Below are 72089 nucleotides of genomic sequence, written 5' to 3'. Positions count from 1 at the left end.
CCCACTCTCAGCACTATTGTTCAACGTAGTACTAGAAGTCCTAGCAACAGCAATCAGACAACAAAAAGAAATAAAAGGTATTCAAATTGGCAAAGAAGAAGTCAAACTCTCTCTTTTCGCAGACGACATGATACTTTATGTGGAAAACCCAAAAGACTCCACCGCCAAATTACTAGAACTCATACAGCAATTCAGTAATGTGGCAGGATACAAAATCAATGCACAGAAATCAGTTGCTTTCTTATACACTAACAATGCAACTGTAGAAAGAGAAATTACAGAAACGATTCCATTTACAATAGCACCAAAAACCATAAGATACCTCAGAATAAACCTAACCAAAGAGGTAAAGGATCTATACTCTAGGAACTACAAAACACTCATGAAAGAAATTGAAGAAGACACAAAAAGATGGAAAAATATTCCATGCTCATGGATCAGAAGAATAAACATTGTTAAAATGTCTATGCTACCCAAAGCAATCTATACCTTCAATGCCATCCCGACCAAAATTCCAATGACATTTTTCAAAGTGCTGGAACAAACAATCCTAAAATTTGTATGGAATCAGAAAAGACCCCGAATCGCCAAGGAGATGTTGAAAAAGAAAAACAAAGCTGGAGCATCACGTTGCCCGATTTCAAGCTATATGACAAAGCTGTGATCACCAAGACAGCATGGTACTGGCACAAAAACAGACATATAGACCAATGGAACAGAATGGAGAACCCAGATATGGACCTTCAACTCTATGGTCAAATAATCTTCGACAAAGCAGGAAAAAACATGCAATGGAAAAAAGACAGTCTCTTCAATAAATGGTGCTGGGAAAATTGGACAGCCACATGCAGAAGAATGAAACTCGACCATTCTCTAACACCATTCACAAAGATAAACTCAAAATGGATGAAAGACCTCAATGTGAGACAGGAATCCATCAAAATCCTAGAGGAGAACATAGGCAGTAACCTCTTTGACATCGCCCACAGCAACTTCTTTCAAGATACATCTCCAAAAGCCAGTGAAACAAAAGCAAAAATGAACTTTTGGGACTTCATCAAGATAAAAAGCTTCTGCACAGCAAAAGGAAACGGTCAACACAATAAAGAGGCAACCCACAGAATGGGAGAAGATATTTGCAAATGACACTACAGATAAAGGGCTGGTATCCAAGATCCATAAAGAACTTCTCAAACTCAACACCCAAAAAACAAATAATCAAGTCAAAAAGTGGGCAGAAGAGATGAACAGACACTTCTCTGAAGAAGACATACAAATGGCTAACAGACACATGAAAAAATGTTCATCATCATTAGCCATCAGAGAAATCCAAATCAAAACCACATTGAGATACCACCTTACACCAGTTAGAATGGCAAAAATGGACAGGGAAAGAAACAACAAATGTTGGAGAGGTTGTGGAGAAAGGGGAACCCCCTTACACTCTTGGTGGGAATGCAAGTTGGTACAGCCACTTTGGAAAACAGTGTGGAGGTTCCTCAAAAATTTAAAAATAGAGCTACCCTATGACCCAGCAATTGCACTCCTGGGTATTTACCCCAAAGACACAGATGTAGTGAAAAGAAGAGCCATATGCACCCCAATGTTCATAGCAGCAATGTCCGCAATAGCCAAACTATGGAAAGAGCCGAGATGCCCTTCAACAGATGAATGGATAAAGAAGATGTGGTCCATATATACAATGGAATATTACTCAGCCATCAGAAAGGATGAATACCCAACTTTTACATCAACATGGATGGGACTGGAGGAGATTATGCTAAGTGAAATAAGTCAAGCAGAGAAAGTCAATTATCATATGGTTTCACTTATTTGTGGAACATAAGGAATAACATGGAGGACATTAAGAGAAGGAAGGGAAAAATGGGGGGGCGGGAATTGGAGGGAGAGATGAACCATGAGAGACTATGGACTCTGAGAAACAAACAGGGTTTTAGAGGGGAGGGGGCAGGGGGGATTGGTTAGCCCGGTGATGGGTATTAAGGAGGGCACGTACTGCATGGAGCACTGGGTGTTATACGAAAACAATGGATCGTGGATCACCACATCAAAAACCAATGATGTATTGTATGGTGACTAACATAACATAATAAAATTTTAAAAAAAGAAATTAAAAAAAAGAAATCTACATATGAAATTGACTAAGGTGAACAACACAGTCTGGAGTTTAAGTTACTTGGGTTCAAATCCTGACTCTGCCACTTACTAGCCAAAGATTCTCTTGCTTTTATTATACAACTATTCTTTCAAATCCTATTTGAAAGGGGAGGCACCCAAAGAATGTGATAACAAAAGAGGAAGCAGGTGAGTAGTCTCATAGGGAACAGTCACATAAAGCTGGCCCCCATCAGCATAAGAGAAGATGAGAAATAAACCCACCACCACACAGGAGGGGACAGCTGGAAAACTTGCCTGACTTCATCTTGGCCGTAGGTGGTAAGAAAATAAAATCCGTCCTTGAGAATTTGCAACCACAAGCCAGCCCTTACAGGACAAATGTTTCCAGTCCAACTTTGCTCTGTCTTTGTGGTCTGAAAAATGTGAATCAAGGAACTTAAAGTAGTTCCAGATTGGTAGCATCCCTATGAGACTAATTGAAGCAAAGGAAGCTCCTCTTACGGGAACTTGGCTTTAACCCAGGCCTCAATCTACAGATAACATTCTGGGTTGTGTGTGAGGTAGAGGATACAATTAGCAGATGTAGAGTATAAAATAACTACATTTAATTTCTGCAAACATAAAAGAAGCCTATAAATATATAAAAGGAATAAGATGCTATAAAGAATAACCAAGAACTTTTGAGTAAAAACCAATTGTACCTTTGAAAATAAAAAGAAATATTTTTTCACTTCTTAGAATTATGTCTTTTTATATTGATTTGGCTATAAAAACTTTTAGAATTGCACTATAAACTCTTTCTCCCAGTTCATGCTTTGCCTTTTCATTTTCTTGATGCCATCTTTTGATAAGCAGAAGGTCTTAATTTTAATGAAGTTCAATTTATCAGTCTATTCTTTTAGTTTTAATGCTTATTGTGTCCTGTTTAAGAAATGTTCATCTACCCCAAAATTATGAAGATAGGGTCTAATGTGGGAAACAGAGGCAGAAGAGAAATTATTAAATTTCCTTACTGCCTACAGCCTATTGACAAGTCCTTAAAATAGGCAGAGTGACATTCCTCTAGGGACACAACTGCCTCAATGTTAATACTTTGCTAAGGGCAAAAGGCAAACTTAGCCCGACCCCCAGGATCCTGTAAGCCTACTTTAACATATAAAAATTCCTTTAGAAATTTCCTTTATCTCTAAACCCCCCAAGATACGTGTTGGCAATCATCCCCGAAGCATATTGCCCGCCAATATACATCTGAAGGGTCTCATGACTAATGCTTTATTAGACAGTAATAAGTGACCTTTTCCCAACAATAGCTACCCCCCTCAAGGTCCTGGAAATCTTGTTCCCAAAATTCCTTAGAGACTTACACTATCCCTAATCCCCTCCCAACTTGAAAGTGTATAATGGGTCACTCTCCATGACCCCAGTGCAGCTCTCTCTGCCCAAGGGTCCTAATCCCATGCTTAAATAAAACCACCTTTTGGACCAATGTCTCAAGAATTATTTCTTGTCCATTAGCTTTGTACCCTAATGTCTTTCCTACATCAGTCCCTTAACTTTTCTTCGAGAAATGTGATTGTTTTACTTTTTGCTTATATGTCTATAAATCTATCTCAAGTTAAGTTTTGTGTATACAGTGTGAGGTAGGGCTCATTTTTTTTTTTTCCTGAAAGGGTATCAATCTTTCCCTAATGCGCTGCAGTAGTGCCTATGTCATAAATCAGGAATCATATATGTATGCATCTGTTTCTGGACATTCTATTCATTTTGTCTATCCTTATGTCTATCCTTGTCTATCCTTGTGCCACCCTGACTTAACTACAGTATTTGTGAAATTAGTACTGAGATCTGGTAATGTACTCCCTCCAGTTTTACTCCTGCAACTCAAGATTTTCTGGGCTCCTCTAGGTTCTTTGCTTTCTCATATAAATTTTAGCTTCACCTGATCAATTTTCATAAAAAACACACTGGAACCTTAAAGGGGATTGTACTGAATTTGTAGATTAATTTGGAGGGTATTGGCATGTTAAAAATACTGAGTTTTTCAGGACACCTGGGTGGCTCAGTCAGTTAGGTGTCTGCCTTTGGTTCAGGTCATGATCCCAGGGTCCTGGGATCGAGTCCCATGTTGGGCTCCTTGCTCAGCAGGGAGCCTGCTTCTCCCTCTGCCTGCCTTTCCCCTTGCTTGTGCACTCTCTCTCTCTCTGACAAATAAATAAAATCTTTAAAAATAATATTGAGTTTTCCAATGCATGAAAAAGTATATATACATCTTAATTGACAAACTGTTACAATTTCCCTCAGCCTTTTTTTGTACTTTTTAAATTGAAGTATATTTATACTTACAGTGTTATATTAGTTTCAGGTGTACAATGTAATGATTCCACAGTTCTATGCATTTCTCAGTGCTCATCATGATAAGTGTACTCTTAATTCTTTTTATCTATTTCACTCAAACACCAATTTTTGTATTTTTTAATGGTAAAGGCCTCGCGTATGTTTCATTAAATTTAAAACTAGGCATTTGGTATTTTGGTACTATCATAAATGCATTTTTAAAATTTTACTTACTTTTGTTGCTAATAAGAAGAAATTCAAACAGACATTTATATATTCCATGATTTTTTATTAATTCTAATTATTTGTGAACCTCCTTTGGATTTTCTATGCATGTAATTGTGTCTTGAATAATGGCAGTCTTAATATTTCTTTTCTATTCTTTGTATCTTTTATTTCCTTATCATTTTACACTGGGTGAGACTTAAGTACAATGCTGAATAGAAGTGATGGTAATATACATCATTGTTTTATTCTTATCTCTGTAGAAAATTGTGCAATATTTAGCCAGCTTAAGTATAATGGTAGCAGTAAGACATTTGTCAGTATCTTTTATCAAATTAAGGGAAGTTCCTTTCTTTTCCAAAACAATGAGAGTTTTTTTTTATGATAGTGTGCTAATTTTTATCAAATGATCTTTCTGCTTCTATTCAGATGATGTATGACTTTTCTCTTTTATTCTAATAATGATAAGAGTTATATTGATTGATTTCTGAGTGGTAAATAAACTTTAAGTTGCAAAACTAAATACCTATTGGTCATAATATGCATAATATACTATCTTTTATATATATTTGGATATTTTATTTGGATATTATACTACCTTTTATATAGATAGATGATAGATAGATGATAGATAGATAGATGATAGATAGATATTTGGTTATGTTATTTAGGATTTTAGTGTAGAGGTATTGGCCTATAGTTATTCTTTCATGTAATGTCCTTGTCACATTGATGTATCAAGGTTATACTGGCCACATAAAACAAACTGGCAAGTGTCCTTCATTTTACAACTTTTTGGAAGAGTCTTTGGAATTTTACTATTATTTCTTCCTCAAATGTTTAGCATAATTCCCTTGGGAAATCATCTGGCCCCCAAAGAGTTCTTTGAAAGAAAGCTTTTAATTACAAGCTATTCAACCTTTTCATTTCTTCTTCTGGTAGTTTTGCTGATTTTTTTTTTCAAGTAATTTTCTATTTTATCAGATTTTTCAAATGTATTGGCATAAAGCCATTTATGATATGTTTTATTATTATTTTTAATATTTGTAAGATCTATAGTGGGTTTTAGTTTTTCATTCTTGATATATCTTAAGGATGTATCACATTTATTAATCTTCACAAAGAAAATCTTTTTTGATTTATCTGTGTTTTCTATCACACATCTGATTTTTCATTGATTTCTTCTCTTGAATTTACTTTATTTTTCCTTCTATAATCTTTGAGTTTACTTTGCTGTTTTTGTTAGCTTCTTGTGAAAGAAGCTTAAATTGTTAAAGTTTAACTTTTCTTCTTTTCTGCTACATGCATTTAGAGCTATAAATTTATAGTTAAATATGCAGCACTCGAGTGTTTGTCATTGTTTCATTATCATTCAGTTAAAAAAAATCTTATTATTTCCATGCGATTTCATCCTTGACCCACTGATAAACTCATTAATTTCCAAACATTTGGGACTGTTTTCTTTATATTTATCTTTTTTTTTTCTAGTTTAATTCCATTGGGATCAAAGAACATACTCTGTGTGATTTCAGTCTTTTGAAATTTGCTAGGTCTTGCTTTCTGGCCCAGCATATGGTCCCATTTGATAAATGATCCATTATTAACACACATACAAAACGTTATTCTGAAGTTGGGTGAAATCTATATGTATCAAATAAGTCATGTTGGCTGATCAGACCTTCTATGCCCTTTTTAAATTTTGTGTGTGCTGATTCTGTCACTTACTGAAAAATGTGTTAAACCCCCCTCTATGATTTTGAATTGTCTATTTTCCTTTTAATTCTATCATCTCTTGATGTTGAAGCTATGCTATTTGGTGCATAAAATTTATAATTCTTATATCTTCCTGTAGAATCAAGAAATAATGAGTCTTTAATGTAATTGAAGACTGATAAAGCTGGATTTTAAACTAACATCCAGCTATTTATCTCCCATGTGTCCACCTCTTCTTTGCTTCTTAATTCCTCCTTTCTTGACTTCTTTCAATTAATCAATTTCTTTCCATTTTCCTGTTCTGTCAGGCTCTTATTCTTAGAATGTTTTATCATTCCCTAAATGATTGCTCTAGAGATTAAAATATGATTTCTTTCTTTTTTAAAAAGATATAATTATTTGAGAGAGTGCATGTGTGCACGGGGAGGAGGGGCAAAAGAGGAGGGAGAAACTTCAGCAGACTCCACACTGAGTGCAGAGCCCAAAGCAAGGCTCTATCTCAGGACACTGAGATCATGACCTGAGCCAAAACCAAGAGTTGGACGCTTAACCAACTGAGCCACCCAGGTGTCCTAAAGTATGATTTCTTAAATCATTATTTACATTAATACTGCTACCATTTCCTCATCAATGTAAGAAACTTGTAACAGTTTAATTCCATTTATCCCTGAAGGGCAGCAGGATATGCCACATCCAAATATGCCATTTTGGCATATTGATTATTTTGAATTAAAGTTACTTGAGAAAAATCCAGGGCAAGACACTGTGACCCTCCTTTGTCTTCCTGAAAGTAATAAATAAATCTCCCATGTAAAAGGTACCTACCCTTTAACAAGAGGAAGAGAGACACCCTTATAATCAGAGATAGGGAATTTAGGGCTAAGAAGGCTGTATAAACAAACCTTGTTACTTCTTCATTAACTTATTACCCCAAACCCCTTTGTCTTGTCAATTCTTCACAAATTTATTTGTCTAAGAGGTATAAAAATGGTCTGCTTTGGTCACTTTTTTGAGTTCCATATTTTTATGGGCTTCCATATGTACAAAGTTAAGTTTGTTTTTCTCTTGTCAATCTGTCTTATGTCAATTTAATTATTAGACCAACCAAAGAACCTAGAATGGAAAAAAGGAAAACTTTTCCTTCCCTAAACTATTTGCATTATTACATTACTGTTGCATTATTTGGATTATTGCTGCATATGTATTATTGTATATTTTATAAACTGCATGAGACATCATTATTGTTATTTTAAACAGCTAAAATTCATTTATATTTATTCCCATATTCACCTTTCTGATGCTTTTCATTTCTTCCTATAGTTTTATTTTTCCAGCTAAGATCACTTTCTTGTATCTAAGAACTCCCATTAATATTTCTGACAACATAGGTATTTAACAATAATTCTCTCAACTTTGTTTTCTTTTTTTTTCTTTAAAGATTTTATTTATTTATTTGACAGAGAGACACAGCGAGAGCGAGAGAGAGCACAAGCAGGGGTAGTGGGGGTGAGGGAGAAGCAGGCTCCCTGCTGAGCAGGGAGCCCGATATGGGGCTCAATCCCAGGACCCTGGGACCATGACCTGAGCCGAAGGCAGACGCTTAACGACTGAGCCACCCAGGCGCCCCTCAACTTTGTTTTCTTTTAATCTGCAATTATGTTGATTTCATCTTCATTTTCGAAGGATTGTTTCTATAGGTATGGAATTCTGGGTTGGAGGTTTTCTACTTCTAATACAATACTTTAAGGACTCTATTCCTTTGCATTCCGTCTTCTAGAGCTTCTGTTGAAAAGTCACCCATTAGTCTTATTGTTTTATTAGTGACAATAGGCCTTTACTTCTTGTTGCTTTTAAGATCTTTCATTGTCTTTGAGTTTGAGCAATTTCACTATGATATGCTTACGGTAGTTTATATACATATGTATATATATGATAATTGGGGTTATAGAGCTTTTTTAATCCCTTGGCAAATGTCTCACAGCACTTGGGGAAAAGTCTCAGTAAATCAGAAGAATGTAAAATTTGCATCACAATTATGGATCATAGAGAAGGGGTAAAGGGAGAGAGGGCTTAGTTCAGAAAGCTGATCCTTCAGAAAGTCTTTGAAGAGTCATACCTACTCACAAACCCTAGGTTTCCCCTAGTTGTCCCCTCCTAGAACATTGCATTACAGCAAATTTAATAATATACTGTAAATATCTATCTTTTTCACTAGTGAAATGAGCAGACTACAAATAATGTGGACCCTTTGTTCCCAAGGTACACAAATGTGTATGTATGTGAAACATATGAAAAATAATTTTTATTAATCATATGATCATATTAATAAAAATTATTTTATTGTGCCATTATATATATATTTTTTGTTTATGTATTTTGCTTGTTTAAAAATTTTAAAAAACTGGAAAATTAAATAGGTGCTTTAAATTGTCCTGAATAGTATTTACTTCCTGGAGTAAATTAAGAACTAACTATTTGAATTATAAAGTTATATTTTCCCCGAAATCAGTAGATTTACTTAATAAGGGGATCAACTCTTACATTGTAATTGATTTCTAAATTTTTATTAAATATAAAATACCTATAGTAGATTCACCTTTGAAAATACTTCTAATTAAGCATAAAGTATAACACTAAACAATTATTTAATATTTACAATCCTATATCAATTACTCAAACTCTTAGTCAGTGTTTCTCTTCAACTACATTCTCATATATCTTCAAGAAAATTACCACCCACCTGCCTGTCCACCTAAAGAATGAATTACATTATTTTGTCAAAAGTTGGGGAACTTAAAATCATTTGCATATTCTTGGCATAGATTTTTGTTAACATGTATTCGTTATTGCTTCTATATTTAATATAAGTAATGCAAAAGAAATACTAAATGTTCCTGTGATAAAATTCTTTTAAGTTCCTGTGAATTTTTAGCAAAAGTATGCTACTACAGGTAGTTACAAGAGTGGCATCTGTTGGTCACTCATGTATCTGCGGATATGTGACTAAAGCACAAATAATGTGGCAGCTTGACTGCATGAAAGCATTAATTACTTCAGTAGTGAAAGGTGATTCTGTGCTAACACTTTGTAATACCAAGATGACCCTAGCATAGACCTTGTAGCATAGTAAAATAAGATTTTTGGAATAATTTTGAATATGCAATAAGGGAGGCTAAGAGGTAAATGCAATAATTGAGATACCGTTCAGTGTTTTTGGTGCTTTAGGAAAGAGAACAAACTTGTAAGAACAAGCTTGAAGCCAAAGATTGCCAGAGGAGGTAAAGTAAAGCCATGTGAGAAGAATGTGTGTCATGGAGGACACACACATCCATACACACACACGCAAGCATCCGGACAATGTAAACCACACAAGACTAGACAGAGATGTTGAGAAGTTTATGTTAGTTCATCTGTAGAAAATGTGTGTGAAGCGTAGCCAGAAAAAGCTATCAATAAAAACTCTCACCTCAGCATAGGGGAGATTAAATGTAAGGAAGTGTTACTTGCACTTATTCTGTATGGGCAAGAAGCAAAGGAAAGTGTTTGAAGAGGGAAGTTACATGTCAGGTTGGCCTCAGACTGATAGAGCAATTGGGTGTTTCACAATCATATTTAAGAACCTACTTATTGCTCAATTGAACCACTGAATGTCCCAGAGACAATAGACATCAAGGAGAGTACAGAACCCAAGGAGAAGAATTAAAAATAAACAAAAACAGAATGAAGACTGCCTTGAATGCAACAGAGAGACTAAAAAAAATAAGTGCTGGTTGTTTTCAATAAACAGATCACAGAAATCTTCCCAGGCAGTTTCATTTGATAAAGAACAAACATCATTCGAGTAATTGCTCAAATTTCACCTCCTCAGTGAGACCCTTCTTGACTACCACCATCTAAAGTACCCTTTATCTACTATCTCCTTCCCCTGCTTTCTTTTATAACAATTACCTCCAGTGGGCATTTTATTATGCATTTATTTGTTTCTTCATTTCTTCCCTCTGCCAATGCAATGTAAGCTTCTGATAAGCAGGCACTTTGTTTTATCTTGAATACTAGGTGATATGTAAATGTGCTCAAGAAATATTTATGGAATAAATGAATGAATTGAAAAGCATCAAAGATTAAAGGGGTAACCAGGATCTGAAATCAGTGAATAGAGATGGCATTGAATAGATGAACAGTGAGGGATTAAAAAGTGGTTAAGACAGTGTATAGACACAGTTCAACAGCTACTGGTGGTTCTCAAAGGAAAGAAAACAAGCTGAGTAGTGAGAGATTGAAAAGCAGATAAGACAGTGACTTTTGTGCTATTCTGGGCTTGGAGGAAGAGTAAAAATATAAGAGAAAGAAAGAATGATTGACAGAACCAAGTCTTAATAAAGGTAGCCTCCCTGACTCTCTACAGAGAGAGTGGCCAGAGAGATCCTTCTAAAATGTGTCAGGTCACGATGCTTTTCTGCTCAAAACTCTCAATGACTTTCCATTTCATTTAGAATAAAAGCCAAAAGTCTCAATGACTTTCCATTTCATTTAGACCCTTAAATGGTCTACCCCATGCCACCTGGTCTGGAACCTCCCTGACCTCATTCCAACATTGTTTTCTTCCCTCACTCCACCACAAGTTGGTGACACAGCCACCCTGGTCGAGTGCATAGTTCACCTCCCTTTCTTCCTTTGCCTGGAAACTTCTTCCCCAGAAGTCCATACTGTATGTGCCTTGGTATATTTTCCACATAGCTATCTCCCTCAAATCTTTCATATCTTTCCTGAAATGTTACTTTAGTTAGCCCTTTCCTGACCCTTCATGTAAAATTGAGTACACTCCCTTCCTGTACTTCCCACTCTTCATCTACCTTATTTTTATTCCATAACATTTATTACTTTTTGACATATTTCAGTCTTACTTTGTTTACTGTCAGTGTCCCTACCTCTAGAATGTAAGTTCCATGAAGACATGGATTTTTACGTTTTGTTCACTGCATAGCTCCCAAACCTAGAATAGAGTCTGACACATAGTTGGAACTCAAAAAATACCATTAGAAAAATGAGTGCCTATGTGCATAATTATAATGAAATACAGGAATGAACAACCCATAGAGGGGGGGCACCTGGGTGGCTCAGTCGTTAAGCGTCTGCCTTCGGCTTGGGTCATGATCCCAGGGTCCTGGGATCGAGCCCTGCATCGGGCTCCCTGCTTGGCGGGAAGCCTGCTTCTCCCTCTCCCACTCCCCCCGCTTGTGTTCCCTCTCTAGCTGTCTCTCTCTCTGTGTCAAATAAATAAATAAAATCTTAAAAAAAAAAAAAACCATAGAGGAGTTTAATGCATTCATCAGACTAGCTTGGTTTTGACTGCTTACTCATGAATATCTCTACCAATGGTTCTAAATCAGGGATATTACTGCACCCCTCCCCCTTCAGAACGCCATTTAAAATGTATACAGGTAATTTTGGTTGTCCCCATTCTGTAGAAACTGAAGAAGTTTCTCTAGGGATTTAGCATTCAGAGGAGCCAGGGATGATAAATGCCTTTCAAGGCATGGACAGTCTGTTGCAATAAAATATTGGTCAACATCATTCTTACTGAAAAACGCTACTGAAAAATAATTCTTCCTTATCTATAAAAACACAAAAGGGCTGCCTAATGCTGTTAGGAGTCTGTTTATTAATAAATAGGTAAGTATTAAAAATAAGTGAACATTATGTTTTACTTCAGGAAAGATTTATAATTTATCTGAAAACGTATTAATATAATTATAGTTTTAGATAGTTGTTCTATTATATAGTAAGATTTATCATTTTATTTTCTATCTCCAAAAAGGTATTTCATGTTCTGAGACTTTACTGTTCTTTTCTACTTGAATATGTGTCTCCTTCACGTTGGTTTGATGGTTTCAGTTCATGAATCCAGTCAAAATAGAATTCTCACTGTCTCAGTGTCCTGTGTACAAAAACTCACTAAGTACTATGGGGAAAGACCCAGGTTGTACACATGACAATTAATTCTGTTATTTCCAGATTGTCCTATTTGATTCACATGGAATTACTGAGCAAATGCAAATCTTGACATACTTCTTTTTACTTCTTTCTTCTTTCTCTTTCTCTGTGGCCTACTCTCATTTTTAAGTACAAATAATGCAGGAAAAAGCTAAAGAATTTGGTGCTGTTCTCTCAGAACTAGCATTCTTTGCTTCATTCTTTCCCATATAAGGGTGAAATCAGGGGACAACATAAAAATGTCTCTCTAGGCAATCTCTATCATAAGTTGGCCATTCAGATTAATGGACCTGTTCCCAAAAGGATATTAATTTAATTCTGATTTCAGCTACAGATTACAAAATAAAAGTAACTTAGATGAGAGATAATGGTTTTCTAGAAAAACAGGCTTGGTTTCTGTTTCTATGGCAAGTTAATTCTGTTAGCAGAAACTCTAAGGATATAGATCCCTAGTTATTTTGCAGAATATCATGAAAAAAATAATAGTGGTTGTAAAAATAAAGATTTTTATTTATTCCTTACCAAGAACTGTGTGCAAGGAATTCTTTACATCCATTGCCTCATTTAATCTTTGCAACTCCATTCATTTATTGATCTACCTCACAAATATTTATTGGGCACCTACAAAGTACTAGGTATATTCCAAGGCCCTGGAAATAAGGTAATAAATAAGGTAAAGTGCCTGCCTTCATGAAGCTTATGTTCTAGTGGGAAAGACAGATAGTAGACCAATATATGTAATGGAATTAGCAGCACACACACACGCAGATCTTAGTTCAGTTACCATAGTGGTAATATGGAGGCAAAAATGCAAAGGCAAAGTTAGAGAGTGATGGGGGTGGGAAAATTGTCAGTTAGTGGGGTGGGGCAGATTGAAGGGATAAGAAAAAAGCCACGTGACCGTCTGAGAGGAGGATGTCCTAGTCAAAAAGAAGAAAAAGTGAAAAAGCCCAAAGACCAGATGAATTTGGCAGAAAGCAAGCAAGCACAAGTGGGTTGCCGAAGAGAAGTAGAGGAGGATGGAGAATGAGGCAGAAGCCAGCCCAGTAGAAGTAAGTAATGATAATGCACTGGATGCATTGAGTGCATTGGAAATGTCATAGGAAGGCTTTGTGCAGGAAAGTCATTGAATGTGCTTTACTTTCAAAAAGATCAAACCGGAAGCTGTGTGGTGATGGACTGTGAAAGAGCAAAAGTGGAAGCAGCAGAGAAATATGTAGCGGAAGCTGCCAGTATTTAGACCTGTTGCCTCCAAACTTTTTGGTGGGTACTGTTACTCGTAAAAAGTTTTGGATCTTGCACACTCACTGTCTACCATATAATTTATACCACATGCTAGTACACATTAGACATTAAACCATGCACTGATATACTGTGTGTTTATGAAATAGAAATAACAAATAAAATATTTAGAATAAAATTTTTAAAAACCTTTAAAAATATTTTATTATTTTGTCAGTGTTATAAAAACATTTGCCTTCACCAAAATATTATTTGGTATTTCTCCAATTATTTTAATTTCAAATTTTATTAGTACTTACAATTTCTATCAGAGCAATATGACAACATAGGCTCAATAATTTTGAAAAGTTTTATTTAGTACAGAACTTCAACCACAATTTTCATTTATGGCGGTTTAAAAATGTTTGCTAATCATGATAGCTTCACTGTCACCAGCTAACATATCAAAGCAATTGTTCATTAATGAATATTTAATAGCATGGTCACCATTCCAAATAGTCTTGAAAATTTTTAATTCTTTGACCAGTCTGTCACACATGATTGGATCATCATTATTTTTCCTCATAATGTGGTTGACAGAAAGCTTGTTATCATAAGCAGGGTAATTATGACTGTTAAACTTCCTTGGGGTTAACTTGTGCTTTCATTACTAAATTATTTTAAACCTTGGGGTTCTGCAGGAATTTTCTAAGAATATTTGTCAATGTAGGGCACCTGGGTGGCTCAGTCAGTTGAGCGTATGCCTTCGGCTCAGGTCATGAGCCCAGGGTCCTGGGATCAAACCCCAAATCCGGCTCCTTGCTCAGTGGAGAGCCTGCTTCTCCCTCTCGCTCTGCTGCTCTTCCTGCTTGTGCTCTCTCTCTCTCTGTCAAATAAGTAAAATCTTAAAAAAAAAATTTGTCAATGTTCAGTAAAATCTGGATTTCAAAAGTAGTTAATTCTCTTACTTGAGTCACTAAAATGTACTATGTGCAAAAGTCTTAAAAGCAAACAGCCACATGAGGAGCATGGTAAGGCTGCACTGGACAGCTCACCAGTCCTTCAGGACACCCCACTCACTTCTGGGGACATGCGGCCCTTACGTGTGTGGACCTAGGTGGGGAGGGGCTGTCAACCCATTATCCTATAGAAAATCTTAATATTTTTTTGCTTTTTTTTATTGCATTTCTGTCAATTTTATTTTATTTCTTAACAGAAGTAATATACTTTGAAAGCAGTAAAGGAACACAATGATTGTACTTAAACATGTAGTTTTTTTAATTATTATGTTAGTGTTTTTTCTTCTTTAGATAAAATTAAATAGAAGTAGGGGTTCTTGTGTTTTTTAAGCACTTTTCTTAATGGTTCTTCTGCTGCATTCTCTGGGAGCACAAACTCCATGTTGGATACCATTAATCTATGTGAGAAACAATGGTGGCTTGGATTAGGCTGTTGGCAGCTAAGGTGATGTCAAGCATTACTTCTAGTGGTGAATGGTATCAGAGATAACAATCTGGGCAATAAATGCACTTATTGTTATTGGATTGCCATAAACCCTAGGGCTTTTTACCATTCAAAGCTAAACATATTAATTTTCAAAAAAGAAGATATCTTGAGGTAACAACAATTCATACTTAACATTTCAAATTAATATTTAATATTTTAGTGTTACTCAACTTTTTTGGAAATTATGCTTCTTTTCTCTTGCATTGAAAAATTTTGGTTCCTAAAAAGAGTACCCTAATTACTTACTTGCATTATTCTTCCTCCTCTTTTCCCCTTAATACTACCACAGAGAGCCAACTGAATAAAGTTAAGTGTTTCTTCATAGCTCTGTCTTTATAATATATCCCACTAAGGATATACACTCATTGTGTTTCAAAGTTATTTGAAATATTATTGTCCCCTCCATCCAGTTCCCTTCTTACTCTCACAGATAATCATTTTCATTCTTTTTAATTTATGATTCTACATCTCTTTTTGCAAATAAAAACAAGTATATATTGTAACTGCATGCATGTATATGTGTACTATTTCCACTAATATTTCTTACAAGGGGAATATTCTAGTTATATACTTGTGTACCATGCTTTTTCACTTAGTATCATATGCAGGGAGACCACTCTGTACCAGTGTACAGAGATTTTTCTCGTTCTGTTTTTCATCTGCATAGTATTCCCTTATGTGGACATACCAAGCCCCTTTGTAACTTTCCAAACATGTGGATAGGAAACTGGAGGCTTAAAGATGAGGGAGTGGGGGCGCCTGGGTGGCTCAGTCGTTAAGCCTCTGCCTTCGGCTCAGGTCATGATCCCAGGGTCCTTGGATCGAGCCCCGCATCGGGCTCCCTGCTCGGCAGGGAGCCTGCTTCTCCCTCTCCCACTCCCCCTGCTTGCGTTCCCTCTTTGCTGTGTCTCTCTCTGTCAAATAAATAGATGAAATCTTAAAAAAAAAAAAAGATGAGGGAGTGAAGTGAAAAGGGAGGGCTAGCAGGAGAAAGAAAAGCAACTGACAAAGAGCCACAAGGCTCATGGGGAGACTCTCCGAAAAGGTTCAGGTTAGTGAGGCTTTCTTGTCTTGGGTGAAATAGGGTTCATTGGTTGTGGTAGCAATTCCAGTGTGTGTGTGTGTGTGTGTGTCAGGGACTAGGGGACTTCCCACACATCACCAAGCAATTCTCAGACACAGGCAGGGTGTCCAGGAATTCAACTCAATTCTGACACCATCTCCTCAGAGATAGCATCAGATCCCACAGGTGAAGGTTCAGTCCCACAGGACTGCTCACCTCCTCAGATGCCAGCCGCATGCCCAGGTTATTACCTATGCTTACCACCAGCTATAGATTGGGGTTCCCATGACCCCCTCCTTGGGGTTCAGATGCCAGTCGCAGGTCTAGGTTTTACCTGTATTTCTGACCAGCTGGCTATAAATCAGAGGTTCCCACCACTTCCTCTTTGGGCTCAGTGAATTTGCTAGAGCAGCTCACAGAACTCAGAGAAACATTTTACTTACTAGATGACCAGTTTATTATAAAAGGATATAACTTGGGAACAGACAGATGGAAGAGGTGCGTAAAGCAAGGTATGTGGGAAGGGCACAAACTCCTGGGCCCTGTCCTGGTGCCCCACTCTCCTACACCTCCTTGGGTTCACCAGCTCCAAAGCTCTCAGAACCCTGTGGTTCTTGTTTTTTTGTGGAGGCTGCAATAGATAGGCATGATTGACACTGACAACCAGCCCGCATTCTTAAGTGCTTCCCAAAAGTCACCTCATTAACAAAACAAAACACACCTGTCTCACTCTCAGTCAACACTTAGAAATTCCAAGGGTTTGGGGAGCTGTGAGCCAGAAACTGGAGGAAGACCAAATATGTATTTCTTTTCTTTTCTTTTTTAAAGATTTTATTTATTTATTTGACAGAGAGAGACACAGAGAGAGAAGGAACACAAGCAGGGGGAGTGGGAGAGGGAGAAGCAGGCTTCCCGCCGAGCAGGGAGCCCAATGTGGGGCTTGATCCCAGGACCCCAGGATCATGACCTGAGGCGAAGGCAGATGCCTGACCGACTGAGCCATCCAGGCCCCCCTTGTTTTCCTTATAATAAATCACAATATCACATATGGTAAGGAGAAATTTAAAGCCCTAGATTCAGATCCTTCACAGTGTAGTCTGCGAGATCTACATTTCACCAGAGAGAAAGGAATTACCCTCTACAAGGTAGAGCCACCCTAGAAATCACTATCCTCGGGCCAAGGAGTGGCCTGATGTGTGCCTCTCCCCCAGGAATATCTATGGTTTCTCTTCAGGCTCTCTATGCGGGGAAGCATAAAAGTATTTGTGTTCAACTGCTGCAATTTTCCTCAGCCAGAACTTCTTGATACATTGATCTTTTCCTCTTCCTCCATGGAAATGTCTTTTATATTTGTACTTCAGAATGTTTTTTGGAATTGAGTAGAAAAAGAAGGGAAGAAGGAAAGAATGAGGCAGCAAAGGGAAGAAAGAAAGGGGAAAATAGAAGATTATTGGTGTATTTCAGCGATGCATTAAAGATATAATCATTGTTGCTTTAGAGAAGTAGTTCATCATACCTTATCAAAATTACCATGCCATCTAGTTCTATTTGAAAACTCTATTGAAAACAAGAAAACAATTAGATATACTTTTAAAACAAAACAATTAATTATAATATTTTATTGAAAAAGAAAATACAGCAGAGCTCAAAAAGCTACACTTGTTAGGCTTTATAAGGGCAGAGGTTTACACAGGTTTTATGTATGTACACATTCACGACATTATATCACAACATCAAAGCACCTTTCACTGCCACAGTGTTAAGTAATGAATAAAACTTATCCAAGTTAATCTTTAAAAAAATCTGAAATGATATAGTATATTTTAGAATTATGTACATATTTGAAATATTTAGATATCTTAAAAATGCATTATTTTCATATGTGCACCACAGTTACTTCCAATTCTCAAACTAGTATGGCACCAAAATTCTGTTTGTCAAATAACAAAACACAAGATCCTGTAAGCTATCTCCAAGCACCAGTGAAAGTCAGCATTTAATGCTTCATCAAACCAGAAGCTTCTAACATATGTAAAGTGAAGTGCGTATTGGAATAATTTAGTGCCTCAAACGTTTTTCTTGCTTTAATCACAGATTATTTTGGAGAAAATTGGGGGGAACCGGATGTTTTAGATCAATGTTTTTCTGTTTGATGGAATCCTAGGGCTCTCAGAACAAACTTCCCACGCACTGGGGAAGGTTTGGGGTATGAGCAGATCCGTTTTGTATGTAGTATATGTTAAAACTTTATATATAATTGGGATCATAAAATGTGTTCTCTTGCTTTAAGTTTAAAAATACTAATGTGGAAAACTGCTTCAAAATATATTTCATTTGGTTATGCTAACGTAGTTTAAGAAACATTTCTGTCACAACAGATTATCACAATTATGTGATATATACACATGATGTCAATGGCATACCTCAACTGGAAGTTTACCTAAGAATTTTATCTTCATTAGTTATATCAAGTGATATAATTCTAAGTTTTTATGTACATTTGTTAGGCTAGAAGGACTTTGAATGGAATAATACAATTTTATCATTAGCTAAATAGTATGACTAAAGAACAATATCAAATTTTAGACCAACAGGTAAAAATGGAGAGATAATCCTTTTTTATGAAATTAATTATTTTAACATATCTCCTTTTAATCTTATGTACTATGCTAAATAAAAATAATCACTTCTGAAAATGAGACACATTTATAATTGTTTGCTAATTTTAATTCTAATTGTATTTATGATGTAAGCCAAATGAAAAATATACTTTAGTAATACCTAGTTAAAAAAAAAACCACTTCGATAAGCACCTTAGAAATAAATTTTCATTAAAAAACATTATTATTTAGGAAAGTGGATGCCAAGATATAGTCCCTCTCTTATCCTCTTTGAAAATGATGTCAACAGAGTCAAGCATTTTCAAATGCTGTCAGATTTAATGAGTACCCCAGAGTTCCAATATTGAGGAACTTAAATTTTTTTTTAACAAAAAATGTCTTTTTTTGCAGGCCAAGCAGCCACCAAAAATTTATTTTCACAATCACCAGAGGGCGCCAGTGCCTGAGGCATGGTTGGTGTAACCTTCAGGTGATACTTGAATTTGGACATTGCCGCGCTAAAAAATGCCTTTAAAAAAGAAATTTGATAAATTCTAAAGAAATATATTTACATTCTGTAACATCTAGATAATGTTGGACTGTTACACAAAAAAGAGAGTTCACTGGCCTATTTCTGGGTAACATTAATTTAACACTGGCCTATTTCTGGGTAACATTAATTTAACAGGAGTTTATTAATATTTCTGAATCAGGAATTGAATGGATATCACTTTTAAGAATGAATAAAAAGAGTATTACTAAAACTATTAACACTAACAATTCATTTAGCACCACGTATTTAGCACCAGAATTGATATTGATATCAACTAAGTGTTCACACTTAGTAAAAAATTCAACTGAAAAGAAACCTCAAAATTGTAGCAAGGATATGGTGGTTGTAACGCATTTTCAGCACCATTAACGAGTGAATTGTTTAACTTTCTAAGCTTTTGATTGACCTCTCATAGGTCAAAATTATATCATGGCATAATTTTTAAAAATCATTTTGCATGTGTTTAAATATGCCTTTCCCCACACATATAATGACAATATACATATATATGTAAAGTCAAATATACTGTTAGGCACTGATAGAAATCTAACTTTACTCTCCCTAAACACTTTGGTAGGTAAAAGCTTCCATTTATGTCAAAATTTGCATCCCGTGATACTGTGGAACGTAGGGGATGTTGTTATACAAAGGTAGAACGTAAACCACGGGCTGAGCATTATTTTTCCTTCCTGGACATATGCAAATTATCTGCATAGCTTATCTATTCACTTAATAAGCAGGGTATGAACACAAAACACTTCAGCTGGTCTAAATGTGTATCAGATTTGCTTATGTAAATGATATAAGTTGATTTTACACAAGCATGTATTAATGAGAAAAATGCATGCTGTTTCAGTCCAAATAGTCTGAGTATATTTTATTGGGTGAACTTGCCTTCATGTTGGGTCAACTCTTTGCTAGAGCTGCACGGAGCTTTCGAATGACTGTTTCCACAAAGGTTTCAAGTGAACGTTATGGCGCTGCCAAACGAAGCTGGTAGGGCAAACCCTGACGAACCACAGAAACCACGATGCTTAGGCTACCGAACAGAAGCAAAAATGGTACTAATAAAAATTGTTTCCACCACATTTTAAAAACAAGCTTATCTGTCATAACCAGCAACATTAAGACTGTGCCTACACGACTTAAATACAATTCTATAAAGAAATCCATCAGTTTAACAGCTAAAATTGTCATTTTTCCAGTCTTCTGATGACATGGAAGCCAAAACAAAAACAAAACAAAACTGTATTGTGACGGAAGTGTTTTACTTTTTTACTGAAAACTCCATGCCATAGAGAGAGGATCAGTACTGTGGAATATGGAGAATATAGAGACTACTCTTTTCTTTTGAATGATATGTTTTGAAATGAAAATCTCAATATTGACTATTTAAAGCTGCTCTTAAGAAATATCTGATACCCAGACTTTTTCTGCCCCTGGGAATTACAGTGAGAAGTAGCTATCCTAGCACCATGGTTGAATGTTGTGAAAAACAGGACACACTGTTGATATCAGCAAATTTTCATTTGCTTTAGCCTGGAAAATGAAACAGTTAACATGTCTACCTTATATTACTAAATTTAAAAAGTACACATAGCATAACAAAAAATACCCGTTATATTTTCAGCTGAGTTGTTAAGTTATAAATAAATGTATAGCTCTAGTGATTTGGAAAGGACTGTGGTGTCAGTTATTCATGCCTAGATCCTAGTCTTAATCTGGTATGTTTGATGATGTATCTGGATTTTTGATGCATCCAGAGCTTTATATTTAAGAAATTTTTTTGTCTTAATAAAACATGGAAAGGTGGGACTCCTCTAAATTGTTGCAATTCTAGGTTTTTTTAGTTAATTCTAAAAATATATTCAGAGACACATTTATTAAACACTTACTGCATTATAACCACTCTATAAAAAGCTGGGATGAATACAAAGAATCAGACAGTTTCTGCCAAAGAGAAGCTCATAAAACTTAATTTTTTCCCAAATAAGTCTCACAACATTAATGATGCTTTTAATATTCATAAATTGCTATTAGTATGGTAACTTTAGCCTCAGAGGAACCTCTGTGAAATATGTCACAAATATCATTATTCTTTTTCAGAACTGAGAAACCAAGCCACACAAGCAATCCAGCAACAGGACTGGAACTGAGAACAGTGATGTTTGTTTAATAGTACTTTTGCTACTTCTATAGAACAAGTATAGGAAAATGAAAGTTGGAAATACTTTCTAGAGAAATCAAGTAAACATCCTACTCATTAGCTTTCTCTTCAATTGCCTATAGTTAGATAAAAGTTAGACTGGGGCCCGAATCTAACAACTACTTCTGTTCTTCAGTTTAGTATCCAAAAATATTTATTTTTCATACAGTCTATGTATGTGCCCACAAAAGCAGAGTAGTATGATATCAAAACATTTGGTCACCACATTCAATTTGCAAAAGGAATTAGGCCAATTGTTTGTCATCATGTAAACCTAAACTCCAGATGGTGGATTTTTCCCTCATTGACTGGATTTAATTAACTGTCATTTTTCAGTGCATCCGCCCTAAAAAATCGCAAATGTGTACAGAATTTTAAACAAGTAGCTTCCTTCTGTTATTTGCACTCTGGAACTAACCCCGTTTGCTTATTCTGTAATTCTATGGAAGCATTACATAACTTGTGAACACTCTCTCTCTTTCATTCTCTTTCTCTTATAATCTCTCTTTCATTCTCTCTCTCTCTTTCATAATCTCTCTCATCTCTATCTCTCTCTCTCTCTTTCTCTCTCACACACACACACAAAACATAATATAAGTGTCTTGACCCAGATGTTGAATTTTCCTCTCTAATAGTGAATTCCTGAAGGAGGAAACATTGCATTTCCAAAATCACATGAGTGAAATTTTCATAGTGACTTTGATTTGACTTCCACAATCAAACTTAATGGAGAACTGAAAATTATTCTTCTACATAGACATGGAAATAAGATTTGCTAATTAGTCCTTAGCAAATCATCTGAAGAGGACCACTTTGCCAAACCCTAACTGAGGTGTGCATACAGAATCTTTAATGTGATGCTTAGAGGCTCATGATGATTGGATGGATGCTCAGCAAATAATGATGTGAAGAGATGGAAGTGTCCTTGGCATCTCACCTGTTTCTTTTGGCATTCTTCACCCTCTGCTGACAGGCCTCAAGATATAAGACTCTCAGGATAGGCCCTTCTGAAGCTCTCACCTGTAATTTTTTGTGCAGTAACCCTATTTCTGTGACTTTACATACCTGTCTCCTAAATCTTAGTTCTCCTGGGCCTTGTCAGGTTTTTTAGCATCTTGCTGTCTGCCTTCCAAACTCACAACTATTTACTCTAATACAGTAATCCCTGGGCAGTTAATTCTTTCCTGCCTCTTTTAGTTCCAAGTGGTGTCCCTACATTTTCATGCTAATCAGAAGCCTTGCGTATCACACAGTGTCCTCATCACCTATTTCACCTATAGGTGACCATTGTGGCATCTATTTACTCAAACTTACATTAAAATCAATTTGTTAAAAAAAACTAATTTTGCAGCAAAATCTTAAACTGCATTATTTCCTGAATATTTTTGTGAGCTTCTTGAAGGCAGGAACCGTATCTCACATCTTTGCATTATCAGAACATAACTTGCAGAGTGCCTTGCACATAATAAGCACTCAACACATGATTACTAATTCAATAAAAGAGATTAAGCAAAAGGTATGACTTGATCTTACATAAGTTGAGCATTTCCTTTGGTGAACCCAAATAAGACAAAATACCTCCAGAATGAAATCCTTGGTGGCTTAATTAAATTATTATGTCCAGACATCACTGAGTGTTATTTCGCAAATTATCACTTTGTAGGTATTATAGAAATGGGTGCTGAAGATGTCCCACCACCTCATATATATTTCAGAATAGTATATTTTTAAATTTCCCTCAAGTTAACTATTGAATCACATTATTCTCTGTGTTACATCCTCTATTATATGTTTGTGCATGTATATATACATACACATATATGTATATGTATCTACATGCACACACATAAATTACAGGTCAAATATATATTTGATTCCTCACAAGTGTAACATAATTCCTTTGGGAAGCAAGTTTTAGAATTGGATGCATCAACTATGTCAATACTACATAGACAACATTTTAACTTGGGCTTAGAGGTCAGAAGATAGAAATGGATGTTTTGATTACCTCAAAGATGAAACAAACATACTAGACAAACACTAATTTATACAATGAATAATAAAAGGAAAACAAGATTATTATAAAATATGTATAATATGTGCAAAACTCAATATATATATATGCCTATGATTCCCAGAAACCATTCTATTTCCTGGACGAAAAGATAAGCCTATTTAAACCAGTATAGGTAGTTTGACGTTACTCCTGGAAAACAAAGATTGTCAGTACAAGATCCTCCATAACTTGGAGGGCAAGCTGAACATGGTACCCCTACTTTATAGGGTGCTTCTCCAATCCAATTGCCCCTAGAAAGAAGAAAAAAAAGTACAAATATTAATGTTACATTAGTGCCCATTTAAAGAAATTTGATTGTCCTTAAGCACATGACCACATGGATTGACATGTAATGATCTTTTTGAGAAGTTTGTCAGTTTAGAAAGGCACTGAAAATTATATCCATTTTTTTCTGTTTTTTAAGATTTTATGTATTTATTTGAGAGTGGGAGAGACCGTGTGAGAGAGCATGAGTTGGGGGGGGTGCACAGAGGGAGAGGGAGAAGTACACTCCCTATGGAGCAGGGAGCCCCAGGCTGGATTCCAGGACCCTGAGACCATGACCTGAGCTGAAGGCAGATGCTTAACCCACTGAGCCACCCAAGCACCCCTCCACTTCTTATTTATACAGTAACTTATTATTTTATATATCTTACTTTTTAAATATTTCTCTCTGCAACAGTTAATATTATCTTAATTTACAGATAAGACATGAAGCACTACAATGAATGGTGACAGAATTAGTCACATGATGTCAGGCTTGATGCTCATTCAGTCACCACATCTGTCTCTGCCCTATAACTGCCTTCTAGAGTACGTAGGCAGGACACATTCCCATTTTTAAAACTCCTGCTAATGCTAAGGATGGTAATATTTACATGTACTTAGTATTTTCTAGGAGGCTTACAAATGATGAAATAAGCAAGAAGTTGCCATAAGTTGTCATGGTAAGAGACTAAGGGCTCAGGGAAACAAAGGTGATTTCAAAATCTTTACCTATGTATAAACTCATAGCTTTTGTTTTTAGTAATACTATTTGTTTTTTGATAATGCTAAATACATTAAATTATTTTGTGTTGTCGATATTTTTATCTGTATTGATGGCCATGATCATAATAATACATCAAATTCATCATTTACAATAGTTGGAAATAGCCACAATGCCTTACTGTTCAATTATGAGGGAGAAGGTAATAGATGTATTTTCAATAACATGGTGATTAGTATTAAGAAATAGCAACATAGCCAGCATTTTGAAGGAAATTGAATGGTCAGGAGGAAATTTGGTTGTCAGTAGTAAAAAGTCAGGGTTGAAAATAAGACAACAGTAGGTAAGAGGCTAAAATATGAAACAGGTGGTTCTCATCTTCAAGACCTGAAGAAGCCCAAGAAGTGACTCTTAAAGTGTATCTACGTAAAATATCTGCTTAAATCAGTCAGTTAAAAATTCAGGCTTTGGGGCGCCTGGGTGGCTCAATCGATTAAGCATCTGTCTTCAGCTGAAGTCATGATCCCAGGGTCCTGGAATCGAGTTCCACATTGGGCTCCTTGCTCAGCAGGAAGCCTGCTTCTCCCTCACCCTCTCCCTCTGCAGCTTCCCCTGCTTGTTCTCTCTCACTCTCTCTCAAATAAATTAAAAAAAAATACATAAGTAAAATCTTTATAAAAATTCAGGCTTTGATCTATAAAATATTTATAGAGGAAAATTTATCTATAAAGATGAAAAACATGTTGATTAGTGATTCATATTACAAAATGTCATCAGATTCCAAGAGCATCCATCTCTATTCAGTTTATTGTATACTCTGCCCTCTGGGTAAGCTTTCTCGGGTATAATTTGGATAATGACACATGCTCACTCCAAATCACTCAAGGAGGCCCATTCTCTTATGAGTGTAGCTCACTCCTTTATCCTAATCTCTCCTATTCTATATTAATAATCTTATTTCTCTCTATATCTTTATCCAAAGCTATAAGTGCATATGGGCCCAGCCTATGCTATTTTAATTTCATATTTTTCTATTTATTCTACATAACCTTTTGAAATTACACAGCACATATTTTTGGTAACATAAACTTAGAAATACAATTTTATTATACATAAAATGTATTACGTATTACATTATAAATTTTTACATAAATCACAGATTTTTACTAAATAGAGGATAATTATATTCAAAAGTAAATCAGTCAACTAATAAACTTATATTATTCATCCTTCCATTTTTTGTTCTGTTCCATCTAATTAAATTCTCCCTCCCTACCTTCCTCCCTCTCTCCATCTCTCTCTTTTTCCCCCTAAAAAAACAGGCTTGAGATAATTTTATATTGGCATTGGAAAATTCACACTCAAATGTCAGTCAAGATTTTAAAACTTTTTTCATTGCCTAGGTTTCAAAATAATGGTTCTTTTTTACAGGAAATAAAGTATATTAACACAATATCTTAATCTTCCATATGAAGCAATCAGGTATCTCATCAATAATATTAGAAAATTTGAATCAGTGCTTAAAAACAAATGAAATAAAAATCTCTTTCACCATCTGAGTACTACTTGGCCTATTTATGTCAGGAAGAAGGGTAAAGGCTTAATAGGAAAATATAAAGTGTGAAACTGAAAATATCAAACAAATGCACAATTTTAATGCTTTTTGTAATGCAGACACATTCTACTTTCCAAACCTCATTATTCTAATAATTATGAAGGGGGACCATGGGGAAAATTGCTATTTTTCTAACCTTGCAAAAACACTGCCCCTGGCATACTACCATATAAATGAGTAATGTAATTATTTGTGAAACGTTTTCTCATTCCCTCCCCATATTGGCAAAGCTGGAAAAAATCTTTGGGACTTACTTTGGAAGACACCAAGAATGTCATAAATCCTTTGCACATTTTGCTATTTGCTCCAAATGGGAACAGACTCATGTATAAATATTGGAACATTTTATCATCTCAAGAGTTACTGTTATCAGGAAGGCATTTTATCAAATGTTAACAAATGCTTATTTATACTCACAAAGAATATTTATAAATATGGCTATATTTTATAGTCTGATCAATTTTCACAATACATATGCCATAAAATGGAACTAGTGAAAAAATTTCGTTTTATTTTTATTTTTTTTAAGATTTATTTATTTGAGATAGAGACACAGAGAGAGAGAGCGATGGGGCAGGGGGAGGGGGCAGAAGTAGAGGGACAGAGCTAATCTCAGACTCACTGCGGAGCAGAGTCCCACCCTGAGATCATGACCTGAGCCGAAATCAAGAGAGGGGGACTCTAAATCAATTGAGCCACCCAGGCGCCCCTATAAGAAAATTTTAAATTTTCAATAATGAAACTTAAATCATGGCCAAGCTTTAATTTAAAAGCAAGTCACAGCATTTAAATTTTCCCTCCTGGCAATGAATGACTCCTTAGCCTTCTATAAAATCAGGAAACTATAATTTTTAGTTTTACTCTTAAAAGAAAGGAAGAAGGACTGTGTTTTGCTTTCCTAGTGAAAAAAATAAGCCAACATTCTAGTACTGATAGATGAGAATATTGCAGTGTTGAAAAATTCCCTACAAGATTCTTTTCTGATAACTTTTATAGAACTATCAAAAGCCTGAAAGTACAGTGTTTATTTTGCAATTATCATGACTAAAAATAGGTGAAGGGAATTTAGTGAATCTCCATATCTCAAATTGTTTTGCCCACAATTTTAGCCCAAAATATCTGTCTTTGTGAAAAATAACTATTCATCTCATTATTTTTCAGGTATATGAGGTCATGGGAGATTTGAGGATTAGAGGCTATTGTAATTAAATCTTATTCACACTAAATAACTACCAGACTGGAGATATTTAATATCATTAGAGGTTCCAGGAAGTAGAATCCAGCCTAGTACTTACTTTGGGGCATAGTTGCATACCAGGTAAACTGCACGTCGCCACACAGCTCCCCAGACATTCATGTTTTGGCAAGTATGAATTGCACATCCTATCCGATTGGAGGTGGCCCAAACCATCTGCAAAAATAAACCAATACCTCATTATTGAAGTTAAAGATAAGAAAATGCATATTCCCCAAAATAGTAAGAGCATTTTTAAAACTATGAATCAAAAATTAACAAGACAATTGAAATAACCTGCGTATAATGTGTGCACATGGGGCCAAAACATCTCATAGGACATCTGGGGTTGCAATCCTGAGGGTATGGAAAAGCATAATCTTTCACTTCATCATACCATGGCTTGACCAACTGGAGAATAGAGCGATATCTAGATACCAAGAAAAACAATGAGAACTTAGAGTACAGCAGTGGTAATTTATAGTGGACTCATGTTAAGTTGTAAGTTAATAGTTCTTTTTGCAGATTATTCATGATGACTCAAGAGCAAATCCATACCTCACAATTACCATCATCACCTATTCCTCCAAGTAGGGCCAAGCATGAAAATGCCCGGGACTAAAGCAAGTGAGTCTATATTCGTTTAAGTATATGTCTGGTTGTTTCAAAAAGAGAAATACAAATATTTCAGGAATCTTCATCTCTATCTTGTTTTATCTTGTCAAAAATTTCTCCACCAGAATCATGTACACAATTAAAAATTAGATATACAAGTTGTAGTTGTGATACTAGAACTCAGTGTGTTTTTTTCCCTTAAACTTGAATCACTTTTATTTTAATAGGAAAATCAGGCACACCTGATTTTTCTCCTGTATATGGAAGAGAATGGGTCTTTGGAATGTTGGATGATGACATTCCTCAGTGGTGGAAAAATTATCCTATCACTGGAAAGGGTCTTTCCCATAGTTGCACATACTTTGCATATATGTGTGTGTGTATGTGTGTGTACATATATATGTAAATATATAACACACAGAGACATATATAAATATAGATATATGTAATCATGGGAAAGTTGCATAAACACAAAAATGGCTTCTGCCACATTGAAAAAATTTCCCTGAGGTGGAAGAATCCTTTCAAAGATTCTGTGAGGTAAGTGAAGAATACAGGCTAAGAGAGGGTGTTCCAAGTGTGAAAGGGGAAACTGGTCTTATTAGGACCTTTTAACCAATTAAATAATCCTTGAAGACATCTGAAACAGTCACAGGCCAAGCATCATTGCCTGACACATAGTGAGCACTCAATAAATATTTGCTGATATTAAATGAAAATGGTGTCACTCCCCCTTGGGATCCATAAGTAATAAAATGTGTGGATGAACAGTATCAGTGAAACTGCTTCCTACCTTCCAGTTCGTACAGATAGATTTTGGCCCAAAAACCTCAGTAAATAAGAAGGTCCATGGTCCCAAATGCAAGTAGCTGCCCAAGCCTCTGCAGATTTTGCAAGATTTTCATCCCAAACCTGTGAAGAGGAAAAAAACCTTCAGCGTTACCAGTCTTGCTAGTAACTGACAAAAGTAAGAGGAAGAAATGGTACTACTATTTCCTAAAGTTCTTTCAATTCTGGTTCCTTAGACTATTTTAACTAAAGAAAGCAAATTTAGACCATTGATATTAAAAGTTCTATAATATAATATGATTATATCACAGAAAACATTGCTGGTTTTACAGTGTCATCCAAATCCCAAGTCCAAACATCAGTTTTAGTAAAGGATAGGCTAACAAAAGTACCACATCTAATGTAACTTAAAGACACCTCATACTGACTACTGAATTTTTAACCCACCCAAGTGAACTGATTTTCCTAGAGGTCATCTTCCTAGCAATGAGGAGCCATGCTATTAATATATCTTAAAACTAATATCAAATTATTTATTCAAATTGATTTACCAAAATTAATAATGTCTAACATTATATATAGGTCAAACTATATTGTAGTATAGTAATTCCCAAGGAGCCTTCATATTTTATAGCATTTTAATCTTTGGTAGTAATAATAATAATATGAGAATTAAATTTTAGTGGGTTATGAACTAGAAACGAATTATGATAAAGAATAATTTGACTATGCTACATACAACTTCTATGAAAATATAGCATATTATGGTTCAATTAATAAATTAAGAAAAATAGTAATTGTTCTCAAAAAAGGAAGGTGTTTAAATTGATAAGGGTGTATTGATATATAATAACCCTTCTTTAATTGAGAAACTGTGGGACAAAATTTGAATGAGCCTTAGATTTAATAGATATTTATATTAGTTACCATATAGATTGACATTTTCATCTCTAAAGCTGTATGGGGAAATGAAGCCAAGCATTTGTGAACCTGTCAATAATAAATCAACCTAAAATGGTAATCTATTTTATAACAAGTTTCAAGGCACAAAAACTCAAAATAGAGAATATTTACAATTCTTGTGAATCAATATAAAAAAACTGCATTCAAAATTTTTCCCTAGTAAAAATATAATTAGTGAAGTATTTTTCTCTTATATGGAATGGTTTTAATTGAAGTTTGTAGTTTGTATCATGACATTATTTCCTAAGTTATTTAAATATTATTCCAACAATCTGAAAAAATTGTTCAAATTTTGACTAGACAGTACTATATTTTAGAAGGTAAAAACTTACATGAAAAAGTAAGTGCCAATTTTATAATTACTCAAATTCACATGGAGCTCCCTACAGGAAATGGCATAGATGTTTTTCTACTGATCATTGTTTTCCTGTTTTTCATAGTCTCCCTTATTTTATCATTCTTTGGGGACTTTCTCCTCTACCAGGTTGTATGGAGCTAAGCAAGACTCACCTACATTAGGGTTGATGGCCTTGAGTTATAAGCTTTCAAGCAAACTCATGAGACTGCTTGACTACAACAGTGAGAAGCTTAATTTTCCACAAGGATGATGGGATTCATATATTTATTTAAGATAACAATGTATTTAAGGGAAGAGAAATTATTTTAGTGATTTTAAATAAAACAGGCAAAAATCAAAATAACAGATGAACTCATCCAGAGACACTTTCTTCCCATGAGGCCATGGCAGCCACCTTCAACAGAAATTTGTTAGTTACTCCGAAGTTGTTTTAAATTAGGAAAACAAAGTCATCTTACATACATTCATCTAGAATTACATTAAAATAAACTTATAAAGTTGTATAAAATGAGAATTATCTAAATTCTATGGTGACTATGGCCACATCTTCTTAAGGAGCTATAGCAAGACACACTTTTCTTAGTTATCCAGAATATCATCTGCCAATTAAATGTGGCAAAACATTACATAATGCCATTTTAATCAGTGAGTAATCAATGTTAAATGCAGTATCAAAAATGGAAAACACTCTATCATAAGAGATGTTGTACTACAGTTTTCATAGTTACTTAGGTCAGACATAAATTTTATGAATTATTGCTTCAAACTTCTCCTTTGTTTTAGCTGTAAAAATTTGGGCAAAGTGTCAACAGTACAAAATAAATTTATAATGAAAGTCATAATATCCAAGGACTGGAATTAACTTTTAAAAGCATTGGGGTGCCTGGGTAGCTCAGTTGGTTGAGCATGGGACTCCTGATTTCAGCTCAGGTCATGATCTTAGGGTTTTGAGATCAAGCTCCAAGTCAGGCTCCACACTCGATGGGGAGTCTGCTTGTCCCTCTCCCCCCACTGCCGCTCTCCCCTACTCTCTTTCTCTCCCTCTCTCTAAAATAAATAAATAAATAAATAAAATCTTCAAAAAAAAGTATTTGGCTGATAGTGGATTTATCTAGCATTTATTCTTTTGATGTTTTTCAATGAAATATGCATTTATGAAATATGTATTACAGTTCACTGAAGTACAAAATAGTATAATTAATTCACAAAGGAATTCCAGATTGAATGGCATCAAAAAATTATGTCCCCTGATGGGTTCTTAATTAATTGTAATCAACTGGGGAAAAAAATGCATCTAAGTATTATTTACATATTGAACTACAATGTATACTCAGATCAACAACTGCTAAAAACACTTTATTATAGTCTTATCCTAAAATATAAGCAGAGCATGGCACAGATAACACTGACCTGAAAATAAAAATCTCGTGTTCTAACCCTAATTCTACTGCTCTGATCGTCTGTGACTGAAGAAAGTCAAGTATTCTTTCTCCCACTTAACTCATCTGTAAAATAAGATTGGATAAGGTCATTTCTAGGGTCCCTTTCATCTTCACGTCTCATGATTTAATATACCTGAGTAGCACCATCATCAAAGCCAGTAAGATGTATATTATATTGGCTTATAACTTGCTCAATCCTAGCCCTTTCCATTCCATAGAGAGAATAAAACTAGATTCTTTTCAAAATAATTAACAATATTTAAAGCTGTTAAGAATTTAGAAGTAATTTAGCATATATAATTCTTTTTTTTTTTAAAGATTTTATTTATTTGACAGAGAGAGAGAGAGCACAAGTAGGCAGAACAGCAGGGAGAGGGAGAGGAAGAAGCAAGCTCTCCACTGAGCAGGGAGCCTGACGTGGGGCTCGATCCCAGGACCCTGGGATCATGACCTGAGCCGAAGGCAGCCGCTTAACCGACTGAGCCACCCAGGCGCCCCTAGCATATATAATTCTATCTTTATACTCATTCATGTATTTTAAAACTTAATATTGTATATGTCACAAAGATAAACTATTTATTGTACATATATGATATAGATTGATAGATTGATATAGAGTTGTATTTAGATCTCAATCTATATTTATCTGAAATATTTCTACTCAAAACATCAGTTTGGATATATGGATTAATCTTTTATATATGGTTAAAAGCATTTTTACTTTATTAAAATGTTGGTCATTAAAAAAAAAAAAGATAAACCAAAAAGTTCATGCCTGAAAAATACCTTACATGAACATACCTTGTTAATGATGATAAGGGATTTTTATAAGAAGACAATGTATTTAGCATTACTGATGTCTACATTTTTAGGCATGAGTTTCTATGTATAAATATTACAATGAAAATTTGGGGGAAGATGGTTAGGGAGGAGAAGGGATAATCACTTTCTTTCTCTCTCCATGTTTACTTTTAGGGAACTGATGGGAGGGATTTCTGTGTGTCTCTATGTTCCTGAAGGAAGATGCTAGAGAGATTGATGCGCACGGGCTATGTACGCTGCCCCCCCCACTGGCCAGAGCTGGCCATTTTGACTCCCAGTGGGAGACATGGTCCACTGTCCCTTTGATACCCACTGCAGGGGAAGTCAAAGGTGCTATACTCTTTCTTGTCTCTTTGTCTTCAAGCAAGACTCACACTCATCCTGTAGAGAGGGGAAGATCCAGCTTGAGTAAGGAGCTCTGAAATTTAGGAATTACATCAATCACATCTACTGGTAAAGTTAAGATCTGTATTTGCTATCTGTCTTTCTCCATTGGTTATAATTTCCAGGAGAAAATGGATATATTATTTATCCCCTTAATATCCAGTGGTATTTAAATTTATTAATATGATGAGAGGTCTTTGAGGTTTGAAAATAACAAGCAATGATAACTTTATTTAAAAACAATAAGAGATTTCAACAAAAAATTGGGGGCTGTAAGGAGTGGTCCAATATGATCTATTTTTTCCTATCCAGAAGCTCTAAATTGCAATGAGTGTGGCCAGCGCAACCATGTGAAAGAATTTTTACAACTTATAAAGTTCAGAAAATGAAGATGTAAATTGTTTAAACATTTAACTTAACGTATATATTTCTGGATGCTTGATGGGCAATCTATCTGCTGAACTTTTCTGAGTATGTGTAGCATTTACTTGAAATTATTTTATTTTATTTTTAAAATGATTTTATTTATTTATTTGACAGAGGACAGAGAAACAGAGAGAGAGAGAACAGCAGAGCAGGGAGCCTGACGTGGGACTCGATCCCGGCACCCAGGGATCATGACGTGAGCCTAAGCAGACACTTAACTGACTCGCCACCCAGGTGCTCAGAAATAATTTTAATATTGGATCCTACAAATATAACAACAGAAAAGGGCACACATGTGCATCCTATGGAATGTCTAGTAAATATGCAACATACTATTTATTACCTTTTGTTGGAAAACTAAATATCTGACACTTAGTTTTTATTCAACCAGCTTGAACATTCTGTATTTCTGGTTTCTGCCCTTCTAAATAGGTAAGATGAGTGTGCAAAAAATTTAGTTGTAAACACTTAAAATTTGATCTTGCCTCCTAAAAGTGAGGCAAAAATGAGGAATATTATTCATGGATACCCAAAAACATTTACAGGACACACTAAAACTGAGATATTATGATTAAATTGGATAGTTCACAAAATAAAGATGGCTTAAAACAGTGTCAGAGCATGCATATGATTGTAGCTGTGCCCTATTGCCCCAAATGGTTTTCTTACAATCCTTGTTATTAGAGCCATTTAGTTGATCAGTTTATGAAAGGACTGATTTATCTTTGTACTAAAATGTTCACCATGAACTATTCTACTTGTAAATAAAAGTTAGCATCTTGTCTGTGAAAACCACATAGTTGGACTAAGCCCTGAGAGATATCCAAAATTCAAGCTGATATCATTTAAATATCTAGAAGAGTTGTGGCTCCAAGAAATAGGAGGGGTATGAAAAGAATGTAGATTCTCACCAGGTTTACTAGTCTTTAGAGCTTGAGCCAAAGAAATACCAAATCAAATCAAAGAATGTTGCAGTATGGGAGAAGTTCGCTGACTTTCATAAACAGACAGAAGAATTGAATAGTGATATAATCCAGCCCAGGGATGAGGTTGTTTTGCCAGCCAACCATAAGTTTTGGTATCCACAACACAGTGACAGCCAGAATCATGAAGCACATTGACATCTGAAGCACCCATCTTAAATCCCAGTCAACATCTTGGACAAGAAATGTACTCAGACTAGAAGGCAACCCTAAAAATTCCTGGGAATACATCCTCAACATTGAAATAGTGCTTTTTTAAAAAATGGGTAACATCTTTTAATTCCACACATAAGATTTAAATGTAGGAGTGTTTGAAAGAATAGAATTTAAGGTATTAGAAAAGAATTTCTGGCTGAGGGACCTGTGTGCACTTGATATTAAAATTAGTAATGGTTAAGAAAATATGCCTATTAAAGCAACAGGTTAGCCTTGTTATTTCAACATAAGCATATCAGTGAGTAATCATTTAACTTGAGATTTTAAGTTGAAAATTACAAGAAAATCTTAAAGTTTTAAGATAGTACTGCAAAATTTAAAATAAGAGTCATTGTATTTCTTAGACTTTTTTCTTTTTTAAAAATTTTTTATTGTTATGTTAATCACCATACATTACACATCATTAGTTTTTGATGTAGTGTTCCATGATTCATTGTTTGTGTATAACACCCAGTGCTCCCTGCAGAACGTGCCCTCTTTAATACCCATCACCAGGCTAACCCATCCTCCAACCCCCCTCCCCTCTAGAACCCTCAGTTTGTTTTTCAGAGTCCATCGTCTCTCATGGTTCGTCTCCCCCTCCGATTTCCCCCCCTTCATTCTTCCCCTCCTGCTATCTTTTTTTTTTTAACATATATTGTATTATTTGTTTCAGAGGTACAGATCTGTGATTCAACACTTGCACAATTCACAGCGCTCACCGTAACACACACCCTCCCCAATGTCTATCACCCAGCCACCCCATCCCTCCCACCCCCCACCACTCCAGCAACCCTCAGTTTGTTTCCTGAGATTAAGAATTCCTCATATCAGTGAGGTCATATTTCTTAGACTTTTAAGACTCTTTAAGGGGCACCTGGGTGGCTCAGTTGGTTGAGCACCTGCCTTCTGCTCAGGTCTCGATCTCAGGGTCCTAGGATTGAGCCCCGTGGTCTCCCTGCTCAGTGGGGAGCCTGCTTCTCCCTCTTCCCCTACCCCCACCCCACTCATGCTGTCTCTCCCTATCTCTCTCTTTTAAATAAATAAATAATCTTTAAAAAAGACACTTTAATATATGAATAAATTAAATGTATACATGCAGCTTAGGAAATTTAATTAATTAAATCTACTGGTAATAAATATTAAACAAATGTGTTTACAACTAAATTAAGGAAGAACCAGGAATATTAATTTTGGCCTCTTAGAAAATCTATTCTGCTCATGGATACTATCTTCAAAGACATAAAATGCTAAAAATTAAAAGATCACACTTTGAATTTTTAGAGACACATTTCTAAATTGGTTATTTTCATGGACACTGTGGTAACAATGCCATTGGAGACAGTTTGGCATGCCTCATAGACATGTATTTTTTTGGACATTTATGTTGTTGTTTCTTGTATATTCTGATAAAAAGTAAAGTCAATTTAGATAGACAGGCTTGGAAGTTTTAAAGAAGTAAGTTAGCTAAGACTGTTTGATCTTTTCCTGGGTTAGTCAAATTGGAAAAGGAGTACTGATTTACAAAAGTGAGAAAGAACCATTACAAAGAAATTAAGTGACGATGAAATTATTTCCTCTGAGGGCAGCCAAAAGCTTTAAAAATGCTTCACAGGCATGATTGTGGCTCTGATTTGAAATTGGTTGGTTTGTCCCCATTAGGTAGAAATGCCTGTAAAATGGCCAATAAAGGACACTGAAAGCGGAATACACCAGATCCAGTGTTAAACCAGACAGGAGGGTGGGAATGAGCTTTGGTAAGGCTAGAGAGGGATGGGGTGAGGTCGGGTGGGGTAGAGCAGAAGAAGAGAAAAGGCCTTCAAACGGGAAATTCTGGGCATTGATTAGACTAATGAAATTGATTCTACTTTATAGGAGAAGTAGATAGTTAAAGGAACTTGATAAAAAAAAATTCCCTCAAGTCTCAAAAATAACTTCAAAATATGGGAACACATTACACTACAAAATACCAAAGTAGGGTCCAAAGCATTTTTTAGATGCTTAAAAGAAGATAATGAAGACTTCCCTCAGGTAAGATGAGTGCTACCTTTCATGTAGGCAGGAAAGGAAAATTTCTATAAAGACATGAGGTAAAGTGGACGTTTTTTTAGAGGGAATCATTGCCAATGACATAAATTTATTAAACAACAAACAGAAAAAGGCCTCTCTTGACCCCTTTTCATCTTCCGATTACTGCATCATTCTCTCCTTTCTCTTACAATGAAATTCCCTGAGAAGTGTCTTAACTGAGAATTCCCAATTTCTCTGTTTCCCTTCTCTCTTGAGTCCACACCAGCAGACTCCCCACCCCACCTCCACTCCACCCAAACTGCTCTTATCAATGTCATCAGTGGTCATTTCCTGGTCACGGTCTTACTTGTTCTATCGGTAGTGTTTGGCATGCCTGACCGACCACCTGCTCGTCCTGGACACACACCCATCTCTTGGTTTCATGACCCTACACTTGCCCTGATTATTTCTGGTTGCTGCTTGTCCTTATGCTTGCTGATTCCTCCTCATCTCTCCAACCTATGTGCTGGAGGGTCCTCAGGACTCAGGCCACATCCATTTCTCTTTTTTCCCCCCCTTTGTTTCATCTATATTCACTGCTTAGGTAATCTCATCCAGTCTCACAGATTGAAATACCATTTATATGCTGGTGTATTGTTCCAAATTTTATCTCTAGACCACTCAGTTGAGTTCCGGACTACTTTATCCACCTACCTACTTTAAGCCTCTACTTAGCATACCCCAAATTGAGCTCCAGATATTCATAACCCCACTCCACTCCCTAGTCCCTCACCAGCTACTCCTTTAGTGTTCCTTCTACCAATGAATGGCATTGCCCATCTTCTCATTCAGGGATCACCAAATCTGTCCCAGTGCCTGTTATATTGTCTATGGATCCTGCTGTGCTACAAAAGCAGAGTTGAGTAGTTGCAACATACGCCATATTTACTATTTGATCCTTTACAGAAGAAATTTACCAAGGGCTGTTGTGGTTGCTCAGGCCAAAAATCTAAGTGGTCATCTTTACTCTTTCTTTGCTTCATAATCTTGATCTGCTCCATCAGGAAATCTTGTTGATCCTACCTTCAAAATACTGTACATTCAGAATACAACCACTGCTCATCACTGCTATTGCTACCCCCTCGGTCAAAGCCAACATCATTTGTTATCTGGGTTATTGCAAGAGACTCCTACCTGAAGGAGTGTTTCATATCTATGAAGCCTTAATATGTAAATTAATGAGTGTATGGATAAAAGATAATACATTCAGAATTTGAAGTAAGAGTACTTAAATACGGTTGGTGTTTAGGAAAGAAAGTTCCAGCACTTTAAATCTATGTATGGATAAATGGGCACTGTGAAACTGTACTTGACTCAAGTGCTTTGGAAATAGTAGAGTTCTGTATAAATATAGTCGCACTCAAATGACTCTGCTGGGGGGATGGTCTAGCAATGAAAATGAATAAAGTCGTATCGGGTGTAAGATGGTTCTTGACCTCTGGACAGTTACATGGAAAAAAAAAAAAAAAGACTCAGAAATGAACAAATCTGCCCCACCCAAAGAAGCTACTCCTCTCTGACCAGTTGCTGACAAGTAGGAAGTGGGCTCAATGTCTCTAGAACTTTCCTCTCTTGAGGATAATCTGGAAATCCTGATGTACATGTGAAATGTAGCAACTTAAACATTTGGCAAATGATTTTTAAAAATGTAAAATTCTGTACAGTGCAATATCATGTGGAGCAAATTAAATATGCCCCCTAATTAGAATGGTTGATGGGCCTACAGTTTATGAACTCTGGTTTAAGGTATCATTTTCACCATTACACTCACACCGATGTGGCATCTTCCCTCCTAATCTCCATTGATGTTTGCAGGAAAGAGTGTCCCTGGAGCCACCTTTGCCCCAAACCTCCTATAACAGACTTACCACACATGGGCTGCTGTTTTATCCTCAACAGTGGAAAATGCAAGAAACCCACATTTCCAGATTAACCAATAGGACCCTAGGTAATGCATTCATCTAGGCAGCCAGTAAATGAATATTCACTGGGAGGCATTGGGTACTGTGAATTCAACAGTCAGCAGGGCGAATACGAACTCTAAAAGTTTAGGGAAGAGACAGATAACAAAAACACTACCAAACAAATAAATGAATAATTGCAAACTGTAATACATCATATAAATACATTATTATATAACAAATTATACATATATAATGTATATAATGCATTATATTAAAAAGCTCCAGAAGAATCATGTGCTACTTAAAAGTTTGCTTCTTTTAAAGTCTCCTTAGTCAATCAAGTATATTCCCAAGTGAGCATCGTTTCATGTTGCAGACCCACAGTGCCCACATGATATTTTGTGAAAGCAGGTGCTGAATAATTTCAAGTGAAATTTTGTGATAATATAGAATTACCACTGGGATAATTCTTCCTTTGGCTTACCCTATTAATTTGTACAATATATAGTCTCTGGACAAACAAGTAGAGATTTAAATATTTTTATTATTTCCCTCAGCTCAGTTTTGTGTCCTAAACCATGATTGAAGACATTTCTCACCTGGAAAATTACTCTAGGATCTCCTGGGGAACTTTCGAGAAGATAGATGCCTAGCCCAATCCTGGACCTATCAAATCAAAATGTTAAGATTGGGGATCTTGAATGTGTGCTTACGAAGTAGTTCTGTTCTCTTCAGGTTAGAAATAATTATCTAAAGCCTTTTTTGGTGGAGAGTCATTTTGATTGCAGAGAACTTTGGGCTTCCCCTCTCCTCTCCCATCCCTACTTACCCACTGCCACACCACAAGAGATGCTTAAGAAGAAGGGGACATTTCTGATAATTAACATCTGTTAATTTTCACATATAAGCACTTATATCAGTATCCTTCCTCTAAACTCTGGTCTGTTTTTGATTGAAGTTTAAATAAAAATTAAAAATAACATTTTATCATGAAAATGTCTCACTATCACAGATGCTAGGTGCCAAACTCCATGAGGATATTTGTTCTGTGTATTCAAGGAAGACAGGATTATTGGTGAGAAAGATAGAGATATCGTTGTGTATGTTGCTATACAAATAAGCTAACATCATTCACTCTGAAAGTTACAATTTTAGGAGAAAGGAACATGTATTCTGTGGTTACATGGATATGAATACAGAAATAACATGGTATTTACAGTGCTTATTTAGATACCATGGGAACTCTAAATGGCTTTATTACCTGAGATATTACAAATAACATGTGGGAGAAACATATACAGAACTTTCTGAAGATCTAAAATCTTGGAAAAAAAGATACAAAATTTAAAAAGGATCCTTCCCTAGGCATGCGGGGTGGGTGTCTTTTTATGATAATCACCTGTGACAACAAGGAATAACCAACCAGACCCTAAAAAGGAACTAAGCCATTAAAGGTGCTCAATGGTGATATCAATAGAAATGTTAACAGGATTTAAATTCCCTGGTTAGCTTTCTATAAAAGAAACCTTAAACCAACCTTAAAGGCCTTCACTGGCAACCCTGTCGGGATCCCTCTCACACTTGAGAGCTTTTTCTGTATCTTCACTTAATAAACTTCTATCACTTTACTCACTTTCTGTTGTCCACGAGATTCATTCTTCGACTCTGTGAGACAAGAACCTAGCTCTCCCGCATCGTATCTATCTATCCATCTGTCATGTATCTATCCATTTTATTTGTGATATCCTTTCATAGTTTTTATTGTTGTATCTCCAATTCACTATATATTCTTCAGTGAAATATCTATTTCAGATATTGCATTTTTATCTCTAGAAAACTCTTTTAGCTATTTGAAAATTCTTCATTATATACATGTTTTCCCTGAAATATTTGAGCATGTTTATCATAACTTTTTAAACTTTCTTTTCTGCTAATACCATCATTTATGTTTCTATTGTCTGATTTATGTCTTTGCTATGTATCCTATTTTTCTGCTTCCTTATATGTCTGATACTTTTATTTGATGTCAAACATCATGAATTTTATGTTGTTAACAAAAATGAAATAAAATAAAAAATAAGGCAATTGCTTTCCACTATAATGACACTGAACCTGTATTTAAAATATGCAACTCATGAGAATATGAGAATATGATCCGAATCAGCAGAAGGTGCCCACTAATTTTGCAAACTTAACTTTAGGATGCATCCATAGAAGTAGAATAAATGGAGAATGATTTGTCATTGCTACTCTGCACTTGTCAGATCACATAAATTCTAGCACCTTACTGTAAGAAGAGCACACATGTATTGGAACCCAACCTAGACGACAACAGGATGAAAGGCATTCCTTGCTCAGAGCCACCCTGCTTCCATTCCCAAAACAATTTAATGGGCACCATTCATGTGTGTATGTGAAAAAGTGTGGGTCAAAAAGTGTGGGAGGGAGTACACTGATTTTCTATTTATTTAATAGTAAAACTTCTTACCTTTTCCAGCATTTTCAGGAGGCAAATATCTTTTTGCAACGTTCCCTGATAGGCTACTTTGGCAATACTCTGCATGCAAGAGGTGCTATATATAGCTACTTAACACAAAAGGGCTGAAGGCTAAGAAAAAGCTGTGTGACTTGAGGTTAAGGGTCCAAGACATCAATGTTCACAGCTTTCAAAGACTTGAAGTACTATCACAATGCAGAGTTTTCCTATATGGTTACCAAGGATAGAAAGGGTACTGGGCGTAAGATTTGATTCCATGTGAAGAAATACTTTCTAATATTCAATGAGGTCCTCAGATCAAATGCATGTAGAGAAATACCTTAGCCAGTGGTCTCAAGAGCCGGAGATGAACACATAAAGGGGAAAGCATGGGCTTTGTTGTCATAAAGAACTATGTTCTCATCATTTTGGTTTACCTGCTGCGTGACTTTGGGGTAGTTATTTATGCTCTCCAAGCTCCAAGTTTCCTGTTTCTAAATGAGAAAAAAATTGTCCTCATCTCTCAAGACTTCTCTGAGGGTTAAACAAGATAGTGACTGAAGAGTATTTAGCACAGCCCTAGGAGGACAAGGGTGTATTTAATGGTAGACATTATTATCATTGGGGATGCAGGCACTGGAATGGTAGTAATGACAAGCGAACTAGAAAGCCACCTAAAATGGGAAGCAGTGTGAGGTGCACTTTTGATCATGTTATCTGGCAGCCTAAAGTTTAAGAGACACCAAGCTTTAATCTCAACAAAGCAGGCAATCAGATAAAGTGAAAACAGATAAACCCTGAAGCAACTAAATAATCAGAAACAGAATTGTATATAGATAATAAGGAGCTTGCTTCCAGCGGAAGTAATATCAGACAGTGAAAGATAAAAATTAGAGAACATTTTAGATGTCTTAAAACTTATTAATTCCCCTCCTTAAATCCCTCTTTACTGTATGTTTTATCTTTAAATTTTAAGATCATTTGTTGATGGATTCTAGTAAGAATTCTCCTTCCCAGGGAAATATAATACCCATCACCTACCATTTAATACTGGAATTATGAGCCAGGAAGACATTTTCATGTGTGGCTAATTTTTTTCACCAACTCAGTGTTGCAATAATCTAAAAACTGATTTCTTGATTGTTAAACTATCCTGTGATACACATGCATACTCCAAATCATGCCATTGCCCACGTGGTCAGAAGAATTCAGATGCCTTTCCGCTTACCTACTGCCTGCTGAAAACATGATCTCACTGGAATGCAGAGACCGATCTGGTAGAATGTTCATATTCAATGAAATTATGAAACATGAATTTGATGCACTTTTTAAGAGAAAAAAATATTGTGTCCTGAAGCAACATTTCTCAACTGTTTCAGTTTGGAGTATGTGGTGTGAAACTCTAAGAGTCATGAAAAGTTTAGTCTAAAAACACAACTTGTTGGGCATTGTTCCATATTCATGTAAAAAAAAAAAAATGTTTGGTACCTGATTTAGACACTATGGGTAACACAGACTGGAAACATTCAAATCCCATGCCTCCAAACCTCAGTCTGGGATGTATTTTATGCCAAGCATTTTCCTTGACCAGTTTAAGCTGTTAGTCTTGATTTTCTCTACCCCCTTCCTATACCATTCTTCAGAAATTCTCATAGACTATTAAACATCTCAAGTTCATAACTATTTAATGGCCACTGACTACTACATGCTTTTTAGATATGCTAAGTTCAGGACACCAGACCAGCCAGACTAGTCAACCTCTATTATTCTGAAGTTCTTTGATTAGTTTCCAAAAAGCCTTATCCTGAGCATGTCAAAAGAACTAGGTGGGCCTGGTCCTACTCAGGCCCCTGAAACAGATTTGAATTTGTGTGGATTTAAGCCTCAGCACTTATTTAAAAAAAAGATACATGAAACTTTCTTGCAAAAATTCTTGAGTAGATACCCAGACATAAAATCATCCACCCATGCTGTCTCTGTGACACTACCCTACCCCTATTATGAAAAGTGGTCCATGTTGATTACCGAAGCATATTCCTATCCAAAAATTTTTATAGTAGAAGAATGTTCCCTCCCACATACTAGCTACTTTTTTCAACGTTTGTAGATGTGTACCCTGGATGATAAACCTGCAGCCACTTAATGACTACCTGAAACCTGCTCCTGATTTTGTGTTCTTCAACTCTGAGAAACCCAATTGTCCTAGTCAAATCACAGAGGTATCCTCCTTGGTTGTGTCATCATATCAATCTTCATTTTATTTCATAATGTAGATCACTCACTCCTATTTTTTTTTAAGATTTTATTTATTTATTTGAGAGACAGAATGAGAGAGAGAGCACATGAGAGGGGGGAGGGCCAGAGGGAGAAGCAGACTCCCTGCCGAGCAGGGAGCCCGATGTGGGACTCGATCCTGGGACTCCAGGATCATGACCTGAGCTGAAGGCAGTCGCTCAACCAACTGAGCCACCCAGGCGCCCGACTCACTCCTATTTTTTAAAAGAGTTACTTATTTATTTTAGAGAGAGATGCAAGAGTGGGAGGGGCAGAGGGAGAGGGAGAGAGAATCTCAAGCAGACTCCACGCTCAGCACAGAGCTGGACATGAGGCTCGATCCCACGACCCTGAGATCATGACCTGAGCCAAAACCAAGAGTCTTATGCAACTGTATACCACCTAGGCACTCCCAAATCACTTACTCTTATTGACTTGATCCCTAACTCCACTTTGTCACAATCCAATAGGCTTCAATGTCAGAGTGTTCATTCATCTCTCACCCAGACCAGTAAAACAGCCTCTAGACCGCTCACCCGGTCTTTATTTCTGCCCTTTCTAGTCCTTTCCTCACCTTGTAGCCAGAACAACCTCTCTGAAATGCAAATTAATTATATAGCTTCCCCGCTTAAAACCTTCAATAACTTCCCTTGATTTTATAATAAAACTAAACAAGTTTTTGCATGCCTTTTCCAGCCTCATCAAACACCATTTTTTCCTCTTATACACGATATCCAAGTCATACTGAATTTTTATCCTTGCCTTCAATGTACTATTTACCATCTTAGAGCACCCTACCATACCTACTACATCTTCCCTACCTCTATACCATAAGTCCAAGTCTGGGCTAAGTATGTCTCATGTAATCCCAAAGCATCCTATATTTTTTCTACTTTAGCACTCAACTCATTGCTTTTGCATTTATCTGCTCACAGTTCTTCCTATAAAAGAGTGTCTTTCCACTCCCCATTGAATCTCCCAGCACAGTGCCAGGCACATGAGTAAATATTGTGGAATGAATGATTGAATAATGAATGACTCTTGCCCATCAGACCACTATAGCCACACATTGTTTACATCAGATGCCCAGAAAATGTTAAAAGACTTCATTCAGGTGTTCCACAAATATTTATTGAGTCTTCTCTGTGGAACAGATATGATGCTAGGTTCTACAAATACTCAGCAGGAATACAATAGATTTATTTTTCTACGCTGTTGTATGTGGCCAAATATCATTTGCCATCAAAAAAGCAGTGTTGTAATACTAGGAAGTATAGTCACTATAGCCTTCATATGATTCAGAGCTTTTCTGTCTACCACCTAATGGTGAGGTTCTGAATCATACTGTGTTAACGTTTCCATTTGCACTTTAGAGCCTGTATTCAAAATGGTCACAAAGAAAATGTTCTCAACCTTCAGGTGGCTCCATACATGAAGAGTTGAATATTCATATATAAGTAACACTAAGTAAGTAATATTAAGCAACATGCACCTTGAAAGAAAATTCCTACAAAATGTGCCCAGTCTCCGTTGGAAGCCAAGACACTTAAAAGGCTCTACATCTATGAGAAAAGGAATGTGGAGTTCCAAAAGTGCTGGAGAAATGCCTTCCTGTCAGCAGTCTTTCTCAGCTCACCGCTGGCTGGCAATGGGTCTCAGGAGGGTTTCTAGTAGTCATAAAAGCATTCATTGAAAAGATTTAGGTTAAACACAGCAAATTTCTCATGTTTATAACAAGAAAATTGAGTTATCCTTCCCAAATGAGAGGAAATGTGCCATTTGGGATAATATATGGTTTCATTTTAAAAAAAGAAAAAAACAAAGACAAGGAGAGACATCACAAGTGTTTGGTCAACTATTGAATAAAGGAAAAAAAAGGAGTTTAACATCATCTACATTCTCTTTCACATGAGGCCCAAATGAACAAAATCAGCATTTTCATTATTCCTGAGTCATAAATTATTGTAGGCAAATAGTTTATTGGCTCTTTCCAAGGATGGATTAATCTATTCTCCATTCATTCATTGGAGTCATGCTTTCTGTTACTTTACTACCTGCCATGACTTGGTAACCAGTATTCTTCTCTTTTCCAGAAAAGTCTAGGAAGCCTTATCCTTTTAGCTCTGCAAATAATATTTGCAGACACCAAACAAATGAAATGGGCCATATTATCAACCTAGTGAAATTATATTACACCTTTTCAGCTTTAAGTTGTTCAGTTCATACCCACCGTTATCTTTTCACTGTCCCTAACCTGTCTTTCCATCATTGTATATTGACTATGAAGACTGCTATCTCACGCACCATGCTTCAGTTAGCTGTTCATAACTGTTGCTGTGTAGGTGCAGGTGTCTGACTCCTTCTTACTTTGCCTAAGAGGAGTGGTACTACTAACTCAGTGATTGCCCCTTCCCCAGTCAACTTCACTGGCAATCTAAACTCCATCAATTGCTAGGGCCATCTTTCTAAAATGTGGCTCTGATGCCACTCTAAAACTTCTATAGTCTCCCTAATCACCTTTTATGAAGTGATCCTCAGTATTTTCTCAAACTCCTCAAAAATATGGCTAACACATTATGCTCTTCTTCTCCTGGTGATTTTGTGCATGCATTGCTTTATCTGCTATAACGTTCAACCCTGCCCCTTCCTGAACATCTATCTCAAATGTCCCTCCTCCAAAGAGCCTTTCATGATTTTGCCAACAAGAGATTATCACTTCTTTCTTTGATTTCTCCATGGTATTTATCTGTACCTCATTGATTACATCAATCTTACGCAGCAGTGTATTCTACTGAATTATATGTTTAGTGTTTTCTTTCTTGTTTGTTTTGTTTTTTATGGTTTTGTTTATGTTTATACTTTAAAGACAAAGATTTCTGTTATCAATGGATCTCATCCTCTTATGGAGGGAACTCAACATTTTTAAAATCAATTTATTCAATTGACATGAATTCAAGGAATATCTTACAAATTTTACTCCATGTGTGAGTCTTGTAATTTCATTCTTCAGGGGATGATTCTTACTCTAAGAAACTAGCGTGGTTTGTGGTTTAGAGTCATGGTTTAAGCTGCCCTTAGAAGAATGAAAAACAGCTGGTGTCCAAGGAGCTCTGGAAATTTGTCAATAAACTAATTGTGGAACAGAAGCCAAGAGTAAAGAAGTTTGACTTGCATATCTTAAGCCCTATCTATTTTATTATTATTTTTAAAAGATAATGTGTTTAGAAAATTAAATATTTCAAGTATGTATTTTTTACTAAAATCATGGACAAAATATCCAAAGAAAATATTATACAACTATAACATAAATGTCAACACTCTGCATTCAAATTGCCTCTACTTTATTTAGTCAAGGGTACACTGCCATAACCAGGTACTTAAAAGGAGTTAAAATCATTTAATTTTGAGGGACTCTTTTAGAATTTAGGAAAACCTTTTTGTTTTAAGCTTTAGGTGCATGTGGTAAAATATCATTATACATGATAATAAAATTTCCATTAAAATATATATCAAAATTGATGCTACTTATAAACATATAACAGTTCATAGGGACTTCAACTAAATTATCAAATAAAGGTTGATCACTGCCTATACTCAAGAACTGGCTCAAAAAAATAGAGATACAAAGGTGAATAAACATAGATTCAGCACCTAGAAAGGTCAAAAGAACTATATAAATAAGTATAGATCAAGTTTGACAGTCATGAGAGCAGAATAACAGACATGAAGTGTTCTTTATAGCAGTTAAAAGAAGGAGAAATTGATGGGATACCTGCGTGACTCAGTCAGTTAAGCGACAGCTCCTGATTTTGGCTCAGGTTATGATCTCAGGGTTGTGAGATTGAGCCTCGAGTAGGGCTCCCTACTGGGGGCGTGGAGACTGCTTAGGATTCTCTCTCTCCCTTTGCCCACCCCCTAAAAAAAGAAGGAGAAATTGAATATGGTTGTGAGGGTAAAAAAATACCAACAAAGGACATAGCATTCTGATATGAAACTTGAAGGTCAGGGTTGTAAATCATGGAATAAGCTAAGGAAGAGACAGATGGAAAGAGACAGCCTGGGAAGAGGTTTAGAGAGAAAAACTGTGGGTGAAAGAGACCCAAATCAGGCCAGCATGGTTAACAAAAACCCTGAGCTGAAGACCATCTTTGATGAGGCTCCCGTGGCTGCTATCACACACTGATGAGGATTTGAACACACGGCTAGTGGTCCTAGTGAGGTAAGGGTCCTAAGTGTTTGAGGTATATAGTAAGGGTTAGGAATGGAGCTGACTTTCAGACTGCTCACAATCCAAATCAATGCTGAACAAGTTAAAATAAAGGTAAATGGTGAATTGAGAGCTATATTTTCACCTGGCTTAGAGATTAGTCATTTACAGTTTGTGTTCCAACCTCCAAGTGGCCTATTATGTTGTACTTCCTTCATTGTTTCATGAGGGATCCATGTGAATTATTTCAATGGCTCCATTTACTCAAACAGTCCTTCTACCTTACAATTTCATAAAATTGAGCACATTTTTCTGACTAATCAGTTTTGTCCTTCTTCAGAGCAACCTCTTCCCTCCACCTGGGAAGCTCTTCCCTCATCTATCAGTGTGGTGGACTCCCTCACCTCTCTCCAGGACACTCTTAGTGAGGCCTTCCCTGGCCACCCTATTAAATTTCACAATCTCACCACAATCTGCTTTATTTTTCTCCACAACCTTATCATCTTCTAATGTACTATGTACTTTATTTATTTATCTTGTTTATTGTCTGGTTTCCCACCCAGGGGGTCAAGGACTGTCTATTTTATTCATGAATGTAACCCCAGTGTTTAGAGTAGTGCCTGACATATAGTAAATGCTCAATAAATATTAAATGAATAAATACATGTGCAAATGAATTACATGCAGTATTTACATGACAATTTGAGATAGTCATATTTAATTTTATAGAACTTACTGTTCCAATTACTGCTTCTTATTAACTTTACTGAGTAAAGGAGGATTTATAAATCATCTACTGACATAACCGGCACTATATTTGGTTCTTATAAAATAAATCATATCATAGCTCCTATATTTGAGAAATAATAATAGAATAGAATATGAATACTAAGGATTTCAGCTGGCATTTTAAAGGAGGAAACAAAGATAGCCTGACACCTCCAGGGGTTTCCCCCAACAGAGCATTTAATAAACCTTGCCAATGGAAAGATGCTTCCCAACACAAGCAATGACTGAAATTTCATAGACCTAAATTCTAACTCCATTAATACCATTCACTGTCCATACCACCTTGGCCTAGTCATCAACTTTTCTAGGTCTAAGTGATTTCATTTGTAAAATGAAGATCACAGTCTTAACCTCATAGGGAGAATGTGAGCTATCAAATGAGATCATCTGTGGAAACAATTAGCCAAGTCATTGGCACATGGAAAAAATTAAATAAATGCATGTGGAATGAATGAATTCTTGATCAGTGGGGGAAATATAACCAGAAAAATGTGGCTTTTTCAACCATTTATACTGTGTTGTACCCCACCTTTACTCATGATGATCCCTCTGCCTTCAATATCATTAAAATAGTGAATTGCACATATATTGGTTGGTTATTATCTATATTATTATTCCCATTTTAAAGATAAGGAAATTGAGTCTCACACACATTAAGTAACTTGCACAAAGTCACGAAGTAAGCAGCAGTGTTAGGGTTTGATCTCAGAGGAGCTCGCCTCTAAAACACTTCAGCTATCTTGACCCTACTTTTGTCTGAATAGCGATGTGATTGGCACCAGGAAGTATTTCCTAAATCCACAGTCTATATATTATACTTTTCTGATCTCACATAGAATCTTATGAATATTTCTCTCCTAATTTATGGTAACTAAATAAACTTATTTATTCTTTTTTCTATGTCAATATATCACCTTCTAGAAAGTGCTAATGTTTGTTGAAGGTCTATTGTGCTAGGCTCTGGTCTAGGTGCTCAACCCCTCAACTCATACTTTCCTGATTACAACCCTATGTGGCAGGTACTACATTTATCCTCATATACGTGGTGATAAAAATGAAATAAAACATTTATGCAGGTTATATTTCAGGACTGAGATTTGAACCCAAGCATTTAGATTCCAAAGCCCATATTCTTAATCATGAAAGTATAGTGCTATTCCTACACCAGGACTGATTATATCTCCTTTTCCTCTTTCTTTATAGAAAACTCCTTAGGAAAGTGCATTTTCATAGAGTCTAAGTTGTACTTCTATGAAATATGACTCTCTTGTATTTGGCAAGTCTTTATTTTTCCTTTAACTCTGACATCTGCAATTAGTCAAACTTAAAAAGCTTATTTATATAAAAGAGATGAATTTAGAATCTGATAGAAACACCAGATTTTAGGTCAGCATTTATAAAAAGTTGTTAGTGGTACCACCTCCCCACCCCAACTTAGAAAAACCAGGCTGGTGATCTTCATTGCCTTAAACAGACTCCAAGCTGTGCTCTTAGAAGATACTGGACCCCTTGCATAAATACACAACAAAAAATAAAGTAACTTTAAAAAACACAGCTACCCTTTCAATACCAACTCAAGGGTTTTGTTTTATTTTTTACTTCCTAAGTAGAGTGATTTAAACATAGAGTGCCTATTTTTAAAAGAGCAAAGAATGTGTTCATGGCAAGTTGGAACAGTGTGCAAGTGCATGGCTTCACTCTTATCTGAACAACAAAGCATTAAATCACAAAGAGGAAAAAGTCAGCATGTTCTCTGAGAACACAAATAGATTAGCGTCAGGAAGAGCTTTGTCCAAGAAAGGGAAGAGACACCTACCCAGAGAATAAATCATGTACACAAAACCTATAATTTTAAAAAATTATTTTCAAGAAATGTTTTAGCTGATAAATATGACCATTAGATAAACAAAACACAGAAAAAGTTCCATGTGAATATTTTTTTAAAAGTGTACCTTTCAAATGTGGTCAGTCAACATACCCCATTCTTTATCTCTGTTTCTTATATAAGACCTGATCCATCAGTGGTTATGGAACACACAAAAGAAAATGAGACACCCCCCCCCTTTAATTCTATGATGGAACAAAATTTAAGCCTACTAGGCATATAAGAACCTTTCCTAAGTTAAAATGTATAGCAGAGCTCCATATCCTTTAACATATAAACACTCTTTAGGTTCTTCGACGAACAATTTAAATCCAGCGTCCTCACTCAGAACTCAAAGAAAACAAATTCCTCTTACCATATATTCCATGTTTGCTGCTGGTGGGAACACCTTGCCCCGAACTTGGTTATGATAATCAAGAATGGCGATCATGTCATTCTGCGAAATGTAGCGCTTCCGCCTGGCTTTGGGGATATCCGCAGAATCTAGTTGTGCTTTTACTGCTGCTTCAATATCAGTGAAATTATTGGTTGGCGGGGATGAGTCAGTGGAATTGAGTAAGACGACAGCACTTGCTTCACAGAGAAGGGAGAACAGGAGTGCACTGCTGACTGCAGAGACTGCTATCATTTTGAGGGGTGGAGAAGGAGAGGCCACCGAGTTTACTTTGCTTTAAAGCAAAAAGGTAGAGTTAGGGTCTATGAGAAAAGAAAAAAAAAAAAAAGGGCCAGTGGGTATGAATTTACAAAGTCATCATTTGGGAGCATTGCTTGGTTTGATTTTCTCTGAAAAATTCAAACAAATGTTGAACTCACGCTTAGGAAACAATCTATAGTAGTTGTTATACATTTCACTTGGTGTTATGAGGCAGATTCCTAAAAGAAACTTCCTATAGCTAGAGAAAAATAAACAACATGACTACTAACCCTAAAATGAATGTGAACCATTTGCCCCAAATCCCTGCACCACATAATGCATTATTGCATATTTTCAGAGGGAAATCTTTAGGAATTGAAATTAATCTTGAGAGTGAGAAAGGAAAATGCATCACAGGTAACAACAGAGAATGTGCTGCTATTGTGTCCCAGACATATATGGACACCAAGGGATAGAATACAAACAAAAAAAAAGTTATAATAAGTCTATCTCATTTCTAAAAAAATAAAATAAAATAAAAATGTGAGCTAGTATAAAATCAATGCATGCAAAATAAACTTGTTGAGCTAAAGAGCTTACCTCTGCAGAATGCCAAAATGAATATACTGTTCTTCCAAAAATTTAAAGTTCTTTGCTAGGTTGTAGCATGAACTCTTATAAGAGTGTGTCTTATTACAAGCTCTCAGAGAGCAAAGCTCTGCAAGGTTTGAATGCTGCTGGCTGCAGGAGCAGCTAAGAGCTTTTATATGTCACAGTCTGCAACTTCCAGAAAGGGCAGTCTTTCTTAGGGTCTTTCCCAGCCAAAATCAAAGGGGAGGGGTTTTGGATAGAAAAAACAGTGATTGGGTGGTAACCTTTTTATGTGGGTGGTGAGGAAATTGAGTCACACCCACAGCTTACAAAGTACAAACCATAAAAGACAAACCCCTTTTCTCTGGGCTTCCACCTTTTCTGTAAGTGGTTAATTTTCCTCATTTAATGCTTTCTAGTTCCTGGTTCCCATACAAAAAAGAGGAGAAAAAAAAAAAAAAAAGAAGAAGAAGACTGAGTTCTTGAAAACACAGACGGCTGAGTAACAAGCAGTACATTTTTTTTTTTTAGGACAGTAAATGACATGGGAGCTGAAAAGAACAAGCTGATATTAAATCAAAAGATCAGCTCACATCATTAATCTGGGTGGCCACAAATATGATTCAAGAGGGATGCCAGGCAAATCAGTAGTAGCCAAACTATAGCATATATAGTTGCTATATATGCTATAGATGTTCAAGTGGTTGTACTCTCTGTTTCCATGTGGCTTTATTCTTCTAGTTTATGTATTTATTCTCCCCCTTTGTCTTGTTTCACCCTCTCTCTATTTTTTTTTTCTTTGTCCAGAGTGAGGCAGCAATTTACCTGCCTTTTACCTGCCTTGTATAAAATACAAAGAGAGAAGCTCATGACAAATGACAGGAGCCAAGAAACATCTGTTTCAGGTTTAAAAGCATATAGTTGAAATCTCAGCAGAGAGTGGCTCAGCCTCTCAGGAAGCATACTGGAGGGCATAGCACAGAGGCCATGAAGAATTTAACGGCAGCAGCTAGCTGCCAACAGTTAGAAGTGCCTTCTCAGAAAGATGGCACTGAAGCAAAATCTGTGTCCAGCAAGAACAAGAGCCAAGAATGTGAATGTTAGGGCAATCTACAATGAAAGGACCCTCAAAAATGTCATGTGTCATGATATCACTAGTAAAATGTGGACCATTCACAGCCAGTGGCAACAGGAATCCTGGAGAATACACGCTATTCAGTTTAGGAACTTACTTAACATGCACTGACTTGTCCAGTTTACCAATGTGATTGTCTCCTGCATATTTCAGCAGAAAGAGTACTATGTGCATTTACAGTCATCAGAAATGACGGTCATGTGGTTAGAAACACACCGGACTGGGAGCCAAGTTTCCTGGGCTATATTCCCAGTTGGGTCTTCAGCACTCTGTGTGGCCTGATGCATACTGTTTAACTCTTCATGGTGCAGCCGAAACTGGGAGGCAAAAGGTACATATCCTATGGTGAGATCAACATCATCCAATTCCTTAAGAGAGCAGTAAGGCATTTGAAACCAGAAGTTTCTCTGAATTTCAAAGTGCAGTGATGGTTGCAGTCTTAGATGTTAACATGTGTCAAGTGTCACTATATTTTAATGAGCTCCTAACTAAAGTGCAGTCATTTTAGGAGAGCTTACCATACAATACTGAAAGCTGTAAATAAGAATTAATTAACACTGTAGAACTGGAAAGGCGAGAACATAAAAGCACAGGAGGTGAGCAGGAAGAGTATAAAACATTAGGGCAGCTTGAGAGAATGCACGTGGCTGTTCACAGTTACAGATGTTTAACAACTGGAGCTGTCCAGCTAGGGTCTCACCCTTCAGAAGGTACTCATGGCACCTTGAATGAATCTCAAGGACACAGTGATAAGGATTCCTGAATTGAATAGGAAGTTAGGCAACATACTCCCTGTGGTCATCCAGTTCAAAGATCCCAGGACCTTTGAGAGTTTAGTGCTAGCACTGATTAGCCTATATCTTTTAATATATCTCATATAGCTGTCCAGCATATAGGACTTTTATTACCTAAACAGCAGAGATGAGCCTTTCTTTCTCCAGGGTGGCTGAGAGCTCTTGCTTAGAGACTCATAAAAATCAACCATTGCTTTCAAGTTTACCTCTTTGTCATGTACACTAAAAGATATTGTCCATCTCTTGAGATTCGAATTAAGGGACTCCCATGGGGATAAAAATTCATTACTTGAGAAATGTGTCTGAATCATAAATGAGTTTCCTCTAAGAGGAAATAGAGGAATAGAGGAGGAGAAAGAGAAAGAAGGAATTTCTGAGTTGGACCTAAATGGGAGATTACCTCTTTGAGTCCAATTACATGAGGACAGAGCTGATAGTTGCTTAATCCTGAGACCCTGAGGCATGTCAATGATTTCAGATGTCTTTCAACACACATGGATTATATTGTGGAATTTCAGACTATTAAGGAAACCCACAAGGCTATGGAATCATAAAAGAAAAGACCTGTGGGAGAATTAAAAATTCTGCCTCCAAGCAGATGTTATTGCCAGGAGTATTTGAAATGCTTTGGAAGTAATTTTAATTTTAAAACACTTGCAAAATTAAGGGGCATACATCCAAGTTGCCAATAAGAGAACTATTAATGAACAACTAACAATGAGGTGGTTCTTTATAAGATATCTTCTTGAAAAACCACTAACATGTTTAGAAACCTTAGGGGAATGCTTGCCAACAGTGACAGAAATGGAATGTAGCTACATTACTGAGACAAAAAAACAAAAACACACATATAACATATACAGTTGGTAGCAACTATTGTCTACCTTGAAAGCTGTGAGAAAATGGTTGTGATTTTTAAAATGAATTAAGATATAAATATCCCAGAATAGCACACCTGCTTAACCAAAGGTACTGTGTGTGTGTGTACAAATGTATGTGTAGCTTTGATCTAAAACCTATCTAATCAAAATTTGTTCTATGGACTAGTAACATTGACATTGCCAGGCAGCCTGTTAGAAATGCAGAATTTCAGGCCCTATCTCTGAATTAGAATTCTTTTTATTAAGATTCTCGGATGGTTCATATGCTTTTTTAAGGTTTGAGAAATGCTATCTAAATCACTTTTTTTCAGAGCGCCTGGGTGGCTCAGTTGGTTAAGCGACTGCCTTCGGCTCAGGTCATGATCCTGGAGTCCCTGGATCGAGTCCCGCATCAGGCTCCCTGCTCGGCAGGGAGTCTGCTTCTCCCTCTGACCCTCCTCCCTCTCATGCTCTCTGTCTCTCATTCTCTCTGTCTCAAATAAATAAATAAAATCTTTAAAAAAAATAAATAAATCACTTTTTTTCAGAGACACAGAGACATAACCATATGACCATTAAATAAACTATTGTAAAAATCCATTGATCTAGTAACATGGGGAGAAGAAAAGACAATATAGGTGTATATGTATTTTTGATATAGAGGATATAAGTCAACTTGTGCTTCATAAGGAAGAAAGGTCATGGGGAAAGTACCCATGTATAATAACTCCCAAAGAAATTACTTAGTAGTTGTCAGAGCCTTTTTAAGACTGTGACTTAATTCATATTAAATAGATTATTGAAACAATGGAATGCAGTATACATGAAAGTGCTTTGTAAATTGTGATGTGTTATATAAACAAAAACTATAATTGTATTCTCTCACCTCCAGGACAGAAGCTCCAATTATCCTTTGCTCCTCACTCTGTTTCATATATCCACTAGCTCTGTAAAATATGTGGATTTATTTTATTTTTATTTGAGCATTGTTGACACACAATGTCACATTAGATTCAGGTGTACAACTTAGTGATTTGACAAATTTATACATTTTGCTACGTTCACTACAAGTGTAGCTACTATCTGTCCCATTACAGTATCACTCTTACAATATCACTTACTATATTCTTTATGCTGTAACTTTTATTCCCATGATTTAGCCATTCCATAACTGGAAGCCTATATCTCCCATTCCCCTTCCCCCATTTTACCCAACCCCCCACCCCATCTCCCCTGGCAACCATCAGTTGTGTATTTTATCTCTGAAATGTCTCACCAAACTAGTCCTGTTTTAATAGCATTATTATGTCTTCTTTTTTTTATTTCTCTATTTTTCAGTTTTATTTATTTATTTATTCATTCAGTTAGTTTTTATTTTAATTCCAGTTAGTTAATATACAATATTATAGTAGTTTCAGGGGTACAATATAGTGATTCAACAATTCCATACATCACCTGGTGCTCATTATGACAAGTGCACTCCTTAATTCCCATCACCTATTTCATGCATCTCCCCCACCTCCCCTCTGGTAACCATCAGTTTGTTCTCTACAGACTCTAAGAGTCTGTTTCTTGGTTTCTCTCTCTTTCTCTAAAGCATTATTATGACTTCTTAAAGTTAATCCCATTATCTTTTTCTAGAATTACTCTAGTGTCTCTCCTTTCATTCATTAGTCACATTGCTTTTCATTACCTTCTTGAAAAGCAAACAAAATCATTTCACTCACCTATATGTAATACTCTTGGCTGTCCATTGCCCATAAGATCAAGTTCAAGTGCCTGGACCTTAAAGGGGTCTTGAGATTATAAATCAATTATATGTTATTAAAAAAGCTCAGTAAACTATAAGATAACATTGCATAAATTGTGTATTAACTTCTCTTTAATAAAATATTTTCTTGCTTAATTACAAGTCTCAATAGCATTCTAGAGTCATCAACATTTGCAGATGTCTAATGAGCTTTGCAAAATTTTCACCAGATTAACCATTAATAATTACTAATCAATTTATGACATTTCAGATAAAGGGCTGATATCCAAGATCTATAAAGAACTTACCAAACTCAACACCCAAAATTCAAATAATCCAGTCAAGAATGGGCAGAAGACATGAACAGACATTTCTCCAAAGAAGACATACAAATGGCTAACAGACACATGAAAAAATGTTCAACATCACTAGCCATCAGGGAAATACAAATCAAAACCACAATGAGATACCACCTTACACCAGTTAGAATGGCCAAAATTAACAAGACAGGAAACAACAAGTGTTGGCGAGGTTGTGGAGAAAGGGGAACCCTCTTACACTGTTGGTGGGAATGCAAGCTAGTACAGTCACTCTGGAAAACAGTATAGAGGTTCCTCAAGATGTTAAAAATAGAGCTACCCTACGATCCAGTGATTGCACTACTAGATATTTACCCCAAAGATACATATGTAGTAAAAACAAGGGGCACATGCACCCTAATGTTCATAGCAACAATGTCCACAATAGCCAAACTGTGGAAGGAGCTGAGATGCCCTTCAACAGATGAATGGATAAAGAAGATGTGGTTCATATATCCAATGGAATATCACTCAGCCATCAGAAAGGATGAATACCCACTATTTGCATTGACATAAATGGAACTGGAGGGTATTATGCTAAGTGAAATAAGTAAAGCAGAGGAAGACAATTATCATATGGTTTCACTCATATGTGGAACATAAGGAGAAGAGCAAAGGACCACAAGGGAAGGGAGGGAAAACTGAATGGGAAGAAATCAGAGAGGGAAACAAAGCATGAGAGACTCTGGACTCCAGGAACCAAAGTGAGGGTTACAAAAGGGAGGGGGTGGGGGGATGGGGTAACTGGGTGATGGGTATTAAGGGGGGCACGTGTTGTGATGAGCACTGGGTGTTATACGCAACTAATGAATTATTGAACACTACAACAAAAACTTATGATGTACTATATGCTGGCTAACTGAACATAATAAAATATATATATAAAATATATATTTATATAACATAATAAAATATATATATATATATACTTAGAGGGTAACTGATGAAGTGTGAGGCCTTGTAAGAATAATACAGTTTTAATGTCTAATATGTATTTCCATTTATAATGTTATAGAGGATCACAAATTTATTGGATTCAGAAAATGTGCAGAATAAACATACAAAATATTCTCAAATTTTGAGCTCTTTGTCAAATTAATATTATATATAGATATATAAAATATGTAGTTTATGTTATATACTTATATAAATTTTATATTACATAATAAATATATATAATTATGATACATAATACCAAAATACTGCATTTTCAAAATATTTGAGAAATTCTATAAAATATATATAATACTATCTATATATAGTATACTTTATTTTACTATATTACTCTGTATTGTGAAACCAGATTCAAGTTTCTACATTTTAATTCACCGTTATCTCTCTCTCTTTTTTTAATCTTTCTTACAAAAAGTGATTAGGAACTAAATGTAACATAATGATATTTGAATGATTATTCCAACTTCTGTGTGTTTATTTTTCTTCAAGTAAAAAAAAAAAAGCCTTTTAGGGTTTCCGTATTTTAAAAGCATTAAAATTAACAATTTTAAGTGTGACCAAACTTGAGCTTTCTCATTGGAAAGAGTTGTGAAAACCATAGTTCCAAAGCAGCCTTTTAAGTCCCTGACAAAACTTGATTTTAAAATAAACAAATAATACAAAATAATAAAGAACAATTGTTAAATGAATATTTAATGTAAGAATAGAACAAAATTGTTTTATATTCATACAAGATCTTCAAAACTTAACCTTCATCTAAAAAAGGGGAAGCTATTGAAGAATTTGCTCCAACAAAACAAAGCAATAAATGAAGATATAGATATGTAATCCAAGAAATAGTTCTACATGAGAATTTTAAAAAAAGGGGAATTCCAATGATGATGGTGAAGGGAATTATCACAATAAAAGCTTTGTGTAGCCTGGAGAGCAGCCAGTCTAGATTGGAAAAGAAGCACAAAGAGTCCCAATATAGAGTGTTTCCAAGGAAAAATAACTGAAATTGATGGATATTATAATACTTTTTAAACATGCTGAGAGTATTTTTATAAAACAGTGTAGGAGGAAAGAAGTATAATTACAGAATACTATGTGATTCTGCTATGAATATTTATTAATGCATAATAATATGAACAATGAATAGTTCTATAACCCCAAAATATGAAATTACTCTATGGTAGGATGAAGAAAAGAGAAGTGTGAATCTGTATGTTTATTGGGAAGGGGGTGGGGCTTGAAAGAGAGCTTGATACTCACCTTTGTTATAGGAAATGTTTAACTTACTGTTAATTACTGCATAACAAATTGTCGCAAGTTATAGGTTAAAACAACAATAAATATTTATTATTTCACACAGTTTTTGTGGGCTAGGAATTAGGGAATAACTTAGCTGATATTCTGGCTCAGGGTCTCTGATAAGATTACAGTCACGATGTTGGCTGGGAGGGGGCGGAGCAAGATGGCAGAGGAGTAGGAGACCTGGATTTCGTCTCCTCTCAGGAATTCAGCTGGATAGGGATCAAACCATTCTGAACACCTACAAACTCAACAGGAGATCGAAGAAAAGAATAGCAGCAACTCTCTGAACAGAAAAGTGACCACTTTCTGGAAGGTAGGATGTGCAGAGAAGTGAATCCGAGGTGATATTCGGGAGGATAGACGGCGGGGGAGGGGGCCTCCGTCGGCAGCTCCTGGCAAGTGACAGAGCAGCGGAGCACAAAATCAGAACTTTTAGAAGTTGGCTCCACTGAGGGACGTCACTCCAGTGGCTAAGTGGGGCATGGAACCCTCGCAGGACAGTGTGGTCTCAGGACCCTCAGGGTCACAGGAAGACCAGGGGTGCCTGAGTGTGGCAGAGCTCCCAGGTATGGGAGCGGGAAAGCCGACTAAAGAGAAGGAGCTGAGGCGCGGGCTCTCAGCTCAGGGTTGCCATATACCCTGATGCATGACACAGTCGGGTCACTGCTCCTCCAGCAGGGACCCAACAAGCGGCAGATCCAGAGAGACTCCTCTTCCTCCCCCGGGAGGAGCAGCACAGGAGCACACTGCAGGGATCTGCTGGGTTTGGAGACTCCACACGGGGTCGGGTGTCAGAGATAGAAATGCTCAGTCACAGGCTGGGTGAGCACGGAGTGTGGCTGGAGACCGGGGAGATGGGAGTGACTGACTGCTTTTCTCTGGGGGCGCACTGAGGAGCGGGGCCCCAAGTTCTCGGCTCCTCCGGGGTGGAGATTGGGAGGCCACCATTTTCACTCGCAGCCTCCAAAGCTGTACGGAAAGCTTGCAGGGAACAAAAGCTCCCAAGAGCAAACCTGAGCAGATTACTTAGCCCGGACCCGGCAAGGGCGGGGCAATTCCGCCTCCGGCAAAGACATTTGGGAACCACTGCAACAGGCCCCTCCCCCAGAAGATCAGCAAGAACCGCCACTCAAGACCAAGTTTACTATCAATGAGAACGGCAGAACGCCAGCACTAGGGGAATACCACACATAGAATCCATGGCTTTTTTACCACGATTCTTTAGTCTTTCAAAGTTAATTTTTTTTAACTTTTTTTAATTTTTCTTTTTCCCTTTTTCAACCAACATCTTATCAATCCCTTTTTTAAAAAACATTTTTATTTTTCATTTTTAGAGTCATATTCTATCCCTTCATGGTAGTTACCCGTATTTTTGGCATATATATATAAGTTGTTCTCTCTTTAAAATTTGAAGATACAGTTTCTTCTAACAGATCAAAATATACCCTAAATATTTAGTGTATGGCTTTGTTCTAGTCTCCTGCCTGATCACATTCTCTCCCCTTTTTTTCCTTTTTTTTAAAAAATCCTCTTCTTTCTTTTTTCAAACAACTTCTTATCTTATCAATTCCTTTTATTAAATTTTTTATAATTTTCATCTTTACAGTCATATTCCATCCCTTCATCGTATTAACCCTTATTTTTGTACATATATAAGTTTTTCTTTCTTTAAAATTTTGGGAGGCACTTTCTTCTAAGAGACCAAAATACACCCAAAATCTAGTGTGTGTCACTGATCTATGTACCAGCCTGATCATATTTGATCATATTCTGTTTTTTTTTGTTTGTTCTGTTTTTGTTTGTTTTTATCTTTTTCTTTTTCTTTTTTTTTCTTTTTCCTTTTTCTTTCTTTCCCTTTCTTTCCCCCTGGTTTCAGGTCTTTTCTGATTTGTTTAGAATATATTTTCTGGGGATGTTGTTACCCTATTAGCATTTTGTTCTCTCATTCATCTCTTCTCCTCTGGGCAAAATTACAAGATGGAAAAAATCACCTCAACAAAAAGAACAAGAGGCAGTACCGACTGCCACGGACCTACTCAGTATGGACATTAGTACGACATCAGAACTAGAGTTCAGAATGTTGATTTTAAAGATACTAGCTGGGCTTGAAAAAAACATGGAAGTTATTAGAGAAACGCTTTCTGGAGAAATAAAAGTGCTAAAATCTAACCAAGTTGAAATCAAAAGGCTATTAATGAGGTGCAATAAAAAATAGGGGTGCTAACTGCTAGGATAAATGAGGCAGAAGAGAGAATCAGTGATATAGAAGACCAAATGATGGAAAATAAAGAAGCTGAGAAAAGAGAGATAAACAACTACTGGATCACGAGGGCAGAATTCGAGAGATAAGCGATACCATAACACAAAACCACATTAGAATAATTGGGATCCCAGAAGAAGAAGAAAGAGAGAGAGGGGCAGAAGGTATATTGGAGCAAATTATAGCAGAGAACTTCCCTAATTTGGGGAAGGAAACAGGCATCAAAATCCAGGAGGCACAGAGAACCCCTTTCAAAATCAATAAAAATAGGTCAACACCCCGACATCTAATAGTAAAACTTACGAGTCTCAGAGACAAAGAGAAAATCCTGAAAGCAGCTCGGGAGAAGAGATATGTAACCTACAAGGGTAGAAACATTAGATTGGCAACAGACCTATTCCCAGAGACCTGGCAGGCCAGAAAGGACTGGCAGGATATATTCAGAGCACTAAATGAGAAAAATATGCAGCCAAGAATACTATATCCAGCTAGGCTGTCATTGAAAATTGAAGGAGAGATAAAAAGCTTCCAGGACAAACAAAAACTAAAGGAATTTGCAAACACGAAACCAGCCCCACAAGAAATCTTGAAAGGGGTCCTCTAAGCAAAGAGAGAGCCTAAAAGCAACATAGACCAGAAAGGAACACAGACAATATACTGTAACAGTCACCTTACAGGCAATACAATGGCACTAAATTCCTATCTTTCAATAGTTACCCTGAATGTAAATGGGCTCAATGCCCCAATCAAAAGACACAGGCTATCAGACTGGATTAAAAAACAAGACCCATCGATATGCTGTCTGCAAGAGACTCATTTTCGACCCAAAGACACCCCCAGATTGAAAGTGAGGGGGTGGAAAACCATTTACCATGCTAATGGACACCAAAAGAAAGCTGGGGTGGCAATCCTTATATCAGACAAATTAGATTTTAAACCAAAGACTATAATAAGAGATGAGGAAGGACATTATATCCTACTTAAAGGATCTATCCAACAAGAAGATCTAACAATTGTAAATATCTATGCCCCTAACATGGGAGCAGCCAATTATATAAGCCAATTAATAACAAAAGCGAAGAAACACATTGACAACAATACAATAATAGTGGGGGACTTTAACACCCCCCTCACTGAAATGGACAGATCGTCTAAGCAAAAGAACAACAAGGAAATAAAGACTTTAAATGACACACTGGACCAAATGGACTTCACAGACATATTCAGAACATTCCACCCCAAAGCAACGGAATACACATTCTTCTCTAGTGCCCATGGAACATTCTCCAGAATAGATCACATCCTAGGTCATAAATCAGGTCTCAACCGGTACCAAAAGATTGGGATCATTCCCTGCCTATTTTCAGACCACAATGCTTTGAAACTAGAACTCAATCACAAGAGGAAAGTCGGAAAGAACTCAAATACTTGGAGGCTAAAGAGCATCCTACTGAAGAATGAATGGGTCAACCAGGAAATTAAAGAAGAATTTAAAAAATTCATGGAAACCAATGAAAATGAAAACACAACTATTCAAAATCTTTGGGATGCAGCAAAGGCAGTCCTAAGAGGAAAGTATATAGCAATACAAGCCTTTCTCAAGAAACAAGAAAGGTCTCAAATACACAACCTAACTCTACACCTAAAGGAGCTGGAGAAAGAACAGCAAATAAAGCCTAAACCCAGCAAGAGAAGAGAAATAATCAAGATCAGAGCAGAAATCAATGAAATAGAAACTAAAAGAACAGTAGAACATACCAACGAAAGTAGGAGCTGGTTCTTTGAAAGAATTAACAAGATTGATAAACCCCTGGCCAGACTTCTCAAAAAGAAAAGAGAAATGACCCAAATCAACAAAATCATGAATGAAAGAGGAGCGATCACAACCAACACCAAAGAAATACAAACAATTATAAGAACATATTATGAGCAACTCTATGCCAGCAAATTAGATAACCTGGAAGAAATGGATGCATTCCTAGAGATGTATCAACTACCAAAACTGAACCAGGAAGAAATAGAAAACCTGAACAGACCTATAACCACTAAGGAAACTGAAGCAGTCATCAAAAATCTCCCAAAAAACAAAAGCGCAGGGCCAGATGGCTTCCCAGGGGAATTCTACCAAACATTTCAAGAAGAATTAATACCTATTCTTCTGAAACTGTTCCAAAAAATAGAAATGGAAGGAAAACTTCCAAACTTGTGTTATGAGGCCACCATCACCTTGATCCCCAAACCAGACAAAGACCCCATCAAAAAGGAGAATTACAGACCAATATACCTGATGAACATGGATGCAAAAATTCTCACCAAAATACTAGCCAATAGGATCCAACAGTACATTAAAAGGATTATTCACCACGACCAAATGGGATTTATCCCTGGGCTGCAAGATTGGTTCAACATCCGCAAATCAATCAATGTGATACAATACATTAACAAAAGAAAGAACAAGAATCATATGATCCTCTCAATAGATGCAGAAAAAGCTTTTGACAAAGTACAGCATCCTTTCTTGATCAAAACTCTTCAGAGTATAGGCATAGAGGGTACATACCTCAATATCATAAAAGCCATCTATGAAAAACCTACAGCAAATATCATTCTCAATGGGGAAAAACTGAGAGCTTTCCCCCTAAGGTCAGGAACATGGCAGGGATGTCCACTATCACCACTGCTATTCAACATAGTATTGGAAGTCCTAGCCACAGCAATCAGACAACAAAAAGAAATCAAAGGCATCCAAATTGGCAAAGAAGAAGTCATACTCTCACTCTTTGCAGATGATATGATACTTTATGTGGAAAACCCAAAGACTCCACCCCAAAACTGCTAGAACTCATACAGGAATTCAGTAAAGGGGCAGGATATAAAATCAATGCACAGAAGTCAGTGGCATTCCTATACACCAACAACAAGACAGAAGAAAGAGAAATTAAGGAGTCAATCCCATTTACAATTGCACCCAAAAGCATAAGATACCTAGGAATAAATCTAACCAAAGAGAGAAAGGATCTGTACTCAGAAAACTATAAAATACTCATGAAAGAAATTGAGGAAGACACAAAGAAATGGAAAAACGTTCCATGCTCATGGATTGGAAGAACAAATATTGTGAAGATGTCAATGCTGCCTAGAGCAATCTACACATTCAATGCAATCCCCATCAAAATACCATCCACTTTTTTCAAAGAAATGGAACAAATAATCCTAAAATTTGTATGGAACCAGAAAAGACCCTGCATAGCCAGAGGAATGTTGAAAAAGAAAAGCAAAGCCGGCGGCATCACAATTCCGGACTTCCAGCTCTATTACAAAGCTGTCATCATCAAGACAGCATGGTACTGGCACAAAAACAGACACATAGACCAATGGAACAGAATAGAGAGCCCAGAAATGGACCCTCAACTCTATGGTCAACTCATCTTTGACAAAGCAGGAAAGAATGTCCAATGGAACAAAGACAGTCTCTTCAACAAATGGTGTTGGGAAAATTGGACAGCCACATGCAGAAGAATGAAACTGGACCATTTCCTTACACCACACACAAAAATAGACTCCAAATGGTTGGAAGACCTCAATGTGAGACAGGAGTCCATCAAAATCCTAAAGGAGAACACAGGCAGCAACCTCTTTGACCTCAGCCGAAGCAACTTCTTCCTAGAAACATCGCCAAAGGAAAGGGAAGCAAGGGCAAAAATGAACTATTGGGACTTCATCAAGATAAAAAGCTTTTGCACAGCAAAGGAAACAGTCAACAAAACCAAAAGACAACCGACAGAATGGGGAAGATATTTGCAAATGACATATCAGATAAAGGGCTAGTATCCAAAATCTATAAAGAACTTCTTAAGCTCAACACCCAAAGAACAAATGATGCAATCAAGAAATGGGCAGAAGACATGAACAGACATTTTTCCAAAGAAGACATCCAAATGGCCAACAGACACATGAAAAAGTGCTCAATATCGCTCGGCATCAGGGAAATCCAAATCAAAACCTCAGTGAGATATTACCTCACACCAGTCAGAATGGCTAAAATTAACAAGACAGGAAACGACAGATGTTGGCAGGGATGCGGAGAAAGGAGAACCCTCCTATACCTTTGGTGGGAATGCAAGCTGGTGCAGCCATTCTGTAAAACAGTATGGAGGTTCCTCAAAAAGTTGAAGATAGAGCTACCGTATGATCCAGCAATTGCACTACTGGGTATTTACCCCAAAGATACAAAAGTAGGGATCCGAAAGGGTACATGCACCCCGATGTTTATAGCAGCAATGTCCAAAATAGCCAACTGTGGAAAGAGCCCAGATGTCTATCTACAGATGAATGGATAAAGAAGAAGTGGTATATATATACAATGGAATATTATGCAGCCATCAAAAGGAATGAGATCTTGCCATTTGCAACGACGTGGATGGAACTGGAGGGTATTGTGTTGAGTGAAATAAGTCAAACAGAGAAAGACATGTATCATATGATCTCACCGATAGGAGGAATTCTTAATCACAGGAAACAAACTGAGGGTTGCTGGAGTGGGGGTTGGGGTGGGAGGGATGGGGCGACTGGGTGATAGACACTGGGGAGGGTATGTTCTCTGGTAAGTGCTGTGAATTGTGCAAGCCTGTTGAATCTCAGATCTGTTCCTCTGAAACAAATAATGCAATATATGTGAAGAAAAAATAAAGAAGAAGAAGGTAGCGGGAGGGGAAGAATGAAGCGGGGGAAATTGGAGGGGTAGACGAACCATGAGGGATGATGGACTCTGAAAAACAAACTGAGGGTTCTAGAGGGGAGGGGGGTTGGAGGATGGGTTAGCCTGGTGGTGGGTATTGAGGAGGGCACATTCTGCATGGAGCACTGGGTATTATGCACAAACAATGAATCATGGAACAATTCATCTAAAACTAATGATGTGGGCGCCTGGGTGGCTCAGATGGTTGAGCGTCTGCCTTCGGCTCAGGTCATGATCCCGGGTTCCTGGGATCGAGTCCCGCATCGGGCTCCCTGCTAGGCGGGGAGCCTGCTTCTCCCACTGCCTCTGCCTCTCTCTCTCTCTCTCTGACTCTCATGAATAAATAAATAAAACATTTAAAACTAATGATGTAATGTATGGGGATTAACATAAGAATAAAAAAATAAATAAATAAAATAAATAAAATAAAAAATAGAAGCACAAAGGGCAGAAATGTGCCCCGGCCTGGAGGCAGGACTGGGGGCGCTGCGGAGGGACGCACAACCCAGGACGCTGCAGTTTATAGCAGCACGGACAGAAACGGAGACAATGTGGCCTGGAGAGCTCACTGAAGAGCAGACTGCAATCTCCCTGCTCTGAGGCAGAGGGTTGGAAACGGTCTCTTCGGCTCTGACTCGCGGAAGAGACGCAGAAAGCCTCCAGGGAAAGGCGCTAGAGAACAAAAGCCCCAAAGACTGATTCCCACTGAGCTCATCCCCCGCCACAGGGGCGTAGGGCAACCACGCCCAAACAGGGTTGCTGAATAACAGCGCGACAGGCCCCTCCTGCAGAAGACAGGCTGGGAAAACAAGAGGCCAGCAACCCTAAGGTCCCAAGAAAACAGGTGCATCTTGCTTGGGTTCTGGTCAATTATTTGGACTCTATACATTCCCTCAAACACCCATCAACAGAATGACTAGGAGGAGGAGCCCACAAAATAGAAAAGACTCAGAGATTATGACTTATGCTGCAGATTTACAATTGGATGCAGATATAACCAAGATGTCAGAGATGGAATTCAAGCTAGCAATTGTGAAGACAATGGCTAGAATGGAGAAATCAATTAATGGCAACATAGAGTCTCTAAGGGCAGAAATAAAAGGTGAATTGGCAGAATTTAAAAATGCTATCAATGAGATCTAATCCAATCTAGATAATCTAACAGCTAGGGTAAGTGAGACAGAAGAGAGAATAAGCGATCTGGGAGACAGTATAATAGATAAAAAGGGAAAAGAGGAGGCCAGGGAAAAACAACTCAGAATCCATGAAAATAGAATCAGAGAAATAAGTGACACCATGAAGCGTTCCAATGTCAGAATCATTGGAATCCTGGAGGGAGTGGAGAGAGAGAGAGGGCTAGAAGATGTATTTGAGCAAATTGTAGCTGAGAACTTCCCTAATCTGGGGAATGAAACAAACATTCGAGTCCTAGAGGCAGAGAGGACCCCTCCCAAGATCAAGGAAAACAGGCCAACACCCCGGCATGTAATAGTAAAACTTGCAAATCTTAGAACCAAGGAAACCATCTTAAGGGCAGTTAGGGGGAAGAGATTCCTTATGTACAGAGGGAGGAACATCAGAATAACGTCAGACCTATCCACAGAGACCTGGCAAGCCAGAAAGGCCTGGCAAGACATATTCAGGGTACTAAATGAGAAGAACATGCAGCCAAGAATATTTTATATGGCAAGGCGGTCATTTACAACGGATGGAGTGATGCAGAACTTCCAGGACCGGCAGAAGTTGAAAGAATATGTGACCACTAAGCCGGCCCTGCAAGAAATATTAAGGGGGGTTCTGTAAAAGGAGAAAGACCCCAAGAGTGATCTACAACAGAAATTTACAGGGACAATCTATAAAAACAATGTCTTCACAGGCAACATGATGACAATTAATTCATATCTTTCAATAATCACTCTCAACATGAATGGCCTAAACGCTCCCATAAAATGGCACAGGGTTGCAGATTGGATAAAAAGACAGGACCCATCCATATACTGTCTACAAGAGACTCATTTTGAACCTAAAGATACATCCAGGCTGAAAGTGAAGGGATGGAGGTCCATCTTCCATGCCAGCGGACCTCAAAAGAAAGCTGGGGTAGCAATTCTTATATCAGACAAATTAGATTTTAAACTAAAGTCTGTAATAAGAGACACAGAAGGACACTATATCATTCTTAAAGGGTCTATCCAACAAGAAGATCTAACAATTGTAAATATCTATGCCCCCAACATGGGAGCAGCCATCTACATAAGCCAACTGTTAACCAAAATAAAGAGTCATATTGATAACAATACGTTAATTGTAGGAGACCTCAATACTCCACTCTCAGCAATGGACAGATCATCTAAGCAGAAAATCAACAAGGAAACAAGAGCTTTGAATGATACATTGGACCAGATGGACCTCATAGATATTTACAGAACATTCCACCCTAAAACAACAGAATACTCATTCTTCTCAAGCGCACATGGAACTTTCTCCAGAATAGACCATATACTGGGTCACAAATCAGGTCTCAACCAATACCAAAAGATTGAGATTATTCCCTGCATATTGTCAGACCACAATGCTCTAAAACTGGAACTCAATCACAAGAAAAAATTTGGCAGAAATTCAAACACTTGGAAGCTAAAGACCACTCTGCTCAAGAATGTTTGGGTCAACCAAGAAATCAAAGAAGAACTTAAACAATTCTTGGAAATCAATGAGAATGAAAACACATTGGTCCAAAACCTATGGGATACTGCAAAGGCGGTCCTAAGGGGGAAATACATAGCCATCCAAGCCTCACTCAAAAAAAGAGAAAAATCCCGAATTCACCAACTAACTCTACACCTTAAAGAACTAGAGAAAAAGCAACAAACGACGCCTAAGCCACGCATTAGAAGAGAAATAATTAAAATTAGAGCAGAAATCAATGAACTAGAAACCAGAAACACAGTAGATCAGATCAATGAAACTAAAAGTTGGTTCTTTGAAAGAATTAATAAGATTGATAAACCACTGGTCAGACTTATCCAAAAGAAGACAGAAAGGACCCAAATTAATAAAATTATGAATGAAAGGGGAGAGATCACAACCAACACCAAGGAAATAGAAACAATTATTAGAAATTATTATTAACAACTATATGCCAATAAACTGAGCAATCTGGATGAAATGGAGGCCTTCCTGGAAACCTATAAGCTGCCAAGACTGAAACAGGAAGAAATTGACAACCTGAATAGGCCAATAACCAGTAACGAGATTGAAGCAGTGATCCAAAACCTCCCAAAAAACAAGAGTCCAGGGCCTGATGGATTCCCTCGGGAATTCTACCAAACATTCAAAGAAGAAATAATACCTATTCTACTGAAGCTGTTTCAAAAAATAGAAACAGAAGAAAAGCTTCCAGACTCATTCTATGACGCCAGCATTACCTTAATCCCCAAACCAGGCAAAGACCCCATCAAAAAGGAGAATTTCAGACCGATATCCCTGATGAATATGGAATCCAAAATCCTCAACAAAATCCTAGCTAATAGGATCCAACAATACATTAAAAGGATCATCCACCACGACCAAGTGGGATTTATCCCTGGGATGCAAGGGTGGTTCAACATTCACAAATCAATCAATGTGATAGAACCCATTAATAAGAGGAGGGAGAAGAACCATATGGTCCTCTCAATTGATGCAGAAAAAGCATTTGACAAAATACAACATCCTTTCCTGATTAAAACTCTCCAGAGTATAGGGATAGAGAGAACATTCCTCAAGTTCATAAAATCCATCTATGAAAAACCCACAGTGACTATCATCCTCAATGGGGAAAAGCTGAGAGCCTTTCCCTTAAGATCAGGAACACGTCAAGGGTGGCCACTCTCACCACTGTTGTTCAACATAGTACTAGAAGTCCTAGCAACAGCAATCAGACAACAAAAAGAAATAAAAGGTATTCAAATTGGCAAAGAAGTCAAACTCTCTCTTTTCGCAGACGACATGATACTTTATGTGGAAAACCCAAAAGACTCCACCCCCAAATTACTAGAACTCATCCAGCAATTCAGTAATGTGGCAGGATACAAAATCAATGCACAGAAATCAGTTGCTTTCTTATACACTAACAACGCAACCGTTGAAGAGAAATTACAGAAACGATTCCATTTACAATAGCACCAAAAACCATAAGATACCTTAGAATAAACCTAACCAAAGAAGTAAAGGATCTATACTCTAGGAACTACAAAACACTCATGAAAGAAGTTGAAGAAGACACAAAAAGATGGAAAAATATTCCATGCTCATGGATCGGAAGAATAAACATTGTTAAAATGTCTATGCTACCCAAAGCAATCTATACCTTCAATGCCATCCTGATCAAAATTCCAATGACATTTTTCAAAGTGCTGGAACAAACAATCCTAAAATTTGTATGGAATCAGAAAAGACCCCGAATCGCCAAGGAGATGTTGAAAAAGAAAAACAAAGCTGGGGGCATCACGTTGCCCTATTTCAAGCTATATTACAAAGCAGTGATCACCAAGACAGCATGGTACTGGCACAAAAACAGACATATAGACCAATGGAACAGAATAGAGAACCCAGATATGGACCCTCAACTCTATGGTCAACTAATCTTCGACAAAGCAGGAAAAAACATGCAATGGAAAAAAAGACAGTCTCTTCAATAAATGGTGCTGGGAAAATTGGACAGCCACATGCAGAAGAATGAAACTGGACCATTCTCTAACACCATTCACAAAGATAAACTCAAAGTGGATGAAAGACCTCAATGTGAGACAGGAATCCATCAAAATCCTAGAGGAGAACATAGGCAGTAACCTCTTTGACATCGGCCACAGCAACTTCTTTCAAGATACATCTCCAAAAGCTAGTGAAACAAAAGCAAAAATGAACTTTTGGGACTTCATCAAGATAAAAAGCTTCTGCACAGCAAAGGAAACAGTCAACAAAACAGAGGCAACCCACAGAATGGGAGAAGATATTTGCAAATGACACTACAGATAAAGGGCTGGTATCCAAGATCCATAAAGAACTTCTCAAACTCAACACCCAAAAAACAAATAATCAAGTCAAAAAGTGGGCAGAAGAGATGAACAGACACTTCTCTGAAGAAGACATACAAATGGCTAACAGACACATGAAAAAATGTTCATCATCATTAGCCATCAGGGAAATCCAAATCAAAACCACATTGAGATACCACCTTACACCAGTTAGAATGGCAAAAATGGACAGGGAAAGAAACAACAAATGTTGGAGAGGTTGTGGAGAAAGGGGAACCCTCTTACACTCTTGGTGGGAATGCAAGTTGGTACAGCCACTTTGGAAAACAGTGTGGAGGTTCCTCAAAAATTTAAAAATACAGCTACCCTATGACCCAGCAATTGCACTCCTGGGTATTTACCCCAAAGACACAGATGTAGTGAAAAGAAGGGCCATATGCACCCCAATGTTCATAGCAGCAATGTCCGCAATAGCCAAACTATGGAAAGAGCCGAGATGCCCTTCAACAGATGAATGGATAAAGAAGATGTGGTCCATATATACAATGGAATATTACTCAGCCAACAGAAAGGATGAATACCCAACTTTTACATCAACATGGATGGGACTGGAGGAGATTATGCTAAGTGAAATAAGTCAAGCAGAGAAAGTCAATTATCATATGGTTTCACTTATTTGTGGAACATAAGGAATAACATGGAGGACATTAAGAGAAGGAAGGGAAAAATGGGGGGGCGGGAATTGGAGGGAGAGATGAACCATGAGAGACTATGGACTCTGAGAAACAAACAGGGTTTTAGAGGGGAGGGGGCAGGGGGGATTGGTTAGCCCCATGATGGGTATTAAGGAGGGCACGTACTGCATGGAGCACTGGGTGTTATACGAAAACAATGGATCGTGGATCACTACATCAAAAACTAATGATGTATTGTATGGTGACTAACATAACATAATAAAATTTAAAAAAAAAATCTCAAAAATTCTAAGTCTAGAAGCTTGGGGAAAAAACCTGACTAACAATTTGGGAAGAAAATCCCATTTGAGGAATAAAATGGGAAGCTTAGTTTGCATGTGCTGAGTTTGAAATGATATCTACTTGGAAATATCAAGCTGTGGGGAATTGGGTAATGGTCAGGATTTATCATACTGGGATAGATGAGTGCTGGACACAGAATATATGCAGGTCAGGTTCTGTCCAGAAACCAATCAACACTAGAGAATTAGTTAATATGTGAATAAGTAACTCATCTTAGTCCAGCAAGGGAGCAGGTGTAAAGTTTGAGAAGGTTATATAAATGAGAAAAAGAGGTGGAAAAAATCTAGAGGAGAGGAGAAAAACCAGGATAAACAATCTCTCATTTGAAGCCTAAGCTATATGTTGCTAGGTATAGATTAGGTTAGATAAGAGTGTGTACATCTGGAAGTAAATAAAGACTAAATTCCATAAAATTTAGTAGACTGTGGTTACAGAAATAGCACTAGACTTCCAAAAGTATTCTGAGAAGACTAGAAATAAATATAATCTTCAAAATCGAGATGCAAGTGAGATCCTTGAAATTGTACTAGTTACTTAAATAGTGTTGGTAGACAGAGAAATATGTCAGAGAACAGTCCTTAGAAAACGACACATGTTAGAAGTAAAAAGAATAAAAATCAAAGGAAAGAGATGAAGG

At 36.8% G+C, this 72089-nt stretch overlaps 1 protein-coding gene across 1 annotated transcript; it reads right to left on the bottom strand.

The window, feature by feature from the left end:
* Window positions 1-23525: 23525 nt before the first annotated feature.
* On the bottom strand, window positions 23526-50657 carry PI15 (peptidase inhibitor 15). Its single transcript, XM_021688609.1, has 5 exons — window positions 50385-50657; window positions 28856-28974; window positions 27745-27877; window positions 27509-27624; window positions 23526-23861 (listed from the first exon to the last, which is right to left on the bottom strand). The coding sequence occupies exons 1-5, from the start codon at window positions 50655-50657 to the stop codon at window positions 23726-23728; spliced, it is 777 nt and encodes a 258-aa protein (XP_021544284.1). The 3' UTR covers window positions 23526-23725.
* Between the last annotated feature and the right edge of the window lie 21432 nt (window positions 50658-72089).

This window comes from Neomonachus schauinslandi, chromosome 4 (assembly GCF_002201575.2).
Source record: "Neomonachus schauinslandi chromosome 4, ASM220157v2, whole genome shotgun sequence".
NCBI lineage: Eukaryota > Metazoa > Chordata > Mammalia > Carnivora > Phocidae > Neomonachus > Neomonachus schauinslandi.
This window is presented reverse-complemented; position numbering and strand designations above follow the sequence as displayed.

Bases quoted from the DNA above. Each gene is read 5' to 3' on its own strand.
- PI15 (XM_021688609.1), bottom strand. From the start codon at position 50,657: ATGATAGCAGTCTCTGCAGTCAGCAGTGCACTCCTGTTCTCCCTTCTC. The intron at 28,975-50,384 runs GTAAGAGGAATT...TCCTCTTCACAG, and splicing joins CAGCAAACATGGAATATATG to GTTTGGGATGAAAATCTTGC. The intron at 27,625-27,744 runs GTTATTTCAATT...TTATTTTTGCAG, and splicing joins TGTGCACACATTATACGCAG to ATGGTTTGGGCCACCTCCAA.